Source organism: Pelodiscus sinensis, chromosome 32 (assembly GCF_049634645.1).
Source record: "Pelodiscus sinensis isolate JC-2024 chromosome 32, ASM4963464v1, whole genome shotgun sequence".
In the NCBI taxonomy this organism is placed as follows: domain Eukaryota; kingdom Metazoa; phylum Chordata; order Testudines; family Trionychidae; genus Pelodiscus; species Pelodiscus sinensis.
This window is the reverse complement of record NC_134742.1, coordinates 13,148,173-13,217,454: the sequence shown is the minus strand read 5'-3', so window position 1 is coordinate 13,217,454 and position 69,282 is coordinate 13,148,173. Positions and strand designations below refer to the sequence as shown.

The 69,282-nt window shown below is 52.9% G+C and overlaps 2 protein-coding genes and 1 long non-coding RNA gene across 4 annotated transcripts; 2 read left to right on the top strand and 1 right to left on the bottom strand.

The window, feature by feature from the left end:
• Positions 1-26,294: 26,294 nt before the first annotated feature.
• Positions 26,295-28,197, top strand: LOC112544330 (uncharacterized). The gene is made up of 3 exons (XR_003087680.2): positions 26,295-26,673; positions 27,112-27,200; positions 27,709-28,197. It is a non-coding gene; the product is annotated as an uncharacterized LOC112544330 (long non-coding RNA).
• An 8,651-nt stretch (positions 28,198-36,848) lies between these two features.
• On the top strand, positions 36,849-51,004 carry LOC142823113 (C-type lectin domain family 2 member B-like). 2 transcript variants are annotated; one of them, XM_075913422.1, is made up of 6 exons: positions 36,849-36,971; positions 42,968-43,411; positions 44,846-44,962; positions 47,582-47,766; positions 49,702-49,808; positions 50,335-51,004. In XM_075913422.1, the coding sequence occupies exons 2-6, from the start codon at positions 43,297-43,299 to the stop codon at positions 50,477-50,479; spliced, it is 669 nt and encodes a 222-aa protein (XP_075769537.1). In that variant the 5' UTR covers positions 36,849-36,971; positions 42,968-43,296; the 3' UTR covers positions 50,480-51,004. The 2 variants fall into 2 exon arrangements, with proteins under 2 accessions (XP_075769537.1, XP_075769536.1); XM_075913421.1 differs by lacking the exon at positions 36,849-36,971 and adding an exon at positions 38,739-38,821.
• Positions 51,005-55,234: 4,230 nt separating this feature from the next.
• Positions 55,235-68,643, bottom strand: LOC142823098 (killer cell lectin-like receptor subfamily B member 1B allele B). The gene is made up of 4 exons (XM_075913391.1): positions 68,235-68,643; positions 63,703-63,798; positions 57,108-57,352; positions 55,235-56,020 (listed from the first exon to the last, which is right to left on the bottom strand). Exons 1-4 carry the CDS (start codon positions 68,317-68,319, stop codon positions 55,871-55,873), a joined length of 576 nt encoding a protein of 191 aa, XP_075769506.1. The 5' UTR covers positions 68,320-68,643; the 3' UTR covers positions 55,235-55,870.
• Between the last annotated feature and the right edge of the window lie 639 nt (positions 68,644-69,282).

Here is a 69,282-nt window from a genome sequence, read left to right as displayed (position 1 = left end):
CGGTACCAGAGGTTTTCTTAGAATTTTGTATTTTTCTGTGCCTGGCCTTCCCCCAGCTCTTCGTCTCCTGGGTCTCCTGCTGTGGGGAGTCTCCGGCCCACAGGCTGTCCCATGGGGCAGGGCCATAGCATTTCAGGACAATGCCTCCCATGTGGATCCTTCAAGCTGTGGGGCCAGGGCGGGGTCTGATTTCTGCCAGATGCACATCCTGCTGAGGGCTGGAAAACCCAGGCAATTCCTGGGGGCTGGGCTGTCAAGTTCAGACCCGCCTGGGGATTGGGCCGCCCACATGTACATGAGTGTGGGTTCTCCGATCCCTTAAGCAAGTTGGGAAAAGTCGGGCTGTGCTGCTCCCACGCTCCCACCGGAGACGCAGCCAGCTGCAGGGGTGTGTATAGCCAGGAGATATTCCAGCATCACACCCTTTACACCAGGAGAACCTCAGAAAACATCCCCCCCCCCCGGAAGGTCTACCACCCCCCCCAATCCACCTCCCCACCACTGGGCTCCTGTCCCCACCCTGCTTGTGGGGGGCCCTGTGGCTTGCCACAGGCTGCCCCTGGAGCCTGGAGTGGGGACATGTCTCGAGCGCCATATTTTTGTATTTATGTATTTCACAACCCCACCAATATCCCGCTGGGGGGCAGCAGGGGCGGCCCCCCTTCCCCCCGGCCAGGTCCCCAGGAGTGGGGAGGGGAGGATGGAGCCGATGTTCACGGATGCCGGAGAGGGGCGGGGAGGGAGAAGGCAGCAGGGCTTCCGTCATCTTGAATATCTGGCCTTCTATCCAGCCTCCCCCCACCCTGTCCCGGGGGCCCCTTCCACGCTGATACGGGGGGGGCGGGTTCTGAAGCCGGCTCTCTAGCTCGCGCTGCACCCGGCCCTGTTGCCAGCTGGGAAAGTCCTTGGCCCAAACCTGGGTATCCCCTCCCAGCCCTCCCGGGGCTGGTTACTCTGATTTTCACTGTGTGGGGAGGTCCCCCGCCGAGAAAGCAGGGAACGCAGGTCTGGATGATGGGTTGAGCAGTAGGGGCGGACAGCAGAAAAGCCAATTACTTAGCATAGTAGCAGATTGATACCTGGTATCAGGCTCTCTGGAGGGGGGAAAAAAAAAATCACAGTTACCCAGCGGAACTCACTGCCACAAGAGACTATACCAGGCAAGAGCATCGGAAGGACTCAAAATCAGAGGTGGCATTTCTGTGGGTAACCGAGCATCCGGACGTGTAATGGCAAAGATTCGGAAAGACGCCCGGTGGTTTTTGAAGACCTACGAACCCACCTGAATTTGGGGCAGAAGGCCAGGCAGTCCAAAGGTCTGACGCCAGAGGGAAAGAACAGAACAGGGAATCATGGAGTGACCCCTCCATCCGTCTATCCAAGGCATAAAACAACCTCTGATCTATTGGGGAACTTGGACTTCAGTGCAGGAATTAGGTGCTATCTATGTAGATCATCCCCGACCGGTGTCTGTCCAACCTGCTCTTAAATATCTCCAGAGATGGGGATTCCACAACCTCCCAAGGCAACTTATTCCAGTGTTTGACCTCCCTGACAGGAAGCGTTTCCTGATGTCCAACCTAAACCTCCTTGCTGCAATTTAAGCCCCTTGCTTCTTGTCCTGTCCTTAAAGAGAACAGTGGCTCAACTTCCTTTTAATTAGTGATAGAAATGCAGCCGTGTTAGTCTGGTGTAGCTGGAACAAAAACCAGGACTATGTAGCACTTTAAAGACTAACGAGATGGTTTGTTTGTCTTTAAAGTGCTACATAGTCCTGATTTTTTTCCCTTTTAATTACAACCTTTAAGTGCTTGGAGGGGGTTCTCTGGCCCCCTTTCACCCTTCTTTGCCCCAAACCAACCCAATCCAGTTTTTTTCAGTCTTGCCCCATGGGTCCTCGTTTCTGTAGGTCTCCTCTGGACTCTGGTCCATATTTTTCCTGATGTGTGATGCCGGACACTAGACACCACCCTCTGTCTCTAGTTGCGGCTGAGTCGAGAGGAAGAATTTTGTTGATGCGTTTTAATCTTATCAAGCCCTTCTCGAAAGAGCGTGCTCACAAATCCCCCCCATGTGAACACCCTGTAACTATGGATCAGCTCTGCGGAAGATTAGTACCCGAGAAACAAGCTGATCATCTCAGATAATGGGGCGCATTGTCACCAGGCTTCAAAAAGTCCTTCATGGGCACAGGCGGCATTGGCTGTAAATAGAAGAACTAGAGGACACCAAATGAAATTAATGGGTAGCAGGTTTAAAACTAATAAAAGAAAGTTCTTCTTCACACAGCGTGTAGTCAACCTGTGGAACTCCTTGCCAGAGGAGGCTGTGAAGGCTGGGACTATAACAGAGTTTAAAGAGAAGCTAGATAATTTCATGGAGGTTAGGTCCATAAAAGGCTATTAGCCAGGGGATAAAATAGTGTCCTTGGCCTCTGTTTGTCAGAGGCTGGAGAGGGATGGCAGGAGACAAATCGCTTGATCGTTGTCTTCAGTCCACCCTCTCTGAGGCACCTGGTGCTGGCCACTGTCGGCAGACAGGATACTGCGCTAGAAGGACCTTTGATCTGACCCCGTACGTCTGTTCTTATGTTCTTATGGCTGAAGAACCGCTGGCTAACCTCTTTACTGGCTTAAAAGTTTTTCCAATGGTAGCAAACTTCATTCTACAGGCAGTCCCCGGGTTACGTACAAGATAGGGACTGTAGGTTTGTTCTTAAGTTGAATTTGTATGTAAGTCAGAACTGGTACATAGTGTAGGGGAAACTCTAGCCAAACATTTCTCCAGAGCTCAGTTTTATTCTCCCACACCTCACTTCCCTCAGTCCTTTATTCTCAAGCTGAGGTGTCTGCTCCACGTCTCCCTGGTCTGCTTGGGGGGGCGAGGGGGGGGCGGCGCTAGCTTCGTGTCTCCCTGGTCTGCTGGGGGGAAGCAGCTAGTGCGGGGTTGCCTCACCCCGTTTGTAAGTAGGGATCCGATGTAAGTCGGATCCATGTAACCCGGGGACTGCCTGTACAAGGAAGGTGGCTTTTTCGGAAAAAGCTTGTTCGGAAAAAGGGGTGTGTGAACACAGATGAGAGGTTTTTTTTTGAAAGAAAAGGCCTCCAGGAAAAAGCACCGGTGCCCTGGTGGCTACTCCATCCACAGTCATCGCAACAGAAATGCGAAACAAAAGACAGCACTTTAAAGACTAACAAGATGGTTTATTAGGTTTTGTGGGCCAGACACACTTCCTCAAATCAAATTCTGGCACGACCATATCTACCAAAGGAATACAATGAAAAAAAGTGAACATATTATAAAACTGACAACTCAGATTTAGAACAGAAGGGGGGTGAGGAGGAGGGGGACATCGTATCTATGAGATTATGATACTAGGGGTGATAATTGGGGAAGCTATCTTTGTAATAATAAAACGCAAGCAAAGGGTCTGGTAGCATTTGATAGACTAACAAAATATGTAGGTGGGATCATGAGCTTTGTGGGCACCGCCCACTTCTTCAGATGACCGGGGTTATGACTACGGGATTTTGAACTCGACAGTTTAATATTTGAGTTTCCTCTTCGGGAAACAAATTGAGACAACAGAAATGAGACATGAGAAACGTCCAGTGTTTTGTAACTGAGATGGAATGTCAAGCGTGTCTGGTATTTTTGTTGAACCCCGATACCTATGTAGGTAGCAGAGCAGTAGAAGAGGAAGGAGGCAAAGTTTCGGCCCAAGCGAGGGGGAGGGGGGGGGGCGTCCTTTGAGCTCCCCGCCTCAGGCGCCAAGATGTCCTGCCAAAGGCCTTGCAGGCTGGACGTGGCGGGGCGAAGAGGTGAGCTGGCTCTGAGCACCGGGTGGGATGTTATTCAGACAGAGCTAGATTTCTGCCCGATCCCCCCCCTCCGGCGGAGACAGCTGCATTTTATACGGAGCTAGGTTTGTATTCTGGAAAGGGATTCCTGCACCCCCCGGGGGCAACACTGGGGGGTATGAGGGATCACATGCCCCCCAATGCCGTGGGCCAGCCAGTGGAGGGGCTAGCGGGGCTCACAAAAGGATTGGCCCCCCGGCACTCACCGAGAGGTGGGGAAAGCAGAAAGTGGCCCGAGCTGGATCGGCTCTCCTGCCCCCCACAGAGAATGGGGGCAGAGCAGCACAGCCGAGGGAGGGGCATCATGTTGCTCCAATTCCCCCATGCGCTGGCCCCAGTCCTGCTATCCGCCCAGGCTGCTTGAGTTGGGAGAAAAGGGGGTTTGCTGTGGGGGGGGGGGGGTCAGGTAGCCAGGGGCACCCCAGCTCCTCCCTCACCCGCCACTCCCAGACCCCAGCTGGCTGGATTAAGCTGTGACAACAGCTTCACTAAATGGTTGTGCCAGGGGACAACGGCAGGAAGAGCTGAACAATGGCAGGAAAACGTCACCCCCTCTGCCCCCCACACACCTTGTTCATTTCCCGCTAAACATCCCCATTGATTTCGGTGCCGTTCCCAGGGTTTCCTCTCCTTGGCCCCAGCGCTGGCCCTGTGCCCCACGGTCTCGCCCTGATAAAGAAGCCAGAACTGGCAGGAGAATGAGCGCGAATGAACCAAAGCCTCTCCCGGGAGAGGACCCGGCCGCTGCCTCAGTTTCCCTTTGCTTTCAGGGAGCTGAGCTCCACAGGGCAGCTGCCCCCTTGCTGGGGGCCGGAGGAAAACAAAATTGTAAAGACCTCTGACTCCAGCCCCACCCACTATGTCTGCCAGGGGGGCAGCCCCTCAGGGCAGGGGTCTGAGCCCCACAGCCTGGCGGCTGCTCAGGAGCACAGGGGAGCTCACACCTCCCTTTGCCACGGGACTGGCCTTGGGGCTGTCGGCTGCTCCTCAGCTTCTCCCTATGATACCCAGAAAAACTGCCCACACCTTCCTCTTTCTCCTCCTCCTCTGGGTATTGCAGGAGCCTCTTAGATCCAGGCACAGCTCCTGTGGTCTCCTGCCCTCTGCCTACTGAGCCCTGCAGGGGGTGCTTATATAAGCTCCCTTCCCAGCACGCTTTGCAGGGAAGCCCACTGTTCCCATCAACCCTGGGAACTACAAGCCCCAGGATTCACCGGTCCAGGCAGACCTGGGTTCCGAACCCCTCTTAAAGGGCCAGCACGCCCTGCCATGGGTCTTCCACAGGCTGGGTGGGAGAGCAGGGGCAGAGGTGGGGAGGCGGTGGGAGAGTCATTGGGGCCGGGCCCTCACGCCTCTGGCCACCCTGTTGCACTGGCCTCCGGCCGAACCAAGATCTTCCCCAGTCCTCTGGGTGTGGGGCAGCTGTGTGGCCTCCTCCTGGGGGGTCACGGTGGGGCCATGTCGGGCCACCTCCCTGTGCCCCCCTGCTCACTACAGGCCAAGGGGAAACTGAGGCAGGCCGGGTCAGCCTGCAGCTGGGCGTCTGTGATGGGGAGATGTGTGCCATAAGGTGTACCCACCCACCTCATGACCCTTCCAAGTTCCTCCTTCCCCCCACAACCGCCCAGACTACCTCCCCCTCATCTTCCAGCCCTGTGCTCCTTCCCACCGGCTCTGCCAACGCTTGTCCTGGCTGCTCCTGCCTCTCTGCTCCCTCCCCCCCCCACTTCTGCTGGTGCAAACGGGTGGGAGCTGAGACAGGTCTCATACCCAGCAGTGGGGCGGATGTGGTGGTGACCAGAAAGCAACACCCGGGGTGTGAGTAGGGGAGAGGGGGTGTGAAAGCTTGTTCTGAAATAGCCCAGAGCATTGACGCAGGTGTTAACACACCACAATGAGAAACACCGAGCTTTTGAGAAGAAGAGAAGCCAATTTCATGTGAGAATTGGGGAGCTGGGGCGGGCGGGGGGAGGGAGCTGGGAACACCATTCCCTGCTGTGCACGCTCTGGGTTTGACGCCTCATGCTTGTGCATCCGTGCAACCAGGCGTGGAAATGCTCCTCCAGCCCTCGTGCGAGGGGACCTGACCCTGTGAACTCACCTCGGCCCATAGATCCTCCCCTTTACAATCTCCCTCACCCCGACCTTCGGGCTCTGCTTAGGCCCGAACAGGGAACCGGGGCTGCTGGGGAGAGGTTTGTTGAGCCAGGCTCCGAGGGCAGGACGGGAGCGGGCGACCGGGCTGGAAACGAGAGAGGGGTTTTGTGTGGAAACGTTGGACCTTTCTTCCCAAACCTGAAAATCTTCAGCTGAATTGGAAAAGACTTTAGTGGCACATTCAGGAGGCTCTGATTACAATTGGAAGCTTTTCCCCCCCCTCAGAAAAACGTCGCCATGTTGCTTCATTGCAAACCAAATTTTTCACCCCTTTGGCAGAGAACGACCCACCAGCCTCACCGGGGGGCCGGCTCCTTGCAGGGCAACATGGCCTGGATCGATGCCTGCCTATGGGGCTGGGACAGCCACTGTCAAACATCAGCCTGCTTTTCAGGGCGTGGGCCTGGAATGTGGGGACAGGCACAGGGACGTGGGTCAAGGTGTGAAAAAACACCCCTCCACCGTGCGCTGGGGCTGTGCCGAGAGAACCCCCCCAGACGTGTTGACGGATGAGCACGTCCGTCAATGTAGCTGCATGACGTGGGAGGTGTCCTGCCCCCGCCGGGAGGGACCCCTTCCTTCCCTCAGAACATGGCAACTAGAGCAGCATCTCTAGTTGCCATGGCTATGCTGCCACGCAGGCAGAGCCGGCCTCTATCTGTATGGTGGCACAGCCATGGCAAATAGAGATGCTGGGGATGTCTCTGTAGCCTGCCCCAGACTCAGTCGGGGAATTCTCATAGAGGCTTTCTCTCTGTTCCTCTTCCTCATTGACCGCATGGGGAAAGAGCGAAACTCCCCAGCGGTCTGTGAGGCTATCAGCTGCCTCTGCAGGTGACCTGGCTCGGAAAACCAAGCAGGGAACTCTCGGGGCAGGGATACTGAGCCAAAAGGGCCCCTACCGCTGAACTCCCTGCCCTGTGTTCATGGAGCCACCACTGGGCAGATTTGAACCTGGGACCTCTGAAACAGAATACAGGAACCTCTACCCTCTGAGCTAAAAGCCAGCTGACTCCCAGCCTGTGCTGTAGAGCTCTCTTGAGCTTAACTGTTGCTGTGGTCTAGGTACCACTTGCATTGCTCAGTAACCACACTAGGGCCGTGTCCAGAGTCAGGGGTTTTTTCGGGAAAAGTAGCCTTTCGAAAGAACGCGGCTTTTCTTTCGATGGCGGTAAACCTCAATTTACGAGGAAGAACGCCTTCTTTCGAAAGTTCCTCTTTCGAAAGAAGGCGTTCTTCAATGTAAATAGGCCGTCTTCGAAAGAGAGCATCCAGACTCGCTGGGTGCTCTCTTTCGAAAAAGGCGGATTTCTCTTTCGAAAGATCCGCCTGCAGTCTAGACGCGATCTTTCGAAAGAGGCTCTTTCGAAAGATGCTTTCGAAAGAGCCTCTTTCGAAAGAAGCCTGCAGTCTAGACATACCCTTGGTGCGTGGGTTACACTAAGAACTAACAAAACTCATGAGCACTTCCCCCCTGGTGCTCCCACGAGGCCATATCACCTTCATTTCCATGGGCCCACCTGCTCCTGACCTCTGGGGGTCCCCAACTCGAGGGGAGGACGTTCTCCTGTCCTCTCTGTGTCCTCAGTGCTCTCTGGGCTTTGCTCCCAGTTCTCTTGTTTCCTAGCAGCGCCGTCAGCTTGGTTTCCAAGTCTCTTCCTTGGGACCATGCGACATAGGCCCATCTGTGCCAATGCGTTGCCTCGGCTATGTGGCTGCTCCCGGCGGGTCTGCAGTTAACTTGTTCTAGGGCTTGGTAAAGACTGGCCCAGTGGTTCAGACCCTGGACTGGCACTTGGGAGAAGCAGTGTCAGTTCTCGGCTCTGCCGCAGACTCTGTATGACCTTGAGCAAGTCACTTAACCTAGCAGGGTACAATGGGGCTCTGATCCCAGCTGGGGCAGGGATTGTCTCTCGCTGTGTCTGTGCAGCACCTGGCACAACGGGACCCTGATCTCATCTGGGGCAGGGACTGTCTCTCGCTGTGTCTGTGCAGCGCCCGGCACAACGGGGCCCTGATCTCAGCTGGGGCAGGGACTGTCTCTCGCTGTGTCTGTGCAGCGCCCGGCACAACGGGGCCCTGATCTCCGCTGGGGCAGGGACTGTCTCTCGCTGTGTCTGTGCAGCACCCGGCACAACGGGGTCCTGATCTCAGCTGGGGCAGGGACTGTCTCTCGCTGTGTCTGTGCAGCGCCCGGCACGACGGGGCCCTGATCCCAGCTGGGGCAGGGACTGTCTCTCGCTGTGTCTGTGCAGCGCCCTGCACAACGGGGCTCTGATCTCAGCTGGGGCAGGGACTGTCTCTCGCTGTGTCTGTGCAGCGCCCGGCACAACGGGGCTCTGATCTCAGCTGGGGCAGGGACTGTCTCTCGCTGTGTCTGTGCAGCGCCCGGCACAACGGGGCCCTGATCTCAGCTGGGGCAGGGACTGTCTCTCGCTGTGTCTGTGCAGTGCCCGGTACAACAGGGCCTTGATCCCAGCTGGGGGCTGCTGAACATCACTGAAATATTATCAGTTACATGAATGGTCTAACTAATTTTGACACTACTCATGCCAGTTAAGTTATACATGCACAGGTGTGTGCAGAATCGTGACTTTTGCTCCCACACAGCACACGGTAGGTTTCTGAGTTGAACAGAGGACCTGGCTTGCAACTGTGCAGAGAATGAGACACCTGCCATGTCTGTATTCATTCTCTCTGAATCACAATACCATGTAGGCACAGCAGATGGTCTACAACAATGAGGCGATTACGAGTTAATAATTTGCTTTTCATAAATGTAAACATTACACATACGGGAAGTTCAGACAGTCAGTACAAAGAAACTCCTCAGAATACATGAAACTCAGAATGTGGTTTTCAAAAGAACCCAGATAATTTGGTTTCTGAGAACGAAACAGGTTTTTTGTATTAAGTTAATGCAAGAAAGTAAATAGCAGAAGGCATCCTTGTGATAAGGGAAGAGTTAAGGGGAAGTTAAATCAGCTACAAAACTAAAATAGAAAAAGAGGGAGAAGTTGGCAGTAATTCATGTAAATAGGAGCCAGAGGGTTAGCCGAGTTAATCTGCCACTGGAAAAAACTAAAAAAAACCAATACCATTTGCATGTTTGTTTTGTTAATCTTTAACATGCTACGAGTCTATTGGTTGTTTTTTAAGTTTTTAATGAAAACAGGAAGTTAGGAATTGCAGAACAATAACGTGCAAAAGAGAAGGAAGTAAAACTCTATGTCCTGCAGAGTTAGAGAACATTAATATGTTGTAAAACTACATTAGAAACAAACAAAACATCCTGACAATTGCTTTGCGCCATTTCCAATTGGGAATGATCATATTACAGGGCTATAAGTCGCCCCGTATACAGCCACTCTGCTCTAAAGTGGTTTAACGTGTGGAGTAGTGGGTAAGACGTGGTTAGCCAGACGGAGCCCTGAAAATAATGGAAGGTTTAAAAATCATAAGTGTTGAATTTGCATTAGTCTTGGTGTTTTTGAGCCTTACATAGTGTTCTGGCCATGTCTTTAAAACTTTTCACCACAGCCATAAGAAACTGACTTTTTTTGTTAAAAAAAAATCAAACCTGAGATTCTCACCTAATGAGCTCCTAACACTGAAACTTTAAGCAACTTACCAGATACCACAAGATTTGTGATAAAATACACAAGAGGTGCCACCTCTGTGGTCTACGCTTGTATCTCTCATCATTGAAAGGCAACAAGAAATGCACAGCAGGGCTGTGTCTACACTACAAGGAAAAGTCGGAAAAAGATACGCAAATTGCGGACGGTATCTTTTTCCGCTTTTCTTCCGAAAGAGGCTTTTCTGACATTTGGCCTGTCTGCACAGGGCCAAATGTTGGGAAAAAACCCTCTTTCAGACCATCCCTTCTTCCTCGCAGAACGCGTTTTATAGGGATGCCAAAAAAACATATCGGCTTTTCCGACATTTTTTTCGGAAAAGCAGATGCGTTCCATGGAAGTTCCTTGATACCCCGGAAAAACTCTGTAGTGTAGCTCCCTGAATTCTATGCATGCTAGTTGTCCGCTGCTGACTGGAATTGGATTGCCATGCACAGGAACTGTTTATTAAAAATGGGGATAATTCATTTTCTCCCTCCGCTCCACCTCCCCCAGCCTCTTGTTTGTCCCTTATCCTCTGACACTGTAAACCCTTCAGGGCAGATTGTGGTACAGGGCGTGGCACAGTGTCCCACTAATTTGGGCTGGCCTCTTTGAGTCTGATCCTGAAGTAAGCACATTTAGCACCAAGATGGCATGTAGAGCACATGCGTCGCTATTTAGGCTGAGTTATTGCAGTTGGAGCGTGGCTACTTTGGACTTCTTGTCCGGCATGCAGAAGGGGAATGAATGGAATGAAAAGCATGGAGCCAGGCCTGGCGGAGATGCCTTTTTGTTTGCTAAGCATTGTCTTTATTTGATTTTTGGCACTGGGCTGGGGAAGGACCTCTCCCCAGTTGGTGTTGGCTGTAGTAGGTGGAATGTGGGAGGACAGTGGACAGGTAGTCAGTAAGGTAAGGGTAATGTCTGAGTTTCAAGGAGCAGAACACAATGAACTGGGGCTTTCCATGGATCTGTGCACTTATCTGCATCCCACTTCGATGACCGGAGAGACGAACTTCCCAAAGGGCTCCCCCTTGGCCTCACAAAGCTACGGAGTCACGGCAGAGAGCGTTTGAAAAAGCGCACCTGTGACCTTGCATTAAGAACTCTTCTCCTGTGGTCTATAAATAACTCTGCATTGTGAGAAAATAACCGCCGGGGGACTGTCAATATTAACTCCACGCTTCGAAGCACACAATTGTGTTTCTTACACGGCCGATGGCTCTGTGTCCATAACAGAGACAGACTTTTTCAAAGCAAATACCAAGATGTTGTGCTTTAGATAGCTGTGTTTGACATGGAAACAAGGCTGAGCTAAGAGCCTAGCAGCAGCATGCAACACAAAACAAACAGAAGACAAAAACAACAACAAAAAACCCTGCAGCAAAACAGAGCTCTGCACAAAACACAAAACCCACCCCTCCGAGGAAGAGCACGCCAGAGACAAATATGTGAGAGGCATAAATCATGTTGCTCAGAGCATGATTGAAAGATGCTCGAGTACCACAGCAGGAGCAATCAAGCCCCTTCCTGTAGCAAGGATAGCCACAGACAGGCAACCGCCCAAGGACTAGGCTGCATGGCAGGTCACAGCTATGACCCTGGGCTGAGGTTTTACTTGAGACAAACCCTGGGTCTAGGGTGGCCATCGCAGGCTGTGTGTGTTGAGCCAGGAGGAGCAGTTGTGTGACCGGAGAGGAAACAGGGAGGCAGGACTCCTTGTGCACGGAGCTCGCTGCAGGGGGAGACGTGGGAATTTCTGATCAAGGAACCTTTCTTGCTACTGTGGTCAGGGAGAGAGAGCTCCAAGCCCAGTTTTTGTCACCTACTAGAAGCAACTCTCCGGGGTCCTGAATATTCGCTAATCGCGTGGGCCAAAGACGCGTCAAGCGCGAACCTGCGACAGAGCCAGGTCTTGAAACCACGTCGTCCGAGTCACCAGCTCGCCCTATAGCTGGAGACCCCACTGCAACAACAAGACGCACAAGCGGTGAGCCAGAAAAAACAAACTGTGGAGACGAACAATTGGGAATCTGGCCCAAAATTGCTCCCCTGTCTGACACAATGGGTGTTCGTAACAACTTAACAAAGAAGCGGGAAAATTCTTTTGCTTTCCCTTAACGCACTGCCCAAGGGCTTCCCAGAAAAAAGGAACTAACCGTCAATGTACTGAGAACAAAAACTAGGAACCGTGCCTGCTTCCCCTGTTGTGCTCATATCCACCAGCTACAGGCCGCCACGATGTTCACCATGCTGACTGCCCATAGCTAGGACAGGCGGACTGTTGTGCAGAGGAAGAAATGCATCTTAAATATTATACCTCTTTAACCGTACCGTCACACACGCATGTTCTCTCTGACATGTAATCTCTCTGTGTACGTTTTCCATGTCTTTGTGGTGTTTGCACAGTGGGGTTTCCAATCCCCAAAAGCCAGCATCCTCCAAGGGTTTGATCATGTCGCTAGAAGCCGTTGTGTGCATATTTATGTGCGTGAATGCACGTGTGGATGCAAGGATTGGTATTTCTATTGAACATCTGGGTGTGTGTAAAGTACACACACGTTACTCCACTGTGTACCCCACCAAAGGGTTGGGTCTGCGGCATATGCGGAGGGGGTCCAGTAATGCAAGGCTGTTAGTGGTTAGGGCCAGTTGAAAAATTTCCACTAAAATTGCTTTTTGGCGTAAAAATTGGGATTTCAATGAAATTACATTTCACACAAAAAGGGGCTGTTCCCCCTGGAAAAAAATCTGACTTTTGGTTGAAAAGCTGGACACTCTGCAAGGGAAAGTTTCTTAGGTTAGGCTAAGATGACATACATCTGATGAAGTGGGTCTTTGCCCACGAAAGCTCATGCTCCACCTCTTCAGTTAGTCTATAGGGTGTGTCTAGACTACAGGGTTTTGTCGACAAAAGTGGACTTTTGTCGACAAAACTAAACCTGCGTCTCTACTACCGCTGAGTTCTGTCGACATAACGTCGACAGAACTTGGCAGTTTTGTCAACGCTGGTAAACCTCATTTTACGAGGAATAATGCCTTTTGTCGACAGAGTTCTGTCGACAGAAGGTGTTATTGCATCTACACTGTCCTTTGCGTCTACATTGCCATGTCGACAAAACGCCTTGCTTTGTCGACAGAACTGAATGTTGTCTAGACGCTCTTTGTCGACAGAAGCTTTGTGGACAGTATCTGTCCACAAAACGTCTGTCAACAAAAGCCTGTAGTCTATACGTACCCTAAGGTGCCACAGGACTCCTCGACACTTTTAGGTTAGGCTGAAACCCAAACTAGTTTAGTTTGCAAATTCTGCGGCAATGCATCATGGGAGCTGCAGTACTGGGGCCTCATGTCTCATTATGGACCAAGCTCTCCAGAGTGATTTCATCTCCCATGATGCACAGCAGCCATGGGACTTACTGAGATCAGGGCCCCGTTGTGCCGGACGCTGCACAGACACAGCGAGAGACAGACCCTGCCTCAGCTGAGATCAGGGCCCCGTTGTGCCGGGCGCTGCACAGACACAGCGAGAGACAGACCCTGCCCCAGCTGAGATCAGGGCCCCGTTGTGCCGGGCGCTGCACAGACACAGCGAGAGACAGACCCTGCCCCGGCTGAGATCAGGGCCCCGTTGTGCCGGGCGCTGCACAGACACAGCGAGAGACAGTCCCTGCCCCGGCTGAGATCAGGGCCCCGTTGTGCCAGGCGCTGCACAGACACAGCGAGAGACAGTCCCTGCCCCAGCTGAGATCAGGGCCCCGTTGTGCCGGGCGCTGCACAGACACAGCGAGAGACAGTCCCTGCCCCAGCTGAGATCAGGGTCCCGTTGTGCCGGGCGCTGCACAGACACAGCGAGAGACAGTCCCTGCCCCAGCTGAGATCAGGGCCCCGTTGTGCCGGGCGCTGCACAGACACAGCGAGAGACAGTCCCTGCCCCAGCTGAGATCAGGGCCCCGTTGTGCCGGGCGCTGCACAGACACAGCGAGAGACAGACCCTGCCCCACACTGCTCACAATCTACATACACAAGGCACACATTGTGGCTGGGGTAGGGGGAGAAAGATTAATGCTGTCTTTGTATTACAGATGGGAAACAAATACAAAATGGTGAAGCATCTGTCCATGTTAGAATTATCCTAGGATTAAATGTAACCGGACCAAAATCCTGTGTCTCTGGCAATGATACAATCAGATTTGTTGAAAGCTTAATGTAAATACCCCTTAACAAATCAAGAGGGAAACCGGATTTCTTTATCCTCATGCACCACCTTAGTCACACAATCATCCTGCGTGAGAAGAATCAGGCGTTGAGAGCTTTCTCCTGAGTATTGAAATACAACAGTAAAGAAAATGAAATAAAACCCCGCACATCTGCTTTTCCATGTCGTGTCTGTGTGGGGGAAATCTCACTCCCCTTGGGTACAGAGCCCCCAGAAGGGTCCGAGGCTGGAAGTCAAATCAGTGAGGCAGGACAGAAACCTAGAAGGAAAACTTTATTATGCATGCATGCAGGCTGACAGCTACCAGAGAGCAGTAGCAGCCAGCCCTGAGAGACAGATTCAAGGATTCTTTACACAGTATGTTCAGACAGTTCAGTTGTTGATTGTTTTCTTTAACATATCAAAGTCTCAGCAGAAGTACTCGGAGAGGTTTCTGTTCACCCCAGGAGTGCTAGAAGTAAGTTTTACAGAACAAAGCCACATCAGAACTTGAGTGGAGAAGTCTACAAGACAAACTGTGACAAAGATAAGGGTTTACATGACAAATTGTGACAGACCATGAACTTGAGATAGGTATTGTAAGGGTCTTGATTAGAGCTAATTTGATTTCTCTCTGTTACAGGGAGAGAGATCTGAAAAACTTTTAACCCTTACAGCAGGTTTCTTTTAGAGAGTTTCGATTTCCTGCACAATTCCCTTTTGAGTCTGGATTTCAAATGTGCAATGGTCCGTGTGGGCCTGTTCTTTGGTAGTTGGAGCCCTGCCTCGCTAAGCTGCATTCCAATCTGTTGTTCGGAGTCACGCAAGGTCGTTTCTTATATAATCGGCATTGCAGTGTATTGCCAACACAAACCCCGCAGAGGCCCTTGTGACCTCAGTGCTGCAGTTACAGGTAAACAGAATCATCTTCCAGAGTCTTATTCAAGTCAGAACATTCCCTCCGTATCTTTGCCCCTCCCTCAGGCTTGTCCCCCATTTCTGCACCCCATGCTGTGTTGATTAGCGTGGAAGGTCGACACAGCAGACAGGGGGAGCAAACGCACGCAGCTGAATGAATATCGTCATCAACAGAGCAGGAGATCTGACAGGACCACATTGGTGGTGCCTGACTGTACCCCCCCATATGGTTCAAGTCTCAGGTAGGAGCAGCAAACACCTGAGGGCTGTGACTAGAATGGCCAGTTTTTCTGGAATATCAGCCGCTTTTCCGGGAAAACTTGCCAGCTGTCTACACTGGCTGCTTGAATTTCTGCAAAAGCACTGACTTCCTACTGTAAGAAATCAGTGCTTCTTGCGGAAATACTACGCTGCTCCCGTTCCGGCAAAAGTCCCTTTTGCGCAAAACGTTTGCGCAAAAGGGCCAGTGTAGACAGCTCAGATTTGTTTTCCGCAAAAAAGCCCCGATTGTGAAAATGGTCTGAGAGCGGCAAAGCCCCCCGCAATGCCCCACCCCAGTGGGGAGGCTACACATGGGGCCCCCTGGCTGCAGCCCCCAAGGGAAACCCCAGCAGCCCTCGAGGGACCCAGTGCCAGTCCCAGGGATACTTAATAGCCCTGGTGTGGACTCTGCCTTCCCATCCCCCTCATAGACATTTTTGCCAGCTGGGCAGTTTCTGGAGGGGGAAGAGTTGAAGCTCTGGGTGTGGTTTCAATTTCAGCACAAGCCTCCCTTTTCCAGGAATTGAAACTCAGTGGCTTGGCAAGATTTCTAGCTGATCAGGTTTTGTTTTCTTATCTCCTTAGCCAGCCTGGCGCCTGCCGGGCTCACACACAGCGCCCTGCCACCTCTGGGAAACAGTCCATACGGGCTGATCACTGACCAGGAGTGACCCAAGCCATCTGTGGGGTGATTGTCTGCCCCCCGTCCAATGATTAACACTTTATCGCAACACCTGGCAAAGGCCTATCAGGTGAGACTAGCTTATCGCCTCAGTGCGAATGAATGGGACACCCACATCTTGAATACTTCGTCCAGATGGGCTCACCTTATCTCAGGATATCAGCAGGGGAATGGTCCCGCTATTGTGGGGAACTTTCCTGGCTTCTATACCACCCCGGTATAAGCACCCCAGCGAAAGGATCTGAGTCCCCGCTCCCACTTCCTTTGCCCCATGGCCTCCCTGACCCTGAGGGCTCCCCCTCCACTCTCCTGAGTAGCAGAATCCTCGAAACCCCAACAAGGCTGGGCCCAGGTTTTCTGGGGTTTAATCCCCAACCTTGTAGTCACTTGGGACAGGGGCTAGGGTGTCCCCACTCCAGGGTGCTCTCTGCGCACTGCATGCTTCCTTGACCCACTGATCATTCCATACAGTTCAAAGCAAATACAATGTATTAAACATCAAGGCTACGTCTAGACTGGCATGATTTTCCGCAAATGCTTTTAATGGAAATGTTTTTCCATTAAAAGCATTTTTGGAACAGAGTGTCTAGATTGGCACGGATGCTTTTTGCGGAAAAGCGTCCGTGGCCAATCTAGACCCGCTTTTGTGCAAAAAAGCCCGGATCGCCATTTTCACCATCAGGACTTTTTTGCGCAAAACAAATCTCAGCTGTCTACCCTGGCCCTTTTCCCAGAGAGACCCAGAAAATCCCAGCTCACATGGAGGACAGGACCTGGCCTTCTAATTTCCTCATTGGTCTGTCCAACCTGTCAATCAGGCTGAGCTGGAGTATTGGCGTCTTCCCATTGTCCCTGGGGTCTTTCCGTCTCAGGGCGCTGATTTCTCACGGACCCTTCCCCTTTTGGTATTGGGAGCTGGCCAACCAAACACTCCCACTGAGTTTTAGTAACGGCTAACAGTCCCCTTACAAAGGCCTTGGAAAAGATTCAGAAAAAGGCAACAAAAAGGATGAGGGATTTGGAACGGGTCCCATAGGAAGGGAGATTATAAAGACTGGGACTTTTCAGCTTAGAAAAGAAAAAACTAAGGGGGCAGAGGTCTATAAAATCATGACAAGTGTGGAGAAAGCAAATAAGGGAGTCCCTGGCCGGCGGGGCGGGGGGCAGGCGCTGGCACCCGAAGCTGTGAGCTTGGCGGAGAGGCACAGACACCGGGTTTTGCTCTTGCAGGGCCAGCGGGGCAGCGTCTGGGTGCTCGTGGGTACGGGCAGTGGCTGTGCACCCGCTCTCCTGCTGGGAGATCGGGGGGATGCATGGCCGGGGGAGCCCCCAGTCTCGGAAACTCCTCCCTGGCCAGCCCGGTTCCAGGACCAGGAGCGGGTTCTCCTGCCCCGCCCTGCTGTTCCCACACTCAGGGATCTGGCGCCTGGATAGGCGTTCGCCCGGGTGCCATTTTCCCTCCAGCTGGCCCTGCTTTTCGGGTGGCGAGGGGCTCAGTCGCTCAGGGGGGTCCCCCTGTTACGCCCCAGCGGCACTGGGCAGAGCTGAGATGGGGGCTTCTCTGTCTGGGAGGTTTCACAGCCGCCGTCCACCAGCTCTTAGGTCCGGAGACCGTTCCAGGGCTGGTTATAGGTGATGGGGAGCCAGCCTAGCATCCGGGGGTGTCTGTGAGCCCCTTTCCCCACCCCTGTTTTTTACCCAGATCCGTAGGGTGCTGCCTAGAACTTTCCCCAAAACTTTGGAATCCATTGGGCATGGGGCAGAAACGTGCCGACATCCCCCTTGCGTTGACCATGAGGCTTTGCCACCAAGCGAGTCCCAACCAGGTCCAGAGAGCAGCCCGCCGCCTCCTGGTCCCCATGTGCCTAGGGCCGGCTCTCTGCTGGGTCACAGCCACGCTGCTCCTGTGAGCCGCAGGGCCCGGACCCCTGTGGGGGAAGGGCGGCGTTGCCCCACTGCAGGCCAGACGCCGGGTGACGCCGGCTACACAGACGAAAGCAAGCGGGCGCGACCTGGGGTGCAGCTCCAGCAAGAGCCGAGCGGCTGCAAAAGCCAGCAGGAAGCTGTTTAAAAAGCTGGCAGGGCGCTGGGTTGCAACAGGACAGGACCTGTAATTCACGTTCACCCTTGACCAGACCTGACATTCTGATCTTTACTGGTGTAGACATAATCAGACAGGTAGGTGCTCTCCTCCCTTAGCACACCTATCTCATCTAGGGCGTCACTGCTGAGCTGTTCAAATATTTGTTATCAATATTTGTTATTAAGGGGGGGGTGATGGCGCGTTGGGGGTCCCCCAGTCTCCTGCACCCCGAAATGGCACAAACAGACTGCACCAGCCGGTGGAATAGAGGAAGTTTATTGCCTCTCCAGGATACAGCACAGCACAGATGTAATCTGGTCACAGAGCTGGGCTAGGATGCCTCAGGCCCCCTTGAGATGCGGGGAGACTGGGCCCCTAAACTCCAGCCCCTTTCCCTAGGCTGTCTCCTCCATGCTCCCAGACAGCCACTAAACTCACCCTCTTCCAGCCCTGCCCCCCAGCCAGGGCAGCATTCCCCCTTCCTTTGTTCCTCTCCATGGGAGGTGTCTGGTTCAACCGGTTTGGCATCACCTTTGCATAGTGAGGTTTTCCCTGCTGGGTCTTGCTCCAGACAGCAGAAGTCACCACAGCCCAGCAAGTACCCCCACTACGTCACAGGGGGACATGATAGCGGTTTTCAAATATCTAAAAGGGTGTCACAAGGAGGAAGGAGAAAATTTGTTCCTCTTGGTTTCTGAGGACAGGACAAGGAGTAATGGGCTTGAAGTGCAGCAGGGGAGGTTTAGATTGGACATTAGGAAAAAATTCCTAACTGTCAGGGTGGTCAAATATTGGAATAAATTGCCAAGGGAGGTGGTGGAATCTCCCTCTCTGGAGATATTTAAGAACAGGTTAGATAGACATCTGTCAGGGATGGTGTAGACGGAGCTTGGTCCTGCCTTGAGGGCGGGGGGCTGGACTCGATGACCTCTCGAGGTCCCTTCCAGTCCTATGATTCTATGATTCTAATGACAGCTAGAAGTTTGAGCATCAACACCCAGTTCATGTCCTTCTCCCACCTGCCCAAACTGCCTCCTCCCCCGGAATTGCCAGCTGCCCCAAAGCACAGCTGCTCCCTCCAGGACCCTGCCAGCTTCTGCGTGGTTGCTGTGTGTCATAGGCTGTGTGTCATAGGCTAAGTATGGGGGCAGAGAAGAATCCATTGCACTTACGAGCAATAACTCACCAGGGCTGTGTCTAGATTGGCCACTTTTTCCGGAAAAGCGGCTGCTTTGGGGGAAAAACTTGCCAGCTGTCTACACTGGCCGCTTGAATTTCCGCAAAAGCACTGATGATCTCATGTAAGATTGTCAGTGCTTTTGCGGAAATACTATGCTGCTCCCGTTCGGGCAAAAGCCCTCTTGTGCAAATGCTTTTGCGCAAGAGGGCCAGTGTAGACAACGCGGTATTGTTGTGTGCAAAAAAGCCCCGATCGCGAAAATGGCCATCGGGGCTTTCTTGCGCAAAACCGCGTCTAGATTGGCACGGATGCTTTTCCACAAAAAGTGCTTTTGCGCAAAAGCGTCCGTGCCAATCTAGACACTCTTTTCTGCAAATGCTTTTAACGGAAAAACTTTTCCGTTAAAAGCATTTGCGGAAAATCATGCCAGTCTAGACGTAGCCATTCTGTATAACAAAAGTTTTTCTTCACGCAGCGCACAGTCAACCTGTGGAACTCCTTGCCAGAGGGAAAATCCTGACCAAAAAAATTCCCTCCAAAGAGGGTTCAGGATGATTCATGAGATAGATTTGCCACACCTTGAAAACGCTGGCGGTTGAATCACTGTCCCTGCGGCGCACCAAGGCAATAGCATGTCTGCTTTCAAAATGAGTCATCTTTCATGAGCTTTTAGACTCATTGCCCTGAGGCCCTGGGTCCAAGCCAGCTGGTGTTTATCCACGGTTTAGAGTCTGGATCAGTAAAGCAGGCGTGTCCTGTTTGAACTAGTCCAACGTTCTAACTAATTCACACCCATTCACCCCTGGGCCGGGCCCAGCCTCTTTACTTCTAATTCCATACCCAGGGCTTTCTGGTCCCACGGCGCTTCCCAGGAGCCGGGTTCAAGAGTCACCTGGCGGGGTCCCTGCACTGGCTGGGGGATCCTGGTGGGTCTCACTGGTCACTCTGCAGGAGAGCTCTCCCCTCTCCGCTCAGTAGCTGCTCTCATGTGCATCCCTCTGAACAGCAGCCCCTCCCTTTGCATGTTACGGAAAACAGCCCCTTTCCCAGGCTGCCGGGTGTCCTGGCACAACCAACCCCCGACCTTGCTTCACGCTAGGAGACGAGGAAACTGCAACCACGTTTGGTGGCCCTCGCTCGCAGGGGTTAGGACGAGTTCTTGAAGGAACGGACTTGCAGACAGACACACAGACAGACACATTCATAGCTAGAGAGATAGATAGAGGGGGGTGTGGGGGGATAGATAGATAGAGGGGGTGGGTGGAGATACATAGATGGATGGGGATAGATAGATGGGGGGGGGGGTGGATGGGGATAGATAGATTTACCTGGCATTGCTTGGGTTCTTCAGAGCAGTGGCTGGGGCTCTGGAGGGTGCCGGAGTCGGGACTAGGTCTTGGGGATGTGGGGGCTCAGAGCGGAGGGGGAGGTGCAGGCGTCAGGGCTGGGGGGACACAACCCCGCTGGGTGGGAGCTGGGGGGCAGGGCCCTGCAGGCAGAGCCGGAAGGTTCGGGGGGGCAGGTTTCTGGCAGGAAGGGGAGGCCACGGGGGGCTGCTTGGGAGGGGAAGGGAGGCCCAGCCCTGAGCCCCCCACCCACTCTGGACTCTCTTTCTCTGAGCCTCGGGCTGCATGGGGGAGGGGATGCAGCTGTCAGGAGACATGAGCTCGTTTGGGGGAGGTGGGTCTGTCCTGCCCTGTGGGGAAGCAGGACCCTCTGGAGCCTCCTGGCCCCTAATTATCACCCCCCCCCCATGGCCCTTTGGGCCCCTGGTCTCCTCAGCTCCTGGCCCCAGATCCCAGGGCGGGGGGTGGGGGTGTCCAGGAGGCTCCAAACGGTGCAGCCGGCAGCTAAACAGCCCGTGTGCGGCTCTGGAGCTACTCAGAGAAGCAGGCTGCCAGGGCTGGAAGCAGGAGAACTGACGTGTCACGTCCTCGGGGGGGCTGACAGGCACAGGCAGCCGTGCCTGGAACTGGATTCCCGCACACACCAGGCAGTGCTGGGAAGGCCTGCGGGGGCGAGTCCCTCCGCTGGCAGGGGAACTGCTCCTCGCCTGGAACAGCTGAGGGGGTCGCTGAGAAATCTCTGCTTTCGCCTCTAGCCAGGGATTACTCAGGTTGGACCTTCATGGCCCGGCACCCTTGGGACCGGACTGGTGCCAGGTTGGGAGCGTGCTGCACCAGGGGAGCTCTTGGAGGGTGGGGTACCAGCCTCCCGGCTGGGCTGCTGCGTTGGTCCCACCGGCCGGCTCCGTTCTACCTCTGCCGCCGGGGCTCTCTCATTCAGCCACGTCCATTGGCCTGAGAGTCCCGGACCGCAGAGGCTCAGCCGGGGTGGGGTGTCTCAGGGGGTGTCTGAGCCCTGGGGTGAGCCGCAGCGTCGGCCTGTTTCCAACTGCCCGGTGCTCACACACACCCCAGAGTGTCAGAGATCTCAACAATCAACACGCCTGGAAAATCTCTCTGGGTCTCGTCTCCCCATGTGTCAAACAGGGAGAGTTACCCTGCTGGTCTGCTGTATCTGAGCCCAGCTGGGGCAGGGACCGTCTCTCGCTGTGTCTGTGCAGCGCCCGGCACGACGGGACCCTGATCTCAGCTGGGGCAGGGACCGTCTCTCGCTGTGTCTGTGCAGCGCCCGGCACAACGGGGCCTTGATCTCAGCTGGGGCAGGGACTGTCTCTCGCTGTGTCTGTGCAGTGCCCGGCACAACGGGGCCCTGATCTCAGCTGGGGCAGGGACTGTCTCTCTCTGTGTCTGTGCAACGCCCGGCCCAACAGGGCCCTGATCCCAGCTATAGCATTAACCGATAAGCTTTTGCTTATCTGTTAATCGACTACACTATTGCAGCCCTAGTCTAGATCATCCCTCACAAGTGTCTATCGAACCTGCTTTGAAGTATCTCCAGGGCTGGAGATACCACAACCTCCCTCAGCAATTCATTCCCTTGTTTCACCACCCTGGCCAGGGCCGGCCTTACCACGAGGCAAACTGAGGCAGCCACCTCAGGTGTCAGACTGTGTGCGTGTGGGAGGTTCCACTAGGACCCAGAGCGCAGAAAATTCAAAGTTTTGGCCCAAATGAGGGGGTATGGAGATGTCATTTGAGCTCCCCACCTCAGGTGCCAAAATGCGAGGCACTGACCTGACAGCTAGGAAGTTTTTCCTAATGTCCAACCTCAACCTCCCTGGCTGCAGTTTAAGCCCATTGCTTCTTGTCCTGTCCTCAGAGGCCAAGGAGAACAATTTTTCTCTCTCCTCCTTTTGACTCCCTTTTAGATACCTGAAAACTGCTCTCCTGTCCCCTCTCAGTCTGCTCCTAACTAAACAAGCCCAGTTCTTTCAGCCTTCCCTCCTCGCTCATGTTTTCTAGAGCTTTCATTACCCTTTTTGAGGTTTCACTTGATCACGCTCAAGTGTGTATCATTAATCACCTGTAGAAGCTGCTCTCAGGATTTAGCTGCTGGACTAGCACCAGCGAGGAAATGAAACTTAAAAGCTGCCAGGTGGAGGCTGTGCTTATGGGTGGAGATACACCATTCAGAATAGCCCATATCTACCAGCTGGTATTTTTAATTATAGACGAATGGGTTATGCAGCGTCAGCTGCACCCAAACTACAGGTGCCTGGGAGAAGCTACACACCTTGTGCTCTAAGGCGGTTCAAAGGCAGAAGCAACAGCTGGGGTGGGTGGAATTAGTTTTGCAAGGGATGTGGCCAGGGCCGGTCCTAACAAAAAAAGACAAACCAAAAAACCACGCAGGCAAAAAAAAAAAAAAAAAGTCCCAAAAAACCCACAAACAAACAAAAAAATCCCACAGGCAAAAAACAAAAAAACCAAAAAAAAAACCCCAAAACAAACAAAAAAACAACAAAAAAGAGTAACCATGGAAACCTGGAAGGAGGATTCGGAAGGTTGGGCTCAAATACAGTTGCAGCTCCCCCTCTAAGACCAGTTCTGTCGGTGGCCCCTTGGAAATGGCAGCCCCGGGCAACCGCCCAGCTTGTCCATCCCATAATCAACTGTATGTGTGGCAGAGAGACTCAGCGCAGCCCAAAATATCTGTGGAAACCAACCAGAGAGTCGAGAGAGGCTGGCCCTGACAGAAAGAGGTTTTGTAGTATTTTTGGAAAAGCGTGTCTAGATTGGCAGGATGCTTTTCCGGAAAAGCACTTTTTGTGGAAAAGTGTCCGTGGCCAATCTAGACGCGCTTTTCCGCAAAAAAGCCCCGGTCGTCATTTTTGCGATCGGGGCTTTATTGCGGAAAAGAAATCTCTGCTGTCTATACCGGTCCTTTTCTGGAACAGTTTTCCGGAAAAAGACTTTTGCCCGAACAGGAGCAGCATAGTTTTTCCGGAAAAGCCCTGATGATTTTACATGAGATCGTCAGTGCTTTTCCGGAAATTCAGGCGGCCAGTGTAGACAGCTGGCAAGTTTTTCCGGAAAAGCACTGATGATTTTACAGGAGATCGTCAGTGCTTTTGCGGAAATTCAAGAGGCCAGTGTAGACAGCTGGCAAGTTTTTCCAGAAAAGCGGCTGATTTTCCAGAATAATTTGCCAGTGTAGACACAGCCCTGGAGTTTTTGGCTAGAGGCTCAGCTCAGAAGGGATAACGTGCTTTAAGCCCCGGAAAGCACAGACCCCCCTAAGCACACAAGAAATAAGAAGGCAAGAAAATGTAGTGTCAGGCTGGTAGCTCTCTGCCCAGGAGGCTGGGGGTCCAGGCTGGCTGAACGACCATCGTTATCCCATGCAAATCTTCCAGGATAGGAGACTCAGCCCTCGTTAGGCAAATGGAGAAGGGGCCTAATCCGGGATGGAAATGTCTCAGCTGAGAGGAGATTTGAATAGCAAAGAGCCAGGGGAACAAATGCGCTTGAGACTGGCCCAATGACTGTGGCTGTTGACGCTGGAAGCGGTGCGGCTGTACAACAGGAGGGGACGTGTGTGGGGGAGGAGGTGGCTGTACATTAGGACAGGTGTACGTGGGGAGCGTTGGGTGCAGCCCATCGTACGATACGGGAGGCAAATGAGGAACCTGAGCTGAGGCCAGGGAAGAACCCGGCTGAGTCTGTGCCCAGCCACATGCAAATCCCTCACAAAGAGACAGGCACTGTGGGTAACAGGAAATCTCAATATTAATGGAACTTTCTTGGGGGACTTCTAGGGTCACCAGAGGGTTTAACCAAAAACACCCAATCTCTCCCCCTCCCCAAAAAAAAACACTGGTGAAAACATTCTGCTGAGAAAAAAGGGGGAGACCAAAGTTGTTAAGAAAAAAAAAACACAGCACGGCCCCTTTAAGAAATGCTTTTGAGGCTTTTTGGCCCTAACAGGCTGCCGGCGACCATCCACCGTCTCGTCTTCCTGCTCTGGGTCAGAAAGCTCCCCTGTGCAACCAGGCAAGCACTTGGGATTTTCGCCTCCTGGACAGGAAAATGTCAGAAAATACCAGACATTTTAAGTGTCCGGTATTTTCTGAATTTTTTACCCGTCAGGAAGCGAAAGTACCAGACTGTCCAGGTGAATACGGGACACCTGGCATCCCTAGAGACTTCTTTTGAAACAGGACTGGACTCCCCTAGGCCCCAAAGACCATCACAGCCCTCCCCACTAGACCTGGCTGACATATTTTGGTCAAAAATTTTTTTTGTCAAAATAAAAAATGCAGTGATGACACTGAAAGGCTGTGTCTACACTGGCAAGTTAGTCCAGAAAATCAGCCACTTTTGCGGAAAAACTTGCCAGCTGTCTACACTGGTCGCTTGAATTTATGGAAAAGCACTGACGATCAGTGCTTTTCCAGAAAAACTATGCTGCTCCCGTTTGGGCAAAAGTCTTTTTCCGGAAAACTGTTCCGGAAAAGGGCCAGTGTAGACAGCACAGTAGTGTTTTCCGCAAAAAAGCCAATCCTACTCATCCTGGCTGATAGCCAGGAAAGACCTCCATCTAGGTCTTTTTTGAACCCTATTACAGTCTTGGCCTTCACAATATCCTCTGGCAAGGAGTTCCACAGGTTTGCTGCATGGGGGATTACACTCAGAACCATTCCCTCAATGTGTACCAATGAGCCCCCGGCTCCGGATGATATCCCTACGTCGGTTACACTCCAGAGGCTCTTTCAAGGTTTCCCGCACAAATCCAAGAGCTAGGAACCAACTACTTCAATGCGAGCAGAGACACTGGACAATTCTGGTCCACGTTGCCCCCCGTCACCAGGTTCCTTGGGAAAGCCGGCAAACCTACACTCACTACTGATACAGAATTCAATCATGGACTCGCGTATGGCACCCTTATGTTGGCCGGTACTTCCTCACTAGAGCCGTCTCATTAAAGCCATGGAAAAAGCGTTAACGAGTGTGGGTGTGAGCCCCGCACAAACTAGCCCTAAACAATAGAGAGAGGAGTGTGCAAGAGAACATCTGCTTGAAGTTTAGCTCGGGAAGATGCAAATGCGGAGTAGCAGTGACCCACACACCGCGGCTAGGTCCACACTACAGCTGTTTTTTTTTCTTTTTTTCCCCAGAAAATCCCTTTCTTTCGGAAGATCCCTTCTTCCGCGTGGAATGAAGAAGATGGGGCTTCCAAAAGACCGTGTTTGCACGTCTGCAAAAAAAAAAAAAAAAAGCTAGCAGAAGAGTGAACGTGTTCCCTGGACGTGGTGGGGGTTTCCGGGCAAAATCCTACAGTGTAGAAGTAGCTGTAGTGGGGCTCATTGTCCGACGGAGTGATACTTAGACCTCTTACAGAGAGAGATAAGAACAAGGGAGCTCAACAGCCATGTTTCTTAAACTTTTTAAGACTGAGGAACACCAAACAGTAGTTTTTTATGAGGATCACCAAGGATTTTTTGTTGAGGAAAAAAAAGGGTCGGAGGGAAGTTACTGAGCAAAAAAAAAAAATGGGGGGTTGCCTGCCCCTTTAAGGGCAGCCATTTTGAACTCTGTTGTTCTCTGCAGCATACCGCCAACTGCCTCACCGCGGCACACGTAGTTTAAGAAACACTGCTCTCCAGACTATACTGAGAGCCAGGCCGCTGAATAACTCAGGCAAATGAAGCCCGGGATTTGAATTTCCCGGGCTTCATTTGCATAAGCCGGGCGCCGCCATTTTTAAATCCCGGCTCGTTCGAACCCCGTGCCGCGCGGCTACAGGCGGCACAGAGTAGCTAGTTCGGATTAGGCTTCCTAATCCGAACTAGCTGTACTCCTCATTCCACGAGGAGTACAGCTAGTTCAGATTAGAAGCCTAGTCCGAACTACCTAGTTCGTGCCGCGTGTAGCCGCGCGGCACGGGGTTCGAACGAGCCGGGATTTAAAAATGGCGGCGCCCGGCTTATGCAAATGAAGCCCGGGAAATTCAAATCCCGGGCTTCATTTGAAAGTGCGGTATGCCTACATTACCCCGCTAGTTCGAATGAGGAGGGTAGTGTAGACATACCCTCATGCTGATGCTGCTCTGAAGTTATGCTCCAGAAGGTTCTGGGTTCAAATCTACTGAGTGGTAGTTACACAAGTCTCCAAAAATGTGCCTCTTAGGAAGAATAGCTCTGTCTATTGGTTTATTTGTGCTGTGCGCAGTGTGGTGACAGGGGAGGCCTTTATAGGGTTGTAAAATCCATCCTGGAACGTTATCCTGGTTTCTCTTGGAATCAAAAGGAATCTCTGGAGCTGATTCAGAAGCCTGCTTTGCTAGGAGCAGTCCTATCATGTTCAAGGTATCTGTCTGGGGGTGGGGGTTGAGAAGAAACAGTCCTTTCCCTCCACTGCACCCATGATTTGAAGTCATCTGGACTTCCGCCTTAGTGTTGTTGCGGGAAGCATTTTTTTTTTTTTTGGCACAGATGGAGGATTGATGCCTTTGCCAGTCAGCTGGGCTGGGGGACGGAGGCATCAAACACAAATCAAAGCCTTCTCCTCCAATCTTGCATCCGGTCCGCTCATATTGCCTGCCCCACAGGCCAATCCACACCCCCCAGCCGCCCCTCTGCCGGCCAGCTTCCCAGAGCTTCAACATTCCTGACAAGCATGTGCTATAATTAGGGGCATGGGAATCCACTAGGAGCGGCCTAAAATAAATGTCCTTTCAAATCCCCTATGGCCAATAAGGGGAGGGCGGCAGCTGTGCTAATTGGCCTGCTTGTTTTCCAATTTAGGTCACAAAGAGCCTCTGGGTCTCCGTTTGATGAACCTCTCCCCGGCTTCTCAGCCGGCCTCACCGCAGCGATGCTGAAACCAGAGCGAGGTGGGTACAAAAGGTAGCCCCTCCTTGGAGGAAAGGACTTGGGCCCGGAGCGATAGACAGCGTGACACTGAGCAGCCAAACATAGAACTTGTCAGAGCCGAGAAAACAACCTGGCGACCCACCACGCCTAAGCTACCTGCCCCAGCTGCCTGTCTCCCCCATTGGCACACACATTGGCCAATGGGAGAGACTGACCCCATTGGCGTGTCCTAAGCTCCTCCCCTCTGGCTCAGGTGGGCGTGGCCGAGAGATGTCCGCACTAGAAATAAGGGAACAATTTTCTCATGGAGGACACGGAGTTTAATAAGAAGTTAAATAAGAACAAATGCAAAGTGCTCCACTTAGGAAGGAACAATCAGTTTCACACATACAGAATGGGAAGCGATTGTCTAGGAAGGAGTAGGGCAGAAAGGCATCTGGGGGTTATAGTGGACCACAAGCTGAATATGAGTCAGCAGCGTGATGCTGTTGCAAAAAAAGCAAACGTGATTCTGGGCTGCATTAACAGGTGTGTTGTGAGCAAGACACAAGAAGTCATTTTCCCGCTCTACTCTGCGCTGGTTAGGCCTCCGTTGGAGTACTGTGTCCAGTTCTGGGCACCGCATTTCAAGAAAGACGTGGGGAAATTGGAGAAGGTCCAGAGAAGAGCAACAAGAATGATGAAAGGTCTCGAGAACATGACCTATGAAGGAAGGCTGAAGGAATCGGGTTTGTTTAGTTTGGAAAGGAGAAGACCGAGGGGGGACTTGATAGCCGTTTAAACTTGTTCCTCTTGGCCTCTGAGGCTAGAACAAGAAGCAATGGGCTTAAACTGCAGCAAGGGAGGTTGAGGTTGGACATTAGGAAAAACTTCCTACCTGTCAGGGTGGTCAAACACTGGAATAAATTCCCCAGGGAGGTTGTGGAATCCCCATCTCTGGAGATATTTAAGAGCAGGTTAGATAAATGTCTGTTAGGGTTGGTCTACTCTAGACAGTACTGGGTCCTGCCATGAGGGCAGGGGACTGGATTCGATGCCTTCTTGGGATCCCTTCCAGTCCTAGTGTTCTATGATAACCCCGCCCAGTGGGGAAAAAGGGTCGGCGCGGGCTGTCCTGCCCATCCAGTGTCTATTCAAGCCATTGAGCTATGGCCTATTCTTCAGGCTACATCCGGCCGGGCTCAAAACTGACCCCCCGAAAGGCAGTGGGTCCCAGCGCCCAGGTTCCAGCCTGAGTCCAAACATTCATACCCCTGTTTTGCAGCCCGAGCCAAAACCAACTAGCCTGGACCAGACCCAGGTGCTTAATTGCAGGGTTAATTTAATCACATACCCTCTCACGGGTGTTGCACTCTGTACCACTACTTACAGAGTCATGTGCGGGGAGGAGGAGGAAGAGCAAGAGACAATGAGAACGAGGCTGGTGGTGGGGCACGTCACATGTGCGATCACAGACCTAAATTCTACTCCCTCGGCTGCCGTGATGTATCCAATCAAACGCAAAGGCTGTATGGAGCTCATAATAACCACAAAGATGTTCTCATGGCTATGCCGGTTAAAGAGAACCAACCATAAGAACATCAGAACAGCCAGACTGGTCCATCTAGTCCAGTGTCCTGTCTTTCAACAATGGCCAATGCCAAGTACCCCAGAGGGAATGAACGAAAATGGTAATCATTAAATTATCCATCCCCTGTTGCTCATTCTCAGCTTCTGGCAAACAGAGGTTAGGGACACCATTCCTACCCATCCCAGCTAATAGTCATTGATGGACCTAACCTTTGTGAATTAATCTAGCTCTTTTTTGAACTCTGTTACAGGGTTCACAACATCCTCTGGCAAGGAGTTCCACAGGTTAACTGCACACTGTGTTTGTTGTAAACCTGCTACATTTCATTTTGGTGACCCTAGTTCTTGTGTCATGGGAAGTGGTTGAGGTGCTAGGGATCAAGCAATTTTTTTACATTCATAATCGATGCAAGCAAGCCCACAAGTGCCGGGGCCACGAAGTTCTGAGCCTAGAGCTGCTGGGTCTCAGCCATGGCACAAATTAATCAGTAGACCCAACCCTTTTCTGGAAATGAAACAAGAGGACAACAGGAATCAAGCTGATTTAAATCCAGTTTCCCCATGTGCTTATCTCATGATTAAAGTGGTGATTTAAATCACTCCTCCCTGGCTTACTCGCAAGGGAGGTACCTTGTGTTTTATTCAATCTGTTCCTTGACCCATTTTCAGCATAGCATGATACAAAGAGGCTGGGTTAAGAATTGCCTTCACCCAGTCATTAGCAAAAACCATAACCCAGCAAATGACAGCACGATTGCAGCATTTGCACGCTCACAGTTTTATGGAGCGTTTCATCAGATTGGACAATTTTACAATCTCGGCTCGTGGAATCAGGTGATTTAGAGGAGACTCGTGGCTTCTATTTAAAAAGGAAGACTCTAGCCTTCTGGGTTGTGGAGATGAGTCTAAAAACGTGGTCTCTACACTCGCAAACCCAAGATGTACAGGTCGAACCTCTCTAATCCGGCACTCTCTGGTCCGGCAACCTCCATAATCCGGCATGGTTTGAGTTAGCCAGGTGTCCACTTACCATGGGTGTGGCCAAGTTTCTGGCAGTCCCAGATAGTTTGTTGACAGCCCCCAAGTCCTGGCTGTCAGTGTTGTGTGCTATTCTTTAGGTTTACCCCTAAATGTTTTCTAAGGTTACACCTATACAGCAGCGCTATTTTGGGATACTTCCGGTATCCCGAAATAGCGATCCCGCGTCCTCACAGCAAGCCCGTTATTTTGAAATATTACAGGCTCGCTATTCCGACGTCCCTGTAAACCTCATCCCAGAAAGAGAAAGGGACGTTTCAGAAGAGCGGGTTATTTCAAAATTTGGCTCTGTGTAGGCAGTGCCAAAGTACGAAACAAGCTATTTCAAAATACGATCAAAATATGATACGCCATTTGCATATCTTATTTCAAGCTACGGTTCAGTGTAGCCCTCTGAGCCCAGCAAACAGTGGAACGGCTGGTAAAGCTGCTATATATATTAGCATGTTTTTTATGCTTCTCTGCTTTTTTCTTTGTGCCAAATACAGTAAAATGATGTAACAGCACTCAAACTTTGTTATGAAATAACCTGGGAACCCTTGTTTAGGTGTAGGCTTATATGGGGTGAATCAGTACAATCCGAGATGTGATTAAAAAGCGTTTACAAGTGCTGTTCCATTTATTTGCCTCAGGAAAATAAACAATCCATTTGCTACCATATCGAACTCCCCTGGTCTGGCACATTCTCTGTTCGGCACCCGTCAGATTCTGAGAGTGCCAGATTAGAGAGGTTGGGCCTGTAGTAAAAAGAGGCAGCCCCCTGAAGCCTGGTATAAGGCCTCGGGGCCTGAGCTCAAGTAGTGAGGCCTTGCAGATGCAAAGCAAAATTAGCAACCCAACCGTCAGGCCGGGAGCAGACATCCCTGCTACACAATGCGCCTGAGTGTAAGTTTACAGGACCTGGCTGGAACAGGCCTGGTGTTGCTGAAACCCAGGTGCGCCTAGGAACGAAGTTGCCATAGAAACACGTTCCAGTGCCAGACCACCTGGGGACGAGATCCTTGTATAAACACATGCCTCAAAGCCAACAGCAGGATATACTGACGCCCTCTGAAAGAGGTCAAATAACAGCATGATGGATAGAGATCTGCTGAGCCAACCAACATGAAGGTCAAGGGCGTAACGGACCAAGTCGCAGGGCGGTAACTAACCATGCAGCAGGGCTAGTACAGTAATTCCTCATTTAACACTATCGATGTGTTTCTGAAAATGTTCGAACTAAGCAAAAACGTGCTATGCGGGGTCAATTTTCCCATTCAAAACAATGTAAAAGGTAGGGGTTGCGTTTCAGGTGGTGGTGGCAAAGTCAATTTTTTGTTGGCGCTGTGTTGTCAACTTCAACATCAGATAACTAACAACACAAGATCTCTAGCAACACAAGATAAACCCGTGAGTGAGCGGAGGAGCGTGGTGACCACGTGTATTCATCCGCTCATGCGTATTACCACGTTTTTCACCAACTTCTATGCCACCGCATGAAGTAGTCCGCCACTTGATTATTTTCGTGTTATTTCGGGGACGTTCGTGTTGTTCAAAAAATGTTCCCTAAAGAAAAATCGTGCTATTGCGAAAACGTGTTAAGCCGGCATGTGTTAAACGAGTAATTACTGTATGTAATTTCTATGTCTGTAATGGGAGGTCTCAGAAAGGGGGATCTTTGTCCGGCCGAGGGGGAAATGGAAAGTCCCGTGATTCACTGAGACTAGTCCACTCACCCTGGAGACAGTGTTATTCCTCCGTTCCACGGATGATTGACCTAATCGGGTACCTTCGTTACAGAACTGAGTTTGCTGGTCTTTCGGGGCCCTTCGAGCGACAGCGGCTGCGTCCCTGCGCATAGCAGGGACGGTGCACCCTGAAAACACTCCCACGCAGCCAACGAGTGACGAGGCCGGGGGAAAATACACAGAGACCGGCCTTTACATCTCATGCTTTTTAAGGCAATCGGCTGAGTTTCGACCCTTTGGCCTCGGCTCAGTTCCCGACACGGGATCTGCAGGGGCCAAGGAGGCTGGTGAATCAAGGCTGGACGGGGGACCCATGTGCAGAGAGCACCCGAATCCGTTACACATGGTCCAGAGGGATTTCCCCCCTGCGTGCCTGCCCGTAGCAGCACCTGTCGTCTCTAAGGAGACGGCCCCGCGATCCCCAAGCGTTCTCTGCTCCCTGCTGAGAATGTGACGCGGTTGGTTGCATTTCCCGTGTGCGTTTGTCACGCGGGATGGGAACTAAGCAACCCAAGCCTGTGTGTATAACTACACACTGGGCACCAGCCAGGGAAGCCGGGGTGCGGGGGTAAGAGAGACTGGGGCACAGGGGAAAAGTGTGCGTGGTGTTGGTTGGAACAGCCTGTCGCCAGCTCAGAGGTGGCTGAAGGAGGGTAGCGAACCGCCCCACGCCCCCAGTCCAATGTGCCACTGGGGGCAACAAGTACCGACATTGATCTCTTAGCTGAATTGTCACCCTTTGTTACCCCCACGGCTTCTCCTGCCCCCTGATCCAGGGCTAGTGACAGAGCTTCATTTATGCCAGGGCCCGGCACCTCTGGACCCGGCAGCTCAGAACCCAGCACCTGTGGGCCTGGCAACTCAGAACCCGACACCCGTGGGCCCGGCAGCTCAGAACCTGGCACCTGTGAGCCCAGCAGCTCAGAACCCGGCACCTCTGGGCCCGGCAGCTCAGAACCCGGCACCTCTGGGCCCGGCAACTCAGAACCCGGCACCTCTGGGCCCGGCAGCTCAGAACCCGGCACCTCTGGGCCCGGCAGCTCAGAACCCGGCACCTCTGGGCCCGGCAGCTCAGAACCCGGCACCTCTGGGCCCGGCAGCTCAGAACCCGACAGCTCAGAACCCGGCACCTCTGGGCCCGGCAGCTCAGAACCCGGCACCTCTGGGCCTGGCAGCTCAGAACCCTACACCTGTGGGCCCAGCAGCTCACAGCCCAAGACAGACAGACCCACTCGCTAGACTAGGTTGCTTCTCTGCTCGAAAGAGTCATGCCTGAACCTCTTTTGCGTGAATTAGAAGGCAGAGCTCTTTTGGCCAAGGGGGTAGCAGGCTCCTCAGTCGATAGCTGGCCTAGCTACCGGGGGACTGACCCAAGCAATTCCCAGCCAATGGGAGCGGTAGGAGCGGAGGCTGCAGGCGAGCACTGTTAGCAGTGACGCACACAGCTCCAGCCTGGGTGGGGGGGAACAAGGGGCTGGAGAGAGGCTGTTCTCAGTGGGGACAGAACAAGGAGCAATGGGCTCAAATTGCAGCGGGGAAGGTCGAGGTTGGAGATTAGGACAAACTCTTTCCCTAGGCGGGTGGGGAAGCCCTGGGCTGGGTTTCCTAGGGAGTGGTGGAATCTCCATCCCCAGAGGTGTTTCAGTCCCAGCTTGACCAAGCCCTGGCTGGGTTGATGGAGCTGGGATTGGTCCTGCTTTGGGCCGGGGGCTGGACTGGATACCTCCTGAGGTCTCTGCCTACCCTGGGATTCTGGGATTCTATGTAGAGTCACTGCTCCTCTCTCCAAGCAGCAGACAGAGCTGGAACGTGGGGGCTTTCATGGCATCCCAGGGCCCCGGGCTAAGCCACCCCCTTAACACGGGGCCCTGGGCATAACCCGCCCATCATAATCCAGCCGTGGCCTTGCAGATCCCAACCCCCAGGCTGCGTGGGGTGGGGACTCGGCTCGAGAAAACCCAAGGCAGCGGCAGCGAGAGGCGTTGCATGGGGAGCGTTGGGTGTGGCCAATCGTACGATACAGGAGGCAAATGAGGAAACTGAGCTAAGGCCAGGGAAGAACCCGGCTGAGTCTGTGCCTAGCTCTGTGCAAATCCCTCACAAAGAGACGGGCGCTGGGCGTAACAGATGGCAGCAAGTGGAAACCTGCCCTGTGCGCTCCGCCCTGCTTCCCCGTGGACTGGCCAGGCAAGTTCTAGGTCTTGGGCCTTTGCTTCTAGGTCTGGGCCCAGCGCAGTCCTGGGGGCTGGAAGCTCTGAGGGGAGGCCCCTGGGTAACTCTACCCAATAGACTTGGGAGAAAATTGTTGGCCAAAAAAAGAAAAAGGCAAATGTGTTGACACTGAAAGAGTCTGTGATGATTTCGCCAAATTGCTCCTTTTGGGAAGAGCCGGGAAACCCCCTCTGCCTTTTCTGAAGAAATCAAAAAGTTTGGTTTTGACATCTTGGGGCAACGTGTCTTTTTTTTTAATGCGGACCTTTCCTGTCCTTTTCCGTTCTAAAACCCCTCCGCGATTAAAAAAAAATAGCTTGAAAGGAAAAGAAAATGCTTCATCTGGGTTGTGCTACATGCGTTGGTTGTGGCTCATGAGCCACACGCGGCTCTTGCCCCTCAAATATGCAGCTCACAAAGCAAATCTTGCCCCCTAAATGTACAGCTCCTGCAGTTCCCGCCAGCTCCCCCCGGCTTCCTTGTGCTTACCGGGTAGAAGCTGAGGGATTTTAAAAATGGCACCATCTTAAAGGGGCGGCCTACTTTTACATTTTTTTATATATATATTTGTTATTGTTCAACAATTCTGTTCTGGGGGGCTTTTTTGTTTTGTTTTTATTGACAATTCTGTTGCAGCTCTAAGCATTTTTTCTGCTGCTGTTTGGGCTCTCTGTGTTAAATGGGTTGGCCACCTCTGCTTGAGTTCAACCTCTTTTTTGTTTGTGCTGCTTTTCATTTGGCCAATTTTTTTTTTATTTGTATTTATTTATTTTTTTTGAGCACGTCAGTGGAACTCAAAACCATGTTTTTCCGGCCTCATTTCTCCAGATGGCCAGTGGACTGGTAAATATACCATTCACGCCCATTTTACTCTCCATTTTCCACTCCAAAGGCAGGGCATATTTCTCCTGCCAGCTTTCTCTGATATAGATACAGGTCAGGCCTCCGCTCCATTGCCCACAGAGTTCATCCCGGGGGAGAAGATGAGCGGAAAAATATCCTGTAATGTACACCTGGCCATGGTGCTTAGCTACCATGGTGATGCAGGCAGGATAAGCATAGATTGTCACCCACGCACTCATCTAACACCTCCCGAGAGCTTTATGTTTCCCATCAAAGTTTCCTCTCTGCTCCTACGCTGCCTCTTTCCTTGTCACGCTGAGCTGGAGGGTCTCAAGGCCAGCTAGAAAATTTCCATCCCTGTCTGACCCTAGCCAAATGTCTTTCTGTAGAAAGGTGGAAAATGCAGCAGTAGCGTCTGCAGTCCGTGCAGCTGGATGGGCCGTGCTCTCTGATAAGGACAAGCTAGACGGGCTCCGGACCTGCAAAGATTTCTGCGTGTGCTTCGCTTTACGCACAAATGGGCGCAGAAGTTAGGTGCTGCAAGCCAGCCCCGTGTATAAATCTTTGCAGCATTGGTGGCTACCTCAACTTCAGCAAGGCTTTTGGTATGGGCTCCCACAGCATTCTTGCCAGCAAGTTAAGGAAATATGTATTGGATAAATGGATGGTAAGATGGATAGAAAGCTGGCTAGAAGGCCGGGCCCAGTGGGTAGTGATCAATGGCTCCATGTCAGGATGGCGGTCGGTTTCTAGCGGAGTGCCCCAAGGATCTGTTCTAGGACCGGTTTGTTCAATATCTTTATGAATGACCTGGATGAGGGGATGGATTGCACCCCCAGTAAGTTTGTGGATGACACTAAGCTAGGGGGAGAGGTAGATACGCTGGAGGGCAGGGAAAGGATCCAGAGTGACCTAGACAGATTGGACAGGGCCAAAAGAAATCTGATGAGGTTCAACAAGGACAAGTGCAGAGTCCTGCCCTTGCAACAGAAGAATCCCAAGTGTTGTAACAGGGTGGGGACCAACTGGCTAAGCAGCAGTTCTGCAGAAAAGGCCCTGGGGGTTACAGTGGATAAGAAGCTGGAGATGAGTCAACAGGGCGCCCTTGTAGCCAAGAAGGCTAATGGCATATTCGGTTGCATTAAGAGGAACATTGCCAGCAGATCCAGAGAAGTGATTGTCCCCCTTTATTTGGCTCTGGGAATGCCACACCGGGGCTGTGTCTAGACTGGCAAGTTTTTCCGGAAAATCAGCCGCTTTTCCAGAAAAACTTGCCAGCTGTCTACACTGGCCGCTTGAATTTCCGGAAAAGCACTGACAATCTCCTGTAAAATCAACAGTGCTTTTCCGGAAAGACTATGCTGCTTCCGTTGGGGCAAAAATCTTTTTCCGAAAGACTTTTGCACCAAAAGGGCCAGTGTAGACAGCACAGTACTGTTTTCCACAAAAACGCCCCGATCACGAAAATAGCGATCGGGGCTTTTTTGCGGAAAAGCGCGTCTAGATTGGCCATGGACGCTTTTCCACAAAAAGTGCTTTTCCAGAAAAGCATCCTGCCAATCTAGACGCACTTTTCTGAAAATGCTTTTAACGGAAAAGTTTTCCGTTAAAAGCATTTTCGGAAAATCATGCCAGTGTAGACGTAGCCCCAGAGTATTGTGTCCAATTCTGGGCCCCCCACTACAGAAAGGACGTGGGCGCATTGGAGAGGGGCCAGCGGAAGGCGACCAAAATGATCAGAGAGCTGGAGCACATGACCTAGGAGGAGAGGCTGAGGGATTGGGCTTGTTTGGCCTGCAGAAGAGACGAGTGAGGGGGGATTTGAGAGCAGCCTTTAATTTCCCGCAGGGGGTTTCAAAGAGGATGGAGAGAGGCTGTTCTCCGTGGTGGCAGGCGGCAGAACAAGGAGCAATGGTCTCAAGTTACAGTGGGGGAGGTCTAGGTTGGATAGTAGGAAAAACGATTTCTCTGGGCAGGTAGGGAAGCACTGGGATGGGTTTCCAAGGGAGTAGAATCTCCATCCCTAGAGGTGTTTAAGTCCCAGCTGGACAAAGCCCTGGCTGGGATGATTGAGTTGGGGTTGATCCTGCTTTGGGCAGCGGCTGGACTTGATGGTGCCTGAGGTCTCTGCCTACTCTGTGGTTCTATAATAGTTCTGTGCCTCTGTGTGTCTGCACTGAACTCCTGGTATGTGCAAAATCCACCCTCTGAACTCATCCTCTCCTTTCCCTTTCCAAATTGGGGAAGGAATGCAATGCTGAAGGATTCTAGTACGTCCCACCCCAATAAGAGGCTGGGAACCAGCTGCCTTCTGCTCCCACACAAAACCGTTCAGGGAGCTGCCTAGGAGGAAGCAGTGCCGGGAACAGGAGAGAGGAAGAGAGACCCACAGGGCCACCAGAGGTAAGGAGGCGTTTGCCTGGTGAAAGAACAGAGGCTAAGCCTGGGGTGAGGAACCTTTTTTGGGTCGGGTGCCACTGACACAGGAAAATCAGTCGAGGGCCGCACGCAAGGGAGAAGCAAACAAAAAAACCCTCTCACCCAGCTGAGGAGACAGACACTCTTCACCTTCCCCTCGCACACCAGAGCGTGGGGGTGTCCAGGCTAGTAGATTTTGGGCCCCCCCAGGCTCTGGGGTGGAGCCAGAAATGAGTGTGCAGGGGGAGATTCTGGCAAGAGGGCTTGGGGTGTGAAGTCAGGGCAGGAGGGAGGGTGCAAGAATGGGGTGGGGGTTGGCGGGTCTGGGGGGAGGGTACAGTTCAGCAGCGGGTTAGGGGTGGGAGTCTGTGGGGGGGGCAGAAGCAGGCTGGGGGGTGGGAGGGCTGCATGGAAAAGAGGGTGCAGGAGCAGAGTGGGGATGTGGGGGTTTGGTCAGGAGGGGGTGCCAGTGCAGAGTGGGGGTAGGTGGGCTGGGTTGGAGGGGGTGTAGAAGTGGGTTGGGGGAGTCTGGGCAATTAGGGGGGCACTTACCTGGTGCAGCACCCCCAAGATGCACATGGCTTCAAGTCCCCCATTGATCCCAGGCACCGCCCCCTGCTGCTCCTATTGACTGCAATGACGCCCAATCATAGCAGCAGGCTGGGGGAAAGGGGAACGAGGCAGCTTCCTCCCCCTGCCAGCCCTGGCTTGCCTGGTTCTGGCCCACAGTAGGGGTATGTCTACACTAGCCCCCTAATTCGAACTAGGAAGGCTAATGCAGGCATTCGAAGTTGCAAATGAAGCCCGGGATTTAAATATCCTGTGCTTGATTTGTATCTTCCCATCCGGGCGCCATTTTTAAATCTCCCTAGTCCGAACTAACCGCCCGTGGCTACACGCAGCAGTCAAATGTTAACTCGAACTGGGGCAAAGCAATTTCAGGGGCCCCTGTGGGCTTTACTCAAGGGCTGTGTCTAGACTGGCAAGTTTTTCCGCAAAATCATCTGCTTTTCCGGAAAAACTTGCCAGCTGTCTGCACTGGCCGCTTGAATTTCCGGAAAAGCACTGACGATCTCATGTAAGATCGTCAGTGCTTTTCTGGAAAAACTAGGCTGCTCCCGTTCGGGCAAAAGTCTTTTTCCGAAAGACTTTTGCCCCAAAGGGCCAGTGTAGACAGCATAGTCCTGTTTTCTGCAAAAAAGCCCCGATGGCGAAAATGACGATCGGGGCTTTTTCGCGGAAAACCGCGTCTAGATTGGCCACGGACGCTTTTCTGCAAAAAATGCTTTTGCGGAAAAGCGTCCTGCCAATCTAGACACGCTTTTCCGAAAATGCTTTTAACGGAAAACTTTTCCGTTAAAAGCATTTTTGGGGAATCATGCCAGTGTAGACGTAGCCTGGCACTCCCTGTCTCAGCCCTCAGACATTCTCAGGGGGGCTACTGAGGGATCCGGGGCCGGGCCCCCCCGGGGCAGCTCTGAGAAGGGGGAGGGGCATTGGGGCCACCTATTTCTGTAGGTCCTACCCAGGCTGCATGGCCCTGGCAAACCCCAGAGTCTGGGGTGCGCTTGGGTGACCGCTGCGCTCTGTTCCTACAGAATCCGTGTTGCAGGTTCTTGGCTGCAGGCTGTACCCATCCTGCGGGGGGGGAGTTCCCTTTGGCCCTATTGCCACGCCCCCTCCCGCCTCTCCAATCAGAGCAAGGGGGCGGGGCGGGACTGGCGGTGCATCCCTATAAAAGGGACCTGGAGCGGGGCGCGCGATCCTATAGCTCTGTGCTCGCAGGCGGAGTTAACCCCTTAGTGGCTGCAGGGCGGGTCGCGGCTGCCGAGCAGGTGAGCAGACGGCTGCAGGCGGGGGTACCTGCCAGGGGGGTGGGGCCCTTAAAGGGGTGGGGTCAGGCTGGCACCGCCCCTCCCCTGCATTGTCTCTACGAAGCCAGCTCCTTTGCCCAGCTGGCTGCAGGTGGGGCAAGCCATGGGCTCTGCTGGGCCCCCCAGAGCTGCCGGATCTTGCCCCACTCAGGACCAGATCTGCCTGGCCCGGCGGGGGGAAAAATCCCCCAGATCTGCCTGGGCAGGGCAGCTGCTTCCCTTCCTGCGAGAGTCACACGCTGACGGGCGTGGAGTTTAAACTCCAGTGACTCATTAAATTGCTCACCCAGCTCGTGTGTGTGTGTGTGGGGGGGGGGGAGGGGGGGTGTAGCATTTCTATAGGGCTGGGAGGGAGGCTGCTGGATGAGTGCGTGGGGAGGTGTGTTCGGCAGGGGCCCAGCAGAGCAATGAGCAATCTAGAGAGAAAAGTCTGTTTGCTCTTTGCTCGCTGCTTGCAGAAAGCGCCTGTCTCTCTCCCTGTACGTTGCTGGCACAGCCCAGGGGGTGATGGGGAGCATTCTAACCCGGGGCATGTCATCTCTCTCCCCCCCCCCAAGGCAGGGGGCAGGAATGGCACAAGGGGCAGGCAGGGAAGAAACAGGCTCCCAGGATGTGCCCCTAGACTTGTGGCACGTCCAGACTCCCAGCATGTTGTGGCACAGAAAAATCAAAAGAGCAGAGGGGATTGTGCACTGTTGGTGCTCTCTTTCCACGAGGAAGAATGCCTTGTTGCACGAGCCCTTGCACAAGAAGGGGTGTGTGGACGAGAAATGGAGGGGGAGGGGCTTGTGCAAAAAGAAGCAATCGGAAAAAGCACTGGTGCCCTGATAGCCATTCTGTAAAGAGAGTCCCTGCAGTCTGGACATGCTTGTGCAAAAGCGTGTTGCTTTTACGATGCACTTTTGCAGTGTGGATGCACTCTTGTTGCAAGAAGCTTTTTGCAGAAGCTTGCAATCTGGACGTAGCCTTAATGGAGAAACTGCTGCGTTTTCTGCATCCCAGTTTTCTCTCCCTCTCACATGGCATGCCTGGGCTGGGGAGAATCAGCTGTCTCTTGGTAAAGCTGGCAGACATCAATGTCACCAATATTTCTGTGGGGGGTGATCACAATGTAGATATGAGAAATGCATCATCCAAGCTTTGCAGTCACCAGCCTGTTTCTGAAGGGGGTTGTTACAGCGAAGGAAGAGTAAAGCCAGGTCTGATTGGTTGGTGGGACGGTATTTAGTGTGTGAGATTGGCTTTTGTGTTCATGGCTTACCGCACATGACTTGTGTGGATCTCCGCATCAGCTTCTCATTAAATAATTGCCTTGAGCGCCATCAGTTTTGGGCAGCTGTGAAAATTTTAAGTTGATGATGGGGGCAGGGGGAAGCTTAAAAATCCCTATTCTCCATCCAAATGATAAAGAAATAAGCATAACATTCTGCCAAGCCTCGTTATGGACAAAATGGGGACTGGCAATTTAGCAGTTCTCCTCTCCCTACTCCTCCCCCTCCATTACCCTGCGCTGATTAAGCCTCAGTTGGAGTATTGTGTCCAGTGTTGGGCCCCACATTACAAGAAGGATGTGGAGAAATTGGAGAGGGTCCAGAGAAGAGCAACGAGAATGATGAAAGGTCTAGAGAACATGAGCTATGAAGGAAGGCTGAAAGAACTGGGTTTGTTTAGTTTAGAAAAGAGAAGATTGAGGGGGGACATGAGAGCCATTTTCAGGTATCTAAAAGGTGTTATAAGGAAGAGGGGGAAAATTGTTCCCCTTGACCTCTGAGGACAGGGCAAGAAGCAATGGGCTTAAACTGCAGCAAGGGAGGTTGAGGTTGGACATTAGGAAAAAGTTCCTGCCTATCAGGGTGGTGAAACACTGGAATAAGTTGTCCAAGGTTTTGTGGAATCTCCATCTCTGGCGATATTGAAGAGCAGGTTGGACAGGCGCTTATCAAGGGTGATATAAGCCAGGCCAGGGCAAAATATGGCCTGTGGGATGGATCCGGCCCATGGAGGCAGCAGGGAGCCTCAGGCAGGCTCCCCACCTTGCCTCAGGCAGAAACATGGCTACAGGGCTCCCTCTCTTTTTTAAAACTTGGTTTGTCAGAAACCGGCCAATGGGAGCTTTGTGTTAGACCAGGGGTCTCCAAACTTTTCTGCCCGAGGGCCGCATTAACTATCAAACAGCAGTTCGGGGGCCGACTACACACTTGAGGTCCAAATAAAAAACAATCAAAACATGGATGTTGTTTTTAATTATTTATTTAATATTATTTTATTCAGTTATTATTTAATAACACATTGATACACTACACATGAACGCCTGTATTAGTGTGAATGGTGAAATTATTTCCTGGATGCCAAAATGGCAATATGTTCAGCCTAAGACACTCACACTTGAAGAGATGTGATCGCTCTCCTATCATGCAGGGAATGAGGTGACAATTTGTAACATAGCCCCATGGAACAAGGGGCATGCATTTTAATGGGAAAAGCTGGTTTGAAAGCAGACACGTTATCACTTGGTAAAGGAAGTTGGAAAGCAGTGCCCAACGCTCCCACAGACTGATACCCGGCAGGGCGGTGCTGCTCTGGGTTGTGGATGAGAGAGACCAGACATGGAAGGGAGAGGGATGTTTCTTCAGGGCGCACTGCAGGGACCAGGGCAGCGCGCTAGGCACGGCACAGCGTCACCCAGAGGCTGTGCCACAGCAACCAGACTGCCTCCTGCAATGGGCACCAGCTCCTCAGCCCCGGCCCCGGAGAAGTAGCCCCTCGCTCCTAGCCCCTGAGAAACCACCGTCGGGTTTCCTCCCCTCCGTCCAGCCTCCCGCGATCCTCTGCCGCCGGGTCTGATCCGGAGCCCGCCTTCGAGACCCCCCTTTTTCGCCCGCCCGGCCAAGTGGCACACGGAGCCGTCCCTGACCTGGGCTACCTGCTGTCCCGTGCGCACGCTGGGGCCTCGCGCAGCCGCCTGCAAATCCGTTTCTCCCGCTGACACCAATGCTCGGACTCAAGCTCTCTCCTTCCACCGCCGCAGCCACCCTCCGCCTGATTGGCTCCGGTTGGTGCCGCCCACAACGCGTGACCCCGCCCAATCTGGGTTGAGAGGGACTGAAACGGCGGCATCGAAAGGGCTTCTGGGAAACGTAGTTTAAACCGAGAGCGCCTCAGGGATAATCTCGCCAGCACGCGGAAGAAGGCGGGGCCAGACAAAAAGGTCTCCACGGGCCGGATGAGAGGGCCTCGCGCGGGCCGTAGTTTGGAGACCCCTGTGTTAGAATAACAGGCAGCTCAGAACCACGCCCCCTCTCTTTGGCTGAGTTGTTCATGAAGCACCTGGCCAGGCAGGCCGGCTGGCTTGGAAACATTTTAAGTGCTGCAGGCAGGCAGGCTAGTTTGGCAGCTGGCAAGTAAGTCTCTGGGCCACAGCCTGCTTCCCTGATTCACAAAGGCACCGCATTCCAGCCTGATGGCAGGGAATAGGTTTTCACACCAGGCACAAATGACCTGTGGAACTCCCTGCCACAAGATCCCGTTGATCTTTTTTTTCCCTCCTGCCCAGCATGTTACATTCTAGGGATGATGAAGCTGCCCTGAGAGAGAACCATTAATATTACACAGTAACTTAGTGGGAAAGGCTCCAGATCCTTCTGTGGCAAGATATGAGCCCCAGTGTCTAACCAGAGGGGGTGTGGGAGGGACGGGTGATTCCATCACTGTCTGGTACAGCAATTTCCTGCCCCTCCTGCTGATCATTCCTGCCTGTTCAGATGTGGTGGGTGCAACTCTACACTCAGACATCACCAATCAGAGCTGTGGGGGGCGGAGGGTAACCCCAGTGGGGCACTGGCTCATTTCACCAGTTGGGGGGCAGGGCTCAAGGGTTTCAGTGGGGCTGCCCCAAGTCACACACATCAGGGGTCTGGCCCCACTCTCTGTCTGTGGTACTGGCTCCCTGGGTGTGTCAGGGACTTAAGGAGCCTGCAGCCGACAGTAGAGAGACCAAGACAGCCCCGGCTCTGTCAGCTCCACCTGCCCCAGCTGGGCAGGGCTGGGGCTGGGCAGATAAACCAGTGACACCAGCCAGTCCGAGTGATTCCGCAATTCTCTCCGCAGGAACCCGCCTCCCACCCCCCTCCGGGCACCAGGGAAGAGACACGGAGCCGGGATCATTCAGCACCTGCAGCTAGTTGGGTTGACCCTGAAGATAAAAGCAGAGACCAGGAGAGCTTTGGACCGGCTCATTGGAACCCGGCTCAGACCCAGCCTGGCTGGTCGGGGCATTTGGGCCAAACTCCCCATCCAGTGATATTGGAAAGAGGGGTTTCCTGATCACCCCATGTAGCCAAACTTCTCACCGTATTGATCTTCTCTGAGGGTCTCCTTTCCATAAGGCTCTGCTGGACCCACAGTGACCACGGCCCATAGTTCCTGGCTGTAGAAGGATGGTTCCGGTGGACATGGCCACGGATCTCTCAGACCCCCGAAAGATGGAGAATGGGGAGACAAGGTCAAACCTACTCCCAAATGGCACCGCGCACAAGGATGAGAAGTTTTCAGGTCAGTCTCTTTGGGGTCGTTCTACAGCTCCCCTTCCACGTGGAACCCGTATTAACGTGGACCTTGGTCTCCCTCTAGTGGCTGATCTGTATGAAAAGAAACAAACCAGTTACTGCCTGCCAGGGTCGGCACAGAGGCTTGCGGTGTGTCTACACTCCACTGTTATTTTGAGATAACGAGCGTTATTTTGAAATAATGCGAGCGTCTGCAAAGCCATTCTGTTATCTCGAAATAATGGGCAGCTTATTCCGGAATCTGTAAGCCTTGTTCTACGAGGAATAATGCCTCTTCCGAAATAGCTATTTCCGAATAAGGCGTGTGTAGATGCACCACGGCTGCTATTTTGAAATAGCCCCTCCCCAGGGCCATTCCAAATTATTCCTCCTGGGGCTTTAAATCGAGAGAGCATGTCTACATTAGGGAAGCCTGCCTTGGACTGATTTTTGAGGCTTCCCTGCAGTGTAAATGTGCTATTTCGGAATAGCTATTCTGGAATAGTTGATTCCGAAATAGCAGTGCAGTATAGATGTACCCCATATGGTCTGGTCTAGACTAGGTCAGCTTAAGGTACGCAACTCCAGGTACACAAAATGCATAGCAGAAGGGGGAGTACTGGATGCTAGCGGGGGTAGCCCTCGGCGCTCGATTTACAGGTCTATACTAGACCCTCTAAATCAAATGCTAGATCGACCTCCAGAGATCGATCTTGTGCTAAGTATAAACATGCCTGGAGATCCCTCTGTCTCGTTCTTCCATATTCACCTCACTTCCTCCTACAGTCCTGGACGGGCTGGTCAAATTTTTATCTACACCTTCTGAGTGGAAATGGCTTTCTTTAATAAGAGATTTCTCCCTTCTCCCCATGAATCCCTTTGGTCAGATGTTTTCAGGGTGTCACATAGAACCCAGACCCGTCTTCCTTTCTACCAGACAAGTTATTGTTTGGGGGAGAGGGGAGGGGAAGAGATGTTTGTGTTTGAAACCAGCAGACGGATCCATTTTGGGTTGGAAATGTCGGGGTCTCCTCTCCCTTTGCAGAGAACCCTGTCGCCAGGCAGTCAGAGGTGTGCCACGGAGAACAGAGTTCAAAATGGCCACCCTTAAATAGGCAAGCGACCTTTTTTTTAACTCAACTTTTCCTTGACCCTTTAAAAAAAAATTGTTTGGTGTTCCTCGGTCGTAAAAAGTTTAAGAAACACTGATTTAAAGGGAGAATACTGAATATCTCCAGTTGATACCCACGTTTTTTCTGGTTTTTTTTTTAGTTGAAAGGACCGCCCCCCTTGGAGTGAAAATTTTCACTTCTTGCTCTTTGCAAAATATCCCCCCCTTTAAAAAAAAAACAACCCAGCTCTACCTGCTGCTGATAGTGCGGGCCCTGCCCCTCCCTGTAATAGAAAGCAGCATGCGCATGAACGGCGATTTCTCTTGCAGGTTTGTGGTTTCGGTTGGAAGCGTTGGCCCAGCGCTGCGCGGTTCTGAACCTGCTTCTCGTTCTTCTCCTGGCCAGCCTGGTCGTCATCCTCATCATCATCCTCGCGGCCCGGCCAGGTGAGTGAAGCACCCACATAGGCCCCTCTCGGAAACACCACAGGCCCACCCGACTTCTTCTCCCTCCCCCCCACCCCACTCCTCCACTGCTTCAGCCCTCACACCTGACTCTGCTGAGCCCCCTGTGGGGTCTACCTCCACCCCCCTCAGAGTCCCACCAGTTGGCAGCTCAATCAGCCATGCCCCTCACACCTGGTTACCCAGGCCTAGGAGTCATGGTGTTCCCCCCTTCCCCCCCCAAGATGGGAGGAACCTTTGGGGTCACAGGGTGCTCAGTGCTGTTCCATGGATGCTGCATCAGAAACTGGGCCATTTCTGTGGTTAGATTCCATCCTTCCCAAAACGTTAGCACTCTCATGGGGACACACATTCAGACTACGACTAGTTTTCTTGGCCAAAAAATATGCTAATGAAGGACTCATTTGCATGAGTTGTGATCTCATTTGCATATGTTCTGCCTATCTGGTTTTCTGCAATAAAACAAGCAGTGTGGATATTTTCTTTTTCTGAAAAACCCCCTTTTCCCACAAGATCAGTAAACCCCCTTTTGGGGTCCACACTGCTAGTTTTTGCGCAAAAATGGATCGGCAGAAAATATGCAAATGAAATCCGGTCTCATGCAAATACACTGCTCATTAGCATATTTTTTGCCAAGAGAACTCGTAATGTTGACATAGTCTCACTCCCCTGCATAGACCGTGGCGGGAGAGCGCTGTGCCAGCAGGGGGGTGGGGAGGAGAGTGAAAAAAATCACTGGGCAATACCAGGCCGGGGTCTGATTCTTCTCCCCACACCTTGTGTGTGGCCGCTTCGGCCAGTGTAGACAGAGCGTAACACTCTTGTGGTGTCTGTAGGGCAGCACCAGGATTCCCCCTCCTCACTAGCGCAACAGACAGAGTTTGGAGTCATTGGGGAGAGTCCTCTGATCAGGCTACGGCTACACTGTCAGGTTTTTCCCACAGAAGATATGCAAATCGTGCTCTCATTTGCATATCTTGTGCCGATCCTTTTTGTGGAAGAGGTTTTGCCATTAAAAAGCCGCATGTAGACATGGGCATTTGTCGTCTTTTGTGCAAGATCCTGTAAACCTCATTTTTGGGGAATAAGGGATCTTGTGAAAGATTTTTTTTGTTCCGACAAATTGCCCCATCTACATGGGGCTTTTTATCGGCAAAACCTCTTCTGCAAAAAGGATTGGCACAAAATATGCAAATGAGAGTACGATTTGCATATCTTCTGTGGGGGGGAAAAAACACAGCAGTGTAGACCTATGAGAACATCCACCCAGTGTGCAGCGGCAGCCAAAAAAGCAAACAAAGTTAGGAATGATTAAAAATGGATGGAGAATAAGACAGAAAATATCTGATTGCCTCTATATAAAACCATGGGATGCCCACATCTTGAATACTGCGTCTAGATGAGATCACCTCATCTCAAAAAAGATATTTTAGCTTTGGAAAAGGTTTAGAAAAGGGCAATTAAATGAGGAGGGGGTTGGAACGGGTCCTGTATGACCAGAGATTAAAAAGACTGAGACTTTTCAGTTTAGAAAAGGGGAGACTAAGGAGAGAATAGGCTAGAGGCCTATAAGATCATGACTAGTGTGGAGAAAGTGAATCAGAGAAAGTGATTTACTTGTTCCCCATAGCACAAGAACTGGGGGGTCACTTGATAAAATTAATAGGCAACAGGTTTAAAACAAACACAAGGAAGTTCTTCTTCATGCTACACACAGTCAACCTGTGGAACTCCTTGCTAGAGGATGTTGTGAAGGCCAGGACTTGAACAGGTTCAAAAAGAACTAGATACACCTGTGGAGGATCAGTCCAGCAATGGCTTTTAGCCACAATGGGCAGGGATGGCTACCAGGGATGGATCACTGGATGTTTCCTGTTTTGTTCACCCCCTCTGGGACACCTGGCATTGGCCACTGTCAGCAGACAGGCTACTGGGCTGGATGGACCTTTGGTCTGACCCAGTACGGCCACTCTTATGGTCTTCACCTTCATGTTTCCACCTTCCCTTCCAGAAAGGTGCACAAAACACAGGGATGTGCTCCCAGTAGAGAGAGACTCCCATTAGCCTAACTCCTGTCGTGCTCTGAGACTCTGACTTGGGAGCTGGAACAGCTGCTGCCCCTACTGTGGGGTCAAGCAGATATGGCAGAGGGGTGGGACCAGGCTGGCCCCCTGTGGTTTCTGACCCTCTTGGGCCAGATCTCGGGAGTGTGTCTAGGGAGCATCTCACCTGCATTGACAGAGATTACCGGCCACTAGGTGGCGCTGATCGAAACCCGGCCTCTCCCCTGTACCCTGCTGAGTGGTAACAGCACCACCTGCTGGCTGGTTGCACCAATCCCAAGTGTGTCCGTCTCTACCTGGCTGCGGGGGTGGCAGCGCCACCTGCTGGCTGTTTATAATTTTCTCATTGGTAGGTGGGTACCGTGTGAGGCCTTTTTCCCCACCCTGGCCTGTCTGTTGTAAAGGGGAACGTGTCTCCGCACAATCAGCTGTACATGTGTGCACTGTGTGCCATGGTGTGGTGTTCTGGGGCCCCGTTCCCTTGGCTACAGAGCAAGTTGTGCACAAATCTCTCACCCTGCTGCTTTCTCCTCTCCAGACAGGATACCTGAGCCGTCTCCAACGGCTGCTGCTTGCTGGGTGGCTGCCTGCCCTGATGGCTGGGTTGGGTACCGGGGGAAGTGTTACTATTTCTCAGAGCCTGAAGCAACCTGGACCGACAGCCAAAAGAACTGCTCTGCCCACGGCGCCTCCCTGGCTGGGATTGACACACAGCAGGAGATGGTGAGACTGATTCTGGGCTGCACGGGGTAGGGGAGGCACAGACGGCTGTAGGCTGGGCTTGTCCTGGGACTGGCCTGGCCCCGGATGCTGCTGGAATTTAGTGCAATTTCTCCTAGCCCAGAACAGCTGCAGCTCTGAGGGCTCTGCCCATGCCCCATCCTCCCTACACACCGGGCATGGAGTCAGAGCCCTGAGAGAGTAATGTGCCGACCCTCTGCTCCTGGGGAATTCCCAGCAGGAGGAATCGAGATGCTTCTCAGCCCCTTTTATGTGACAGGAGCACCCTTGTCAGCCCAGGCATTTAAAACTCTGCAGTCAGGCCCCCCCCCCCCTCCCAAAACCATGTGATTCATTTCCAAACAACAGCCATGAGGGCTTCTAATTTTTCCAGTGTCAAAGCTTTTAGGGGCTCACATTTTCAAGTTTCTCAGCAGCCATGAGTTTCTACCTAGGAAAGACAAGGGTCTCCTGTAATCCCCAGACTCTGGAGTGTTACAAAAGCCACCAGCCAGTATAAGAGTCTCAGTAATTCATGGGGTTGGGTCAGAAACAGGAGTGTTTAAAGGCCTGGGACGCAGAGCCAGGGAGCTGCTAAATACCAGCGCTGCTTACAAATCAGCATGTCTAGCCTAAGGGAAATTCAGGAGAAAAACAAATGTCAAAGCATCAGACCCAGAACAAGAGACTGAAATAAATCCGCTTGTAACGTTCCATTCAGATCCAGCCATATAGGAAACCGTCTGTGTAACAGGGCCACACTAACCTTTCTGGAGAGCGCCCTCCTCTGGTCGAGCACAGTCACAAAGCACCCATGGCGACACAGCCCTCTGGCCAAGTCGCACACCCCATGTGCTATCACACAAACCTTTCCAGGGTCCATCTCCGTGTTCTCTGTAGTGACTCTGGCCAGTCACCAGGTCTGCATGCCTTGGGTTCCACACAGCAACTGACTGCTGCTCTGCTTTGTAACTCCTTTTATAGGGACTTCCTGACTCCTTGATAGGCTATCTCCCTTGCAGCCACTCTAGCATGCTTGAAGACTTCTCTATAGTCTTTTTGGGCTGCAACACAGGGCCTGGTCCACGCCATGACAGTCTGGTTTCAACATTTGATCAAACCAATTTTTTCAGTGATAGAAATGTAGCCGTGTTAGTCTGGGGTAGCTGAAGCAAAATGCAGGACAATGTAGCTCTTTAAAGACTAACAATAAACCATCTTGTTAGTCTTTAAAGTGCTACATTGTCCTGCAATTTTTTCAGACATTCACAGATCAAAACAGCTTGGCTTGTAAAAGCAAATCCAAAACATTTGGTTTCAGCCTGATGCAACACTAAACAGCAGGCATGTTTCGTCATGGGAGTTGTCATGGTCTCTTTTGCTCCCCTTCTCTTCTGTGCGCCAGGATCCCTAGCTAAACTACATTTCCCATGATGCACAGCAGTGGCTTAGGGAAACCCTGCTGCATCGTGGGAGACGTAGTCTGGGGAAACTCAAATCATAGAAGGGGATGGAAGCATGAGACAAATATAATTCCCACGAGGCAACCCTGGTAGCCCAGCTGGCCACAGACTAATGTTGAACAGAGCCAAAACACAATCATTACTTGGTGGTAAATGGAAGAATTTCAGCAAATTTGACATTTAACTGAAAAGTTCCTTTCTGCAGGAAACATTTTGTAATGGAAATATTGTGATGGAAAATCTCCAGCCAGCTCTGAAAAATTCACTAGGCTAGTCTTAGTGTGATGTCCATACCTGGACAGATTTCCCTGTATTTTATGGAGCGGTTGGGTGCTGTCTCGAAACTGGATTGTCATTTCCTGGTGCAGAATTCCCAGCTTTCCTGGCCCCCTATGTAATAGCCCAGAGAACCCAGTGTTGGTTGTAGAGGGCCAAGAAATGGGGTGTGAGGCATGTTTCTTTTCCTCTGTGACAGGATTTCATAAAGCGCTATAAAGACCTCAACTCTAACTACTGGATCGGGCTCCGGAGGGAACCAGGCCAGCCCTGGAAATGGACCAATGGCACCGAATTCAACCAGAGGTGAGTCCCGTTGAGTGCTGTTCACTCCGCCAGGGTTGCCAGGTGTCTGGTATTGAACTGGACAGTCTGGTATTTGGACTTTGTGTCCGGTAAACAAATTGAGACAATATTGGCCATAGAAATTTTCTATTTAAGCCAGTTTTTCTGCTTTTCCCGGGCCTGGTTCGGTGCTTGACGGAAACCCGTTTGGGATGTGCGGCAATTAAAGGGGCCGTGACTGCATTTCGGCCCAACCTCTGGAATCACCCCCCAGGTCTCTCCCTGATTAATTCCCAGTGCTGCTGCTGCTGCTTTTTTCTTTTTTTGACACTTTTATCAAATTTGTGTCTGATATTTTTTTTTAAGCCATCTGGCAACCCTGTATGACTGAGGCAGCTCCCCTGAGCCTGGCCCTGTGGTTAAGGCCGGGCGCCGTGACTTGAGAAGTCTGGTTCCTGGGACACGCTCTCCTAGGCAGGCTCTGTGGCCTTGGGGTCAGTGGGAGCTGCGCTAATCGCTGGGTGGGGCGGCTCGTTGTGTGTTGCAGGTTTGCGATAGCGGGCGGCGAGCGGTGCGCGTTTCTCAGCAACGGCCATTGCGGCAGCTCGCGCTGCTCAGGGGAAGGCCGCTGGATCTGCAGCAAACCCGCCCGGAGCCCAGAAGGCGGAGTCAAGTCACCATGGCCTGGATGACGTGGCCTGATCCTGACAACGGGGCTGTCCCAAAGCAGCCCCAGCATGTGGGGCACGTGATGTGCTGGCAAAGGCGCGGGGGGCCCAGCAGCAAGGAAGAGAGATGCTTGTTGGAGGACAGAACAAAGCTGCCCTCCCCCCGGGGAGTCTCTGCCTCCCATTGGCCTGTTTGACACTCCACCGATTTCACATGAAGGCCACGTCCTTGCACGTCTGCTCTGGTTCTGTTCCAGCAGCCCCCCACCCTGGACTCGGAGAGGGAGCCTGGTCTGGCAGAGGCTGCAGCTCCAGCCCATGGCCAGTTTGGGGTGTGCCAGGAGTTCTGTCTCCCTCCTGGGGCCCACTGGCTGTGGGCCAGGGAGTTTCTTCATCTCCTGCACAGCCCCTCCGTGACTGAGTAGCTCGGGAAGGGGCGGAGTTACTGCCTCCAGTTCCTCGTGCGGAGGAACCTGCGGCCAGCGAGGCTCAAAGGAGCCGGACGTCTCCCAAGGAAAATTTTTATAATAAACAGTTCCCAGAAGAGAAGCTTTTATTTGGCAAGCCTTAGGGCCTTATGGGTCCACCCCCAGCAGAGAAACTGAGGCAGCAGCTGCCCCCTGCCAACAAAGCCCAATAAGCTGAGGACAGTGTGTGAGTCTCCTCTTTCACTGTCCTCCTCCTTGTCTTTCCCTCCCCAAGATGGGGAAGGTCCCACCATGAATGAGGGGAAACACTGGAGGCCCCCCATGAACAAGGGGAAACTCTGCCAACGTGGAGGGGAGTGATGTCTTCGTGGGAGGGGCTTTTCCATGGTCTCTGCCTATTAAAGTGCAGGGTTCAGCATCTATGCACCTTCCCTGGTGGAAAGGATGTATCCAGGGGAGCGTGGTGGGGAGACACTGTGACGGCGTGATGAGGTTTTCCCGTCTCCTGCACCCCCGAAATGGCACAAACAGACTCCACCAGCCAGTAGAATAGAGGTGGTTTATTGCTTCTCCAGGATACAGCACAGCACAGATGTAATCTGGTTACAGGAACTGGGGCTAAGAGGCCTCAGTGCCCCCTGGAGATGGGGGAGTCCCAGCCCCCCTCCCCAGCTCCTTCTCCCCTGCTTTCCAGACAGGAACTAACTCTCTCTCTTGCAGCCCTGCCCCCCAGCCACGGGCAGCATCCCACCTTCCTTTGTTCCTCTCCCTGGGGGGTGGCTGGTCCGACCAGTTTGGAGCCACCTTTGCATAATGACTCACCCTTTCCCTGCTGAGTCTTGCTACAGACAGCAGAGGTCGCCACAGCTCTAGCAAGTTACCCCCACTACGTCACAGACACACAGGGCATTGAAAGAGTCGGGCTGTTCTCCTGCTGGTCAGGCGCAATTCCTGGGCACAATCCCTGAATACACAAGGTCTGTGTCTAGACTGGCCAGTTTTTCCGGAAAAACTTGCCAGCTGTCTACACTGGCCACTTGAATTTCTGCAAAAGCGCTGACTTCCTACTGTAAGAAATCAGTGCTTTTTGCGGAAATACTATGCTGCTCCCGTTCGGGCAAAAGTCCCTTTTGCACAAAACTTTTGCACAAAAGGGCCGGTGTAGACAGCTGAGATTTGTTTTGTGTAAAAAATCCCCGATCGTGAACACGGCGATCGGGGCTTTTTTTGTGGAAAAGCGTCCGTGCCAATCTAGACGCGCTTTTCCGAAAATGCTTTTAACAGAAAACTTTTCCGTTAAAAGTATTTCCGGAAAATCATGCCAGTCTAGACGTAGCCAAGGTGTGAAGAGTTTTGCAGAGAAGCACCTTAACCACTGTGCTAAGCATCAGGAAGCCAAAAATCTTATTTCTGTGGCAACCAGCAGTTAGGGGCTACAGCTGGGATCGGGGTCCCCATTGTCCCGGACGCTGCACAGACACAGCGAGAGACAGTCCCTGCCCCAGCTGGGATCAGGGCCCTGTAGGGCCGGGCACTGCACAGACACAAGGAGAGACAGTCCCTGCTCCAAGGACTTCACTGTCTAAATGGACAAGACAAAGGGTGGGAGAGGAAACTGAGGCACAGATTGAGCAAGTTACTTGGTTAATATCACCCAAGACACCAGAGCCAGGCTACTCTGTGGCCCATCTACAACAGACACTCAGCATTCACGTGGCTTAACAGAAAGCTTTAGCATCCATGGGATGACGGACACAACTCCCAGCTCTGAGCCAGAGCTTTGCAGCTGGCGTTCTCAAAGTGCCTCCCAAAGGCAGGGCAGTCTCATTATCCTCTTTCCCAGAGGGGGAGTGATGCACAAAACGGGATTGTCTGCACTGCATTACACACCCTGCCTGGCCTGCACCAGCTGCCTGGGCCTCCTGCCGAGGGGCAGGTGACTTACACTGCAGAAGTTTGGTCTAAATCAGGACTGGGCAAAATACGGCCCTGGGGCCGGATCCGGCCCACGGGCCACCCTGCCGGGACCCTCAGGCACACACACAGCTGCCGCGTTTCTCTGCTCTGCGTGGAGAGGGAGGGTTCTCCCTGCCCCCAGCCCCATCCTCTGCGCCTATTGGCCAGAAACAACCAGCCAATAAGACCTGACCTCTGCTAATCTCTCAGCTCCTATTGGCTGAGAGATTGGCCTGTGAGACCCTGAACCCACCAACTCCCTCCCAGGCCCTGTACCCTCTCCTACTCGCCTCCCCCAGGCCAGAACCCTCTCCTGCACCCATACCCCCTCCCTGACCCTACATCCCATTCCCCTGCTCCAGGTCACAACCCTCCTCCACCCAAATACCCTCTCAGATCCCACACCTTCTGCACCCCAGTCCCTTACCCCGTGCACCCTTCTGCACCCGACCTCCACCATAGACCCGCCACCCTCTCCACAGAAAAGTGCAGCCCTTGGCCACTTACCAAAATCATGGTGTGGCCCCGCCACCAAAAATTATTGCCCACCTCTGGCCCAGGACATCCACCGAGCTCCAGTGACGCAAATGCTTGCCAGCTAAATTCCCTCTAAGGGGCACGCTTGCAGTGAGATTAGCCATGCTCTGTTTGGTAGTAATTCAAACACCCCCCTTTTGGTCTGTCTGCTTTAGCTGGTTTGGGGATCCGCACAGACCTTCCAGGGTGAAGCATGGAGAGTGAATATCCCAGTCATCACTATGGAACACAAATACATTCAGGGGTTTTTAAAAAATCTGATTGGATTAATTCAAACCCCTTTGTAACAAGTGTTTATTTGAAACAATTGTGCTAATTGCATTCTGAACGCAGAATTCAGACTTGTTCCACTAATGGCTTTGCAACAGACCATGGAGTTAGTGATCAGACAGCTGTCTGCAGCTCAGAACCACAGAGGTAAATGGCTGTGTAATTTATAGAAATGTTACTCAGTATCTCTTTTAAATAAAAGAGGACCATGAAAATGAGTTAAGTCTAGGTTGGAGATTAGGAAAAACTATTTCCCGAGGTGGGTACGGAAGCACTGGGATGGGTTTCCTAGGGAGGGGGTGGAATTTCCATTCCTAGAGGGCTGTGTCTAGACTGGCCAGTTTTTCCAGAATATCAGCTGCTTTTCCGGAAAAACTTGCCAGCTGTCTACACTGGCCGCTTGAATTTCCGCAAAAGCACTGACGATCTCATGTAAAAAATCAGTGCTTCTTGTGGAAATACTATTCTGCTCCCGTTCAGGCAAAAGTCCCTTTTGGGCAAAGCTTTTGTGCAAAAGGGCCAGTGTAGACAGCTCAGATTTGTTTTCTGCAAAAAAGCCCCGATCGCGAAAATGGTGATCGGGGCTTTTTTTGCAGAAAAGCGCGTCTAGATTGGCACGGACGCTCTTCTGCAAAAAGTGCTTTTGTGGAAAAGTGTCCATGCCAATCTAGATGCTCTGTTCCGAAAATGCTTTTAACAGAAAACTTTTCCATTAATAGCATTTACGGAAAATCATGCCAGTCTAGACGCAGCCAGAGGGTTTTAAGTTCCAGCTGGACAAAGCCCTGGCTGGGTTGATTGAGTTAGGATTGGTCCTGCTTTGGGCAGGGAGCTGGATTCAATGACTCCTGAGGGCTCTTGCAGCTCTGGGGTTCTACCCCTACAAGGACCTTTATCAGTTTTATATATACAAAAAGGTAGAAAAAATATCTTTCTGTGAATACTTTGTTAAAGGACATAAAATGAAGCAAATGCCCTCAGACATCACTCTTTTTAGTTAAAGAATTGACTTCAAAACAATGTATTTAAAATAAGAGCTTTAGGAACTGGATCCAAAGTCCAATTTATCTGTAATAAATACAAAAGAACTGTCGAGAATTATATTGGATTGATGTCATCTCTGATCCAAAATGAAATCGATCTCTGAGACACAATGGGAACGGGGAGAAATATTCAATCAGATGCTGTCTGGGGTATGCCTACACTGCAGAGATTTTTTCGGAAAAACATCCATTTTTTTTTTTAAAAAAAAACTTCATTTACGTCCATACTGCAAGCATCTTCTTTTGAAAGAAAATTGAAAAAACTGAAGGGTTTTTCTGACATTGATAAACCTCTTTCTATGAGAAAGAGGCCTTTTTGAGAAAAAGGCATGTGTGGATGGGGAAGAGGGAGATCTTTCGGAAGAAGAAGAAAGAGGAAAAAGCACAGGTGCTCTGGTGGCTACTCCACCCATAGTAATCACAGCTGAAATGCAAGAGAGCATCCATTCAGTGTGGACACTTGTTTTGGAAGAATGTTTTGGGAAGATCTCTTCCGAAAAAGCTTCTTCCGAAAGAAACCTGCAGTCTAGACATAGCCTGGGGACTCTCAGGAAAAGGAACCATTAGGGACCGGGGGCGGGGGGAGCGCAGCTGATAGATGCTCTAAGGGAGGTAACGAATGCACCTCTGAAGCTGAGAGCCCCTCGTTAGCGATAGGAGGTAATGAGGTTTTCGGGTAGGGTGGGCAGAGGCACGTCAGGGAATGGGCAGGAGCGATGGATGGGCCAGGGAGAAGAGCAGAGAGTGGGACCTGGCAGAGACGTGGAAGGAAATTCATCAGCTGGAATCAACAGTTCAGCCCCCTTAGACACACTGGATCCGTGGGCTTTTACTGAGCTGGGCTCCAGGGCAGACCCTTCTCTCCCAGTCCTGGGGTGGGAGGATGGGGGGGGGGGGAGGGTAGGATTAAAGGTTCCCAGGGCTGAGCAGAGCCAGACACCCCATGGCCCAGCCCTGTCCCCAGTAGCACTCTGCCATCCCTGCTGGAACAGGAAAAGCCGGAGCTTGGACTCGCTTCTACAGGCTGAGGTAGGACTGGGAGCTGGGACGCTTGGGTTCCATGTCTCACGTTGCCACCAGTTCTTGGTGTGATTTGGGCAGGTCTGTGTCTGTGACTCAGTTTCCCCAGGTGTGACACGGGGATAACGGAGCCGTCCTCTGAGGACTCCTCTGTGCCCTGTTCAGAGCGGGACGGCGTCACGCTGGCAAACCCACTGGAATGTGGAGCTGCAGCCTTGTGAATGAAGCCGATTCCCCTTCACCGCCCCACAGCTGCTCCCCTCGGCCGGGCCTGACACCGGGAGCCTGCGGGACAGAGGAGAGGGCCCCTGTCAGCGCCTGCGGGTCCGTTACACTCACTCAGCAGCGGCTCTTCCCTGTGCTAATGGGATCCTCCCCCACACTCTCTTCCCCTCCAGCCCTGCCCTGGGGCTGCCCCACCCCACCACTGCCAGGGCCTGGCCAGGGGCTCTAGTGGCCTCTCCAGGCCCATAGGCCAGGGACCTGCTCCAGCCCCCTCCTGCCTGCTGCACTCGGCCCTGCCCATCTCCCGCCTGCCCCACGGTTCCTCCCCACCACGCTGCCCCTCCTGGTCCCCTCTGGCTGCTCTGTGTCTCCCCATTCTCTCCCTGCCCCGTGTCCCATGTTTGCTCCCCCCTCTAGGCCAGTCTCCAGATTTCAGCATCATCTGACGTGAAACATGCCCCCCCTGGGTTCCCAACCTTCCCCCCTCCCTGGAGTCCCTCATCCTCTTCTGCCCACAGCTGGGAGGGAAAGTGAGTCAAGGAATCACTCACAGGGTCTGATCCAGCTGGGATCCATCCAGCCAGGTCCAGCCCTTCTCCGGAGAGGGGCGGGACAGTCCCATCCAGAGCTGAGCTCTGCCTTGTGTCAGGTCCTGGAGGGCCTCCTGCAGAGACAGGGTGACAGGCAGCTGGGGACCAAAGCTGGTTTGTCTCACATTGCCAAGTTGTCAACAACAACAGCGCCAGCACAACTATCTGCGTCTGTCCCTCTAGCCCCAGACACACCCATTATCCATTCACACCCATCTATTTATCCATCTATCTCCATACACACCCATCTATTTATCCATCTATCCCTCATATGCCCCCTCTAGTCATCTCTATCCTGCTGTTCCCCCTCCCTCTGTACCCAGCCAGCCATGTGCATCTTTCACATTCTCTGACTCTCTCTTCCACCCACCCACACACAGACACACCCTCTGCTCCAGCTGAGCTGTGCTGGGCACACCCCGAAGTGGGACAGTACCAGCAGCTTTAAGCCCCCTTGTGTGGTCCTGTGGCAAGTGATTGAGATGGGGGTTGTCAAAGCTGCGTAGGGGATTTGGACACGCTGTTATTTACGATTAATGGGCATAGGTGTCCAAATCCCCTAAGCAGCTGTGAAACTCCCAGCCCCAAAGTATCTAATGTACCCCTTGGGCTCTGTACCCAAACTTGAGCCCCACAGGGGCAGCCCCAGCTGAGGTGTTCCCGGCCCTTTTACCAGCTCCTCCCGGTCCCGGATCACCAGCAGCTGGGAGCCCCTCGCGGTGCAGTCGCTGTGACTCTCATCCCAGGTTTTCATTCCTGTGGAGACCCAGTAGCATTTGTCCCCGCGCTGCCGCCAGTCCATGGGGCAGAGTTTGCACCCGGCGCCCCCTGCAGAGAGACGGGCCCCAGTAACACTCTGGGCCTCATTCCTGGCTGCTCCCTCCCTGTGACGGGGGCAGAGCTGGGGATAAAAAGGGGCTGAGGCCCCTTCGGGCTCCCTGAAATCTGGGGCTGGCCCAGGTCCTGCCACTGGTCCCGCCCCCGCTCGGCCCAGCAGCACCGCACGGTGCCCCTTAAAATCAGACGCCCCGGGCTAGGGCCCGGTCTGCCTGTAGCTTGGGCTGGCTCTGTCTCTCAGTGCATCCCAGCTCTGCCAACATGTGGCTATCCCAGTATTCGATTGTTTGGAAACTCTGCCTGGGTGGTACCTCCCCACCCCTCCCCGGAGCAGTACCAGGTATGGCCACTAGGTGTCGCTGCTGCATTGGGTTCAGAGCCCACTCCCACCCTAGGGATGGGGGCTAGATGGGAGCAGCCAGCAGGGGGCAGCGTGTTCCTGCCCTGCTGGATCCCCACAGCCTGGCCCAGTGGCTGGGTTCCCCCTGGCAGTGCCCGGGGTGGATGGCTCAGATACACCCACGCTGGGGTTACCTGCTGGGCCAGGCTGGGCCGGGGGGCACAGCTGGGATCGGACACGCTCCAGGTGGGTGCTGCAAGCTGCTGGGCTGGGGTCCTCGTTCCCAGGGGGTGCCAGGGTCTGTCTCTTCTCGGACTCCAAGTGGGAAACTGCAAAGCGGCATAGAGAGGAGAGAGGGGACAGGTCAGTGTGAAGGGAGTTGCTGGGTAAAAGCACCAGAAGAGACCCAGGGCCTGGCTTAAAGCCTGTTCAGCTCCATCTCCTCTGACTCCCCTGGGCTTCGGAGCACCCCAAAGGGCCAGTGTCTAAAAAAGCATCTGGCTTGAAAGTCAGTGGGAGTTTGGTGCCTAAATCCTTTGGGGCCTTTTGCAAACCCAGCCCCTGTTTGCATCTCTATTATTCCACCCCCATCACGGCAGTATCAGAACACCTCAGAGTCTTTGCTAGATTTAGCCCCCTATCCCCTCCCCCCCCCATGCGGCTGTTACCCCCTTGCACAGGTGGGGACACTGACTCACCGAGCGCTGAGGGCTGGGGACAGACCCTGTGAGCTGCCTATCAGGGGCTGCAGGTTCAATACCATATAGACCATGGGTGGTCCAAAGCCTCTCAGAGGGCTGGATCCGGCCCGCCTAGGGTCGGGAGCCGTGTGGGCTGGGGCGGGAGATCGCACAGGAAGCTGAGACAGTGACCAGGGCCTATGGTCACTGCGTCCAGCATCAGAGCCTCTCTGCAGTGGTGGAAGCTGGCTCAGTCAAAACAGGGCTCCCTGCCGGCCTCCCCCTCCATGCAGCCACCCCGAGACCAAGGTGAGGGGCACAGCCTGTCTGTCAGAAGTAATCTGGACCCTGTCACTTTCTCTGTGAGGCAGGGGAGGATCACAGGGACAGATTATTCAAGGGGCTTATGCACATAAAGAGAGGTCCAAAGTAGGGTTTCCAGAAACACCCCGGCCTAGCTCTCCAATGGTATTTAGGTGCCTAACTCCCTTGGGTGGTAAACACACTGGGGAACCTACGCCCTAGGTGCCAAATTCCCATTGATTTCAATAGGCTTTAGACACCCCGGGGGTTGTTTTTATGCACCTCACTCCATTATTCAGCAGCTAAACCCCTGTGGCATTCCAGCCTTAAGGGACCAGCCTAGGGTCACACGGGGAATCGGTGGCAGAGCCAGGACTGGTCCCAGAGCTCCCATCATGCACCCAAGCTATTGAGCCGGGCTTGCTCGCTGAGCGACTCTGAATTGTGGCCCGGTCCCACCCCATCTCGCTGGGAACACGACTTTCAGGGGAACCATTCCCACCCACCGTTCAGTGACAGCCTTTTGTAGCTAAAAGAGAGTATTTCAGCGGTGGTTTAAAGTTCCTTATACTTCCCTGTTTCCTGCACCTCCCCCCCAGCTGCCCTTGCTGCTGCTTAGCACCGCAAATTAAATTATGCTTCTGGTCTACCTTGCAAACTAAGCTCTCTAAGGTGCTTCTATTGTTTGCTGTGAGTGGAGGAGCTGGGCACAGAGAAGGGTGTGTGTGAAAACCATCACCAATGCCCACATGGCCAGGAAGAGGTGAGAAACTTGGCGTGATTAATGGACAGTCAGTGTGAGTTCATGGGTGGAATTATCTGGGTTTAATTCTCAGCTCTGACATAGATCTGCTACGTGAACCTGGTCAACTAATTTTGCCTCTTTTCTTTCCACTGTCTTACCTATTTAGACTGTGAGCTCCTGGGAAGCGGGGAATGTCTCTCACTCTGTGTCTGTGCAGCGCCCGGCACCACGGGGCCCTGATCCCGGCTGGGCAGGGACTGTCTCTTGCTGTGTCTGTGCAGCGCCCGGCACAACGGGGCCCTGATCTCAGCTGGGGCAGGGACTGTCTCTCGCTGTGTCTGTGCAGCACCCGGCACGACGGGGCCCTGATCTCAGCTGGGGCAGGGACTGTCTCTCGCTGTGTCTGTGCAGCACCCGGCACAACGGGGCCCTGATCCCAGCTGGGGCAGGGACTGTCTCTCGCTGTGTCTGTGCAGCGCCCGGCACGACGGGGCCCTGATCTCAGCTGGGGCAGGGACTGTCTCTCGCTGTGTCTGTGCAGCACCCGGCACAACGGGGCCCTGATCCCAGCTGGGGCAGGGACTGTCTCTCGCTGTGTCTGTGCAGCGCCCAGCACAACGGGGCCCTGATCTCAGCTGGGGCAGGGACTGTCTCTCGCTGTGTCTGTGCAGCGCCCGGCACAACGGGGCCCTGATCCCAGCTGGGGCAGGGACTGTCTCTCGCTGTGTCTGTGCAGCGCCCGGCACAACGGGGCCCTGGTCCCAGCTGGGGCAGGGACTGTCTCTCACTGTGTCTGTGCAGCACCCGGCACAACGGGGCCCTGATCTCAGCTGGGGCAGGGACTGTCTCTCACTGTGTCTGTGCAGCGCCCGGCACAACGGGGCCCTGATCTCAGCTGGGTCAGGGACTGTCTCTCGCTGTGTCTGTGCAGCGCCCGGCACAACGGGGCCCTGATCTCAGCTGGGTCAGGGACTGTCTCTTGCTGTGTCTGTGCAGCGCCCGGCACAATGGGGCCCTGATCTCAGCTGGGGCAGGGACTGTCTCTCGCTGTGTCTGTGCAGCGCCCGGCACCACGGGGCCCTGATCTCAGCTGGGACAGGGACTGTCTCTCGCTGTGTCTGTGCAGCGCCCGGCACCACGGGGCCCTGATCTCAGCTGGGGCAGGGACTCTCTCGCTGTGTCTGTGCAGCGCCCGGCACCATGGGGCCCTGATCTCAGCTGGGGCAGGGACTGTCTCTCGCTGTGTCTGTGCAGCGCCCGGCCCAACGGGGCCCTGATCTCAGCTGGGACAGGGACTGTCTCTCGCTGCATCTGTGCAGCGCCCGGCACAACGGGGCCCTGATCCCAGCTGGGACAGGGACTGTCTCTCGCTGTGTCTGTGCAGCGCCCGGCACCACGGGGCCCTGATCTCAGCTGGGGCAGGGACTGTCTCTCGCTGTGTCTGTGCAGCGCCCGGCACAACTGGGCCCTGATCCCAGCTGGGACAGGGACTGTCTCTCGCTGTGTCTGTGCAGCGCCCGGCACAACGGGGCCCTGATCTCAGCTGGGACAGGGACTGTCTCTCCCTGTATCTGTGCAGCGCCCGGCACAACGGGGCCCTGATCTCAGCTGGGGCAGGGACTGTCTCTCGCTGTGTCTGTGCAGCGCCCGGCACAACGGGGCCCTGATCTCAGCTGGGTCAGGGACTGTCTCTCGCTGTGTCTGTGCAGCGCCCGGCACAACGGGGCCCTGATCTCAGCTGGGGCAGGGACTGTCTCTCGCTGTGTCTGTGCAGCGCCCAGCACAACGGGGCCTGATCTCAGCTGAACGACTAGCTCAGTGTGAATAAAAGTTTCCACCGACTTCGATGCCCTTTGCAGTTGATCACCCCCTCACTGCCCACTGTGGTGTCAACACAGCTCCTGTGCTCTTTTTACTTCCGCTCCAGTACCACGAAGAGATAGTATCAGTGTTTCCCCTACCACTCAGGTAAACATGGTTATAAACAGGAACAGAGCAGCAAGGGGAATCTTCTCCCCAGAGCCCAGCTGGTGCCTTACACCCCGGCACAGATCCGCTCTAGGCTGCAGATAGGCAGTAAGCCGTGACTATGGGGGTAGCTTTCTGTTATTGTTACTATTTCTATTGCCACAGCAGTGGGCAGCCATGGCTGGTAAGTGTCCTCCTTCATCTGAGTGGGCGATAAAATTGTCGAAACCAAGACGGTCTCCTGGGAGAGGGCGGTTTTACTCCCTGCGCTTGGGTACGTAGAATTTGTGGTGGGTGCCGACTGAGCCGTAGCAGCCCTATGATTGGCTGCAGAGGGAGCGCCTGGCGCTCCCAATGTTGTTTGCAACCAACACACACCTCCCTTTACGGGCCCTGCATCTCACTTCATGTGGTGAGTATATTGTATGAGTTTGTGTTGTTTCTTAGGAGTCTCCAACTATCAGGTAAGTAAGTTGAGGGTTACCCTGGGGTGAGACTTTTCCTCCCAACCTGTCCTGGTGACCCCGTGAGGAAGGAGCAGAGAGGATGGAGGCACAGCCAAATAAATGTATCTGAGAAGCAAATAAATGAAGTTACTTGCCGCTGAGCAGGAGGCAGGATCGAGAAGGACAAATAAAAACAAATAAAAGGAAGTTCTTTGCTCAGTGCACTGTCAACCTGTGGAACTCCTCGCCTGAGGAGGTTGTGAAGGCTAGGACTATAACAGGATTTAAAAGAGAACTAAATAAAATAATGGGGGTTAGCTCCATCAATGGCTGTTAGCCAGTATGGGTAAGGAATGGTGTCTCTGGCCTCTGTTTGATAGAGGGTGGAGATGGATGGCAGGAGAGAGATCACTTGATCATTACCTGTTCTGTTCACTCCCTCTGGGACACCTGGCGCTGGCTACTGTCAGCAAACAGGGTACTGGGCTAGGTGGACCTTTGGTCTGACCCAGTACGGCCGTTCTTATGTTCTTATGTTCTAAGGACCCACACCTGTCCCTTAAAACCTCTCAGGAGATTGGTGGTAAGGGAGACAACGGAGGAGATCAGGAGCTCTACAGACATAGCAAAATTCAAATTTTCCTTTTAAAAAAATCTCCTTTTAGATGAGAAATTCTGTCAGCGCTAGACTAGAGTTTGGGTTGGGTTTTTTTCCAGCCTAATTCGTTCTTATGTGTGCCTTATTTTTATCCCATTCTAGTGTATACCTGGCTCTATCTTATATCCATCCATCCTTATCACACCCCATTTATCATTCTGTGGTACCCTGACATTATTGAAGTTTTGAGATGAACAGATGAAACATTGTTGCAACCACTGTTATATGTCGGCACCAAATTGTGTACAAAGAAGCTAATTAAGATGTGGATGAAAAGCGTGCCCCTGAGGAGGTGTGAATAAATTCTAGGGTGGGCGCGATGCAACCCAGCCCCCCACCATCAACCCCTCCAAGAAAGAACTTGGTCCATCTGATAAAAAAAATCAGAAAATACTGGAGATGTGTTTTCCTGGCTCAGGCGTCCACCGGAACACACACAGCTTGGGCCCGGTCAATTCCCGTTGTGTTTTTTATTTTTTGCTCAACACATTTTGCTGCTATTTTTAGGGGGTGAGGCATGAGGGTTTTTCAAAACTCAAAAAGAGAGCGGGATAGTGAAAAGTTTGGGAACCACTGGCATAGAGCAAATTGTGTATCTTATTTCAAGTTTAGGGTGTAGTGTAGACACACCCTTCCTCTAAGACAGCTGATTTTTCCACCTTTGCTACCAGCCTGCCTCGAGAACCTTGCAATTGGTGTATGCAACTTGGATGCCTTTTATCAATAAAACTTTGGATTTTAGATTCTAAAGGATTGGCCCAGTGAGCTCTTTTGGGTAAGATCTGAATTATAAATTGACCTAGGAATGTGGCTGGTGCTTGGGGTTTGGAAGAACCTGTCTGGGTTTGGTGAGATTGGTTTTCATGACTTATTTGTATAAGGAGTGCAGTGTCTAAGGAGGGGTTGCATGTAGGACTTCTTGCTAGCCAGTGTCGCAAACAGAAGTGCTCCTTGTGATTGGTTCAGTGCCTTCTGGTGGAGAACCCCCAGGCTTGGGCTGTAAGTAGCCATGTCTCCATCAATTCACCTTGATTTGACCCTCAAAGTGGAGCCCCAGAAATCCCCAATAGTACAGTCACAGTCAAGCATTTGGGAGCATCAGAGAAATTCACCAGCACTATGGAGTTCTGGAGGGACAGGACAGTCTGTTCTATTCACCGACGGACCTGCACGGACACACCCGGCGCTGGCAGCTACTCACCCCATATTCCCAGCGCTACCACAGCCATCGCCAGGACAATATTCCCGATCCCGCTGACCCACAGCGCTGTGCTGTGCCACCGGGGACTCTGGGGACCTGTAAGAAGCAACGTCTGGTGAGAAACAGTCCGGATCTGGTGCATGAAATATTGTTTCAAAGAGAAATATGGCCCTGAGGTTATATTGTCGGTAGAATCCTAGATCCCTGTAGGGGGTTTATTATAGTTTTGTGCTGTAATGTCTGGGAGGAGTAAATTCTAGCCATTCATTTAGCTAAAGTCTTTCTCAGTAGATAACTCTTGAGACCTTGCCTGTAAGCATTAAAACCATAGAAAGTGGGTCCTAGAGAGTCCCCAGGAATGCTAGGGAAGCAGGAAGTGAACTGACAGCAGACTACACAAGCCAATGGAAGCAGAGTGCGGGATTTTGGAATGGAAACAGTGACCCTCCAGCTCCTGTTGTGTGGGTGGCACAGAACCTGGGAGAACATGAAAGAAGCCAGGGAGCCAGGCGTAGGGAATCCAGCGACATCCATGTCTGGGGAAAAACTAAATCTTGAAACTACAGATATGTGAGTGGAACAGGGGATGTTTAGTCAGACGCTGACCAACACCCCGTGACTATGGGGTTAACACAGGTACCTAGCAAAGGTGTCAGCCGGGGGCTGGGAGAGCCAATGGAGATAGAGGGTTGAAATTTGAATTGGATATAGGTCCCCTGCCTACTTTCGTTGTGTGGGAGAAGTAAGACCAGGAGTTGAGAGACACAGAATGATTTACACCCAGCCAAGACTACCATGCCTCCAAGGAATTCGGGGCATGGTAGTGGACTGAACAAAGAGAACATTAGACGTGAGGACCAGGGAAATGTGAGCCTGGCTGTGTTCAGGGTAATTTTTCTGTATTTTGTGGTTTGGTTTGAACTGCTCTGTGTGTATCTCTGCCTCCCCTCCCCCTTTACCCTCTAAGCATTGTGCCAGAGATGTTCTCTGATGTTTTTAATTTGCTTTCCTTAGTTGCTCTGTAACATCCAGCAACCATGTCTACTTTATCCAGTTTATCTTTTGTTTTGTAATACAAATCCCTTCTTTTAAGGTGGTGATTCAATTCTTGTGTCCTGGAAGGTCTGTCTGTGTATCTGCAGGCCTCCGACTGAAGGGTCAGCTACCAGAGACTGCCGCTTGTTTTTCTCTTTTCGTTTTTCAAGCTTTTTTGAGGCAAAAGAGCTTGGGGTACCCTTGGGGGAGGTTTCAAGTGTTCACCCCTGGTTTTTTAGGGATCAAAAAGCACTTGATGGTGCCAGCAAATCCCCCCAAATCTGTGTTTTATGATTCTGGGGGGAAGTTTTTGTAACTGGTGTCTGAAAAGGAAAGGTTTTGAAGCTCTCTTGTGGACCCCAGCTTCTGCACTCAGAGGGCCAGAGTGGGGAACCACCCCAGACAGATGTGGTCTGGTTATTTTCTTGATTTTGGGGTGTGTTGGGCTTCTCTAGCCCCTTCCACTGTAACTCTCCAAACTGAACCCCAGAGAAGCAATTCTCTGTGGTTTTGATCTCTTTGTTGGTTTTGCTGCTCTGTAACAGCGAGCAACCAAGCCATGGTTTTTTCGTTTTGCTAATGAAAATCGTCCTTCCAAGGCCATGATCCCATTCCTACATCCTGGAAGGCAGGAGGCTCTGTGTGAAGCTGCCTAAGACTGCAAAGCCAGCTATGGAAAGAAATTACAGGTTTTTTCAAGCTCTCTGCAGAAGGAGGGTTCAAGAGCTTGAATCATAGAACTCAAAAACTGGAAAGGGACTTGAGAGGTCATCAAGTCCAGTCCCCTGCCATCACCGCAGGGCCAAGCACCGTCTAGACATCCCTGATGAGTGTGTGTCCAACCTGCTATTCAATATCTCCAGTAATGGAGAGTTCACAACCTCCCTGGGCAATTTATTCCAGTGTTTGACCACCCTGACACTTAAGAACTTTTTCCTAATGTCCAACCTAAACCTCCCCTGCTGCAGTTTAAGCCCATTGCTTCTTGTCCTGTCATCAGAAACCAAGATGAACAAGTTTTCTCCCTCCTCCTTATGACACCCTTTTACATCTTGAAAACTGCTCTCATGTCCCCCCTCAATCTTCTCTTTTCTAAACCAAACAAGCCCAATTCTTTCCGCCTTCCCTCATCGTTCATGTTCTCTAGACCTTTAACCATTCTTGTTGCTCTTCTCTGGACCCTCTCCAATTTCTCCACATCCTTCTTGAAATGCGGTGCCCAGAACTGGACACAATACTCCAACTGAGGCCTAACCAGCGCAGAGTAGCGCAGAAGAATGACTTCTCATGTCTTGCTCACAACACACCTGTTAATGCAGCCCAGAATCATGTTTGCTTTTTTTTGCAACAGCGTCACACTGTTGGCTCATATTTAGCTTGTGGTCCACTATAACCCCTAGATCCCTTTCTGCCGTACTCCTTCCTAGACAGTCGCTTCCCATTTTGTGTGTGTGAAATGGGTTGAGAGTACCTCCAGGAAAGAATCCCCAAATGTGTCTTCCAGGGTTCTCAAAGGTGTGGGAGGTGGCTGCAATTCCAAACCAAGAACCTGGACAACTTGAGGAACATGCAAAAGGGGCCATGCAAAGGCACCCTCCATCCTGAGAGAGGGCATGTCTGCACTACAGAGTGTTTCTGAAAAAACTTCAATTATGTCTACATTGCAATCGCGTTCTTTCGAAAGGAAATTGAAATAACAGAGGGGTTTTTCCGACATTGGTAAACCCCTTTCTACGAGGAAGAAGCTTTTTTCCGAAGGAGCTCTTTCGGAAAAAGCCGTGTGTGGACGGGGAAGAGGGAGTTTTTTTGGAAGAAGAGGAAGGAGGAAAAAGCACAGGTACCCTGGTGGCCTCTCTGTCCATGGCAATCACAGCTGACATGCAAGAGAGCATCCATTCAGTGCGGACGCTATCTGTTGAAAAAGCAATCAGAGCAGACGCTCTCTTTCAGAAGAAGTTTTTCTGGAAGATCTCTTCTAGAAAAGCTTCTTCCAAAAGAAGCCTGCAGTTTAGACGTAGCCGAGGTAAAAACCTAAGGCGTGCTTCTCGGTGGGGACAGGGACCTCAGCTCGGAGCCTTGGCTGGGGGAGACCAGCAGAGCTGGCTCAGCAGGACTGGGTGGTGAGGAGCCACAGAGAGCAGAAAGGTGAGAAGCAGTGGCCGTGCCAGCACCCCAGGAGGCGCCCCCAAGGGGTCGTCTGACCTCCCCCCGTCCCATGCACCACCCATAGAAACACAGACTGCCAGCTGCAGGTACTCGGCCAATCAGCTGGGCAGCACCTGAATCTCTCCTAGGTGGTGGTTCGAGCCCTCAGCTTACAGGGAACCCTGGGAACTGTCCCGCGTTCATCCACCGGAACCGGAGCTACACGGCCAGGGGAGCAGAGCAAGCTGGGCCTGTGTTGCTCCATTTCTCCCACTGCTGCTGGGGTGCTTCAGGGATGGACCACTGCTGTTGCCTTCTGGCCCCATTAGTCCCCTAGGTTGCATTGCTCGGGGAAGGAGGAAGAGGTGGGACGGGGTGAAGCAGGAGCAAGGAGAGGCCAGGCCTGCAGGGCAGAGGGTTATTCTGGTGTTTCTCCAGGCTTGGGGGGTGTCATGTAGCTAGTGGCCCCTTCACCTCCATTCACCACTTGCCTCCGACTGAGACGGGGCTGAAGGAAGTGGCAGCAGCGAGGCGTGTGCGTTGGCTGAGCTGAGGCCTTGCAGTGCGAGGGAGAATCAGACCCACCAACGCCAGCGTCCGTGGGCAAAAAGTCCCCGGCCTCCGTTCTGCAGATCAGACCTGCATGAAGCTCACAGACCCCTGGCCAGAGCAGTCCCCTCTCCTGAGGACACAGGGTGCACGGGCAGAAATCCACCAACCGCTGGACACCCCGGAGAGTCTGTTTTGCAGGGCACCGGCCCGGCCCTCTGCAGAGATGCACTGAGATAGGGAGGCAGGCAGAGGAAACGGCAGCTGAGAAAAATGCCCCCTTGAAGTCAGAGCTAGCGTGAGGCGGGAGCCACAGACAGCTGGAAGGGTTGGCTCCGGTGTGCATTGAAGCCGCTTGATTTCCCCGGGGCAGGGTCTGGGTGAAACGCACAGGTGTCCACAGCAACTTCATTAGCTCTCAGCCTTCACCCGGCGCCTACCACCGACCCCCCTCCGGCGAGCGGTCGGGGCAGGGTTTTATTTGTGCCAGCGTCCTCCTGCGACCGCCGCCGACTCACCAAGCTGCCAGCCGGAGCTCAGTGGGGTGTTGCTGGAGACTCACAGTCTGATGCCACCTCCCAATGGGTGTGTGGTGCCCACCCCAGACTCCTGCCCCGAGGGACCCGCCTGCAATTGTGAGCTGTGGCCGAGAGCTGATCCAAAGTGCCCCAGCTACTCCCCAGACACCAGAGGGTCTGCCCGGCACTGCCCCGCTTTGGGGCAGGACTTGACAGCAACGGGCTGCCCAGAAAAATCCACCCTGGAGTTTAATCCGAACCCGCCGGGAAGTAAAAGCCACTTACCGAGGGGCAGAGCTGAAAGGGGAGCCCGGGAGCCAGGGAAGCCAGGGGAGAGGTTCAGATCCGCATAGACAGTCTCCCCTGCCATGGGGTCACCAGCGGAGAAGAGCTCACACCCCTGGCTGTGTTGGCAGGACAGACTGCAGCGCGGACGTGCCTGAAATCGACCTCAGAACCACGCCAGGAAGTGTCGCCTCTCCGAGAGCGGAATTCCACCCCTCACGTGTGACGGCGAAGGGTCCCTGCAGGACGAGGGCGGACTAAGTCAGGCAACCCTGAACTGCTGGCTGCTACAGACCCAGGGCCGAGGCTTTCGGCTGGCCCACAGCTTCGAGGTAGCTCTTCTAGGAGCTCGTCGTCGGGCACCAAACGCTGGTCCGAGAATTGAAAAACCTGCTTTTCAAACTCCGTTCAAAACTGCTGGGTGACTTCGCGCAGGTCACTTCTCTTTCCTGTGCATCTGTTTCCTCTCCTGCCTCTTCTCGAGATAGGTCGTGAGCTATTTCTGGCAGGGGTGTGGGTAGCGCCCAACCCAAAAGGGCCCTGATCTCAGCTGGGGCAGGGACTGTCTCTCGCTGTGTCTGTGCAGCGCCCGGCACAACGGGGCCCTGATCTCAGCTGGGGCAGGGACTGTCTCTCGCTGTGTCTGTGCAGCGCCCGGCACAACGGGGCCCTGATCTCAGCTGGGGCAGGGACTGTCTCTCGCTGTGTCTGTGCAGCGCCCGGCACAACGGGGCCCTGATCTCAGCTGGGGCAGGGCCTGTCTCTCGCTGTGTCTGTGCAGCGCCCGGCACAACGGGGCCCTGATCCCAGCTGGGGCAGGGTCTGTCTCTCGCTGTGTCTGTGCAGCACCTGGCACAACGGGGCCCTGATCCCAGCTGGGGCAGGGACTGTTTCTCGCTGTGTCTGTGCAGCGCCCGGCACAACGGGGCCCTGATCTTAGCTGGGGCAGGGTCTGTCTCTCGCTGTGTCTGTGCAGTGCCCGGCACAACGGGGCCCTGATCTCAGCTGGGGCAGGGACTGTCTCTCGCTGTGTCTGTGCAGCGCCCGG

What these genes read in the sequence shown, in the direction of transcription:
- LOC142823113 (XM_075913422.1), top strand. Translation starts at nt 43,297, where the DNA reads ATGGTTCCGGTGGACATGGCCACGGATCTCTCAGACCCCCGAAAGATG. An exon ending in CATCCTCGCGGCCCGGCCAG is followed by an intron (nt 44,963 to 47,581) that starts GTGAGTGAAGCA and finishes TCTCCTCTCCAG; the next exon opens with ACAGGATACCTGAGCCGTCT. An exon ending in GGCACCGAATTCAACCAGAG is followed by an intron (nt 49,809 to 50,334) that starts GTGAGTCCCGTT and finishes TGTGTGTTGCAG; the next exon opens with GTTTGCGATAGCGGGCGGCG.
- LOC142823098 (XM_075913391.1), bottom strand. Translation starts at nt 68,319, where the DNA reads ATGGCAGGGGAGACTGTCTATGCGGATCTGAACCTCTCCCCTGGCTTC. An exon ending in GGTAGCGCTGGGAATATGGG is followed by an intron (nt 57,353 to 63,702) that starts GTGAGTAGCTGC and finishes GTCTCTCTGCAG; the next exon opens with GGGGCGCCGGGTGCAAACTC. An exon ending in GGTACATTAGATACTTTGGG is followed by an intron (nt 56,021 to 57,107) that starts GCTGGGAGTTTC and finishes CGCAGGCGCTGA; the next exon opens with CAGGGGCCCTCTCCTCTGTC.